General features: G+C 41.3%; 2 protein-coding genes and 1 long non-coding RNA gene across 3 annotated transcripts; 1 reads left to right on the plus strand and 2 right to left on the minus strand.

Moving 5' to 3' along the window:
* Positions 1-14809: 14809 nt before the first annotated feature.
* LOC744848 (cAMP-regulated phosphoprotein 19-like) lies at positions 14810-15148 on the minus strand. Its single transcript, XM_054677469.2, has one exon. It carries the CDS (start codon positions 15146-15148, stop codon positions 14810-14812), a length of 339 nt encoding a protein of 112 aa, XP_054533444.1.
* A 15015-nt stretch (positions 15149-30163) lies between these two features.
* Positions 30164-47010, plus strand: LOC107973570 (uncharacterized). Its single transcript, XR_008546312.1, has 3 exons — positions 30164-30314; positions 30864-30954; positions 46778-47010. It is a non-coding gene; the product is annotated as an uncharacterized LOC107973570 (long non-coding RNA).
* Positions 40983-54119, minus strand: NMS (neuromedin S). The gene is made up of 10 exons (XM_001161586.6): positions 53832-54119; positions 51544-51599; positions 50855-50905; positions 47126-47149; positions 46979-47032; positions 44967-45041; positions 43863-43898; positions 43227-43268; positions 42083-42117; positions 40983-41143 (listed from the first exon to the last, which is right to left on the minus strand). Exons 1-10 carry the CDS (start codon positions 54010-54012, stop codon positions 41131-41133), a joined length of 567 nt encoding a protein of 188 aa, XP_001161586.3. The 5' UTR covers positions 54013-54119; the 3' UTR covers positions 40983-41130.
* Between the last annotated feature and the right edge of the window lie 17970 nt (positions 54120-72089).

A 72089-nucleotide genomic window follows, 5' to 3' on the forward strand; every position in this document is an offset into this window, starting at 1 on the left:
TACTGCAAAGACAGTCTCCAAATATGGCTCAGATCTCACCATATTCAACTGTTTATCACCAGCATCGGTCTTTTGTCAACCAACTTCCCTAGACTCCCAAGGACCACATTTATCACAGCAAGAATGAGCAGGGATAGATTCTGACTGCCCTTGGCCATGATGGTTTGGGGGTACGGAGAAATGGAGTGGGACTTTTCTTATTGTCTAGGGATGGGCATATGAAGTCCAAACAAAGGTCATAGGTGAAATAAACTCATGTTCTCAAAAAATGATGGGTTGAGGCCAGACACCTCCCTTTGACTTTCTAAGATGTGGGTTAACTCTCTGCATCCTATTAGTTAGATGTCTTCTGACACAGGAGATGAGCAGGTTTGCCCTTGTGCCACCCTGAGCAGGGAACTGGAGCGGCCTGCTTGGCCATCATCTGGTTGGCAAGGAAAGAACAGTTTTCCAGGAGCCTGGAAACAACCAGGTTCGAATCCCTCTGTCTGGTGCATTCAAAGGGGTCTGCATGGTCTCTGGGGAGGGCCTCTGGCACTTCAGAGGCACTGAGGCTTCTGCAGGAGTGAAGAGTCAAGTGGAGGAAGAAGGGGAGCCAGCTCCAGTGGGGCTGTGCAGTGGGATGCTCACCACACCCCTCTGAGGAAGTCGCACATGTGCTGTTTGCTGAAGAGGACCAAGGGCAGGCTGGGAACTACTGGCAGGAAAAGCAGTTGAGGACACCAACTGTTGTAGCCCAGGTAAGAAGTGCCTAACCCTCCTCTTCCATTGTCCTTCCCAGGCCCCAACATCAGAGGAGTTAGGCTCTGATAGGGAGGAAGTGGTGGAATCTCAGAACCAGGCCACCTTCTCACCTTTCCTGAGGCAGCTCCTCACCCCTGTGCTGGGAAAGGGAGGGTGTTTTGGGCTGAATTGTATCCCCTTCAATTCACATGTTGAAGTCCGAACCCCTAGTACACCTGAATGTGACAGTATTTGGAGATAGGGCCTTCAAAGAAGTAATTAAGGTTAAATGAGGTCATTAGGGTGGGCCCTAATCCAATGTGACTGGTGTCCTTAGAAGAAGAGGAGTTAGGAGACAGACACAGACAGAGGGAAGGCCATGTAAAGAGAGAAGTCGGTGTCTACAAGCCAAGGAGAGAAGCCTCAGAAGGCCCCAACCCTGCTGACACCTTGATCTTGGGCTTCCAGCCTCCAGAAGTGAGAAACCAATTTTCTCTTCTTTAAGCCACCCAGTCTGGGGCTCTTTGTTATGGCGGCCCTCACAAACTAATGCAGAAGGCATGAGATTTAAATTAGTTGGGCAAGAGTTTAAACCAGACTGAACTCCAATAACTCAGCATGTCTAGAAAACTTACGAGATCTGCCCAGTAAAAGAGAGGAAAGGGGAGTTAGAGAAAGCACATTTAAAATCAATAATTGCCATAAAGCAGTTTGAATTTTCAATCTTATGCTGCCTTTAGACTGCTCACCCCCACACCAAGCCCAGCTCCCTCCTCCAACTTGAAGCAAATGCTGCTTTCTTTAAGGCTGATGGGAAAGCAGGATCTGCTATTTTCTACCAGCACTTTTGTGAGAAGGCACAGATGCCCACCTGGGCTGGCTTCAGGTGTTGGAAGGTACAAGGCTAGGGGCCAGCAGACTGTCAATACTGCTCCAATATTCAGAGGGTTTGGGAGTTTCCCTGCTTTTCCTTTTGGCTGCTTTGAGAGTTGTCACCTGGTACTAGGGCACTTGAGTCTTTGGACTAGTGGTCTGCAGGCATGTGAGGAAGCAGCTGACACCTTGCTCTGCCAGTCATTAGCTTTAGCAATTATATAACACTGAGCAGGGACTTTGCACTCTGAGATAAACACCCCGCACCCCAATCACTTTGTGTAGTACCAGTCCTGGAACAAGATTAAACCTGAATTCCTTCTTGTAAATTACACTTTCTCCTTGACTTTCATGGTGCTGATGACTACAGATGTGGGATAGCCTTTGTGGATACAATCCCTGGGGGGAAAAACACTGTGTTTACTTTTTGTTTCATCGTCACCTAGGCTGGAGTGCTGTGGTGTGATCTTGGCTCACTACATCCTCGACCTCCTGGGCTCAAGTGATCTTCCTGCCTCAGCCTCCCAAGTAGCTGGGACTATAGGCCTGAGCCACTGTGCTTGGCCAAAACCACTGTTTTTCACCATGATCAGACCTTTGTAACATTGTGTGTGTGTGTTTCTTTCCATATATTATTTCATGAGCCAAACTTTCTGAAGTCTTAATTCCTTTGCAAGCGATCTCATTTTCTCAGTGTTTTGAACTCAGTTTTCCTTTGTCACATGTTTTGCTTTATTTTGACTCTAAAGTCAAAATGTAACATAGCTTTGCAAGTCAATTTGTATCAATGAAGATTCCTCTTTGCTACACCTGTGCCCACTGCTCTAAATTTTTATTAAATGTCAGGTTCAATTTTTTATTTACTTTTTTTTTGAGACGGAGTCTCGCTCTGTCGCCTAGGCTGGAGTGCAGTGGTGCAATCTCGGCTCACTGCAAGCTCCGCCTCCCACGTTCACACCATTTTCCAGCCTCAGCCTCCCGATTAGCTGGGGCTACAGGCGCCTGCCACCACACCCGGCTAATTTTTTGCATTTTTAATAGAGACGGGGTTTCACCGTGTTAGCCAGGCTGGTCTCGACCTCCTGACCTTGTGATCTGTCCGCCTTGGTTTCCCAAAGTGCTGGGATTACAGTCGTGAGCCACCGTGCCTGGCCTTGTCAGGTTCAATTTTTATTAAATGTCAGGACATGTTTAGGAGATTGGAAGACCTGGGTATCAGACTGTATTAGTCCATTTTAACACTGCTATAAAGATACTACCCAAGACTGGGTAATTTATAATGAAGGAGGTTTAATTGACTCACGGTTCCATATGGCTGGGGAGGCCTCAGGAAACTTACAATCATGGCGGAAGGGGAAGCAAGGACCTTCTTCACATGGTGGCAGGAGACAAAGAGTGAGGAGCAAAGGGGGAAGAGCCTCTTAAAAACCATCAAATCTCGGCAGGGTGCCGTGGCTCATGCCTGTAATCCCAGCATTTTGGGAGGCCGAGATGGGCAGATCACGAGGTCAGGAGACCGAGACCATCCTGGCTAACACAGTGAAACCCCCTCTCCACTAAAAATACAAAAAAATACAAAAGAAAAAATAGCCCGGCATGGTGGCAGGCGCCTGTAGTCCCAGCTACTCGGTAGGCTGAGGCAGGAGAATGGTGTGAACCCAGGAGGCGGAGCTTGCAGTGAGCCAAGATCGTGCCACTGCACTCCAGCCTGGGCAACAGAGCGAGACTCCATCTCAAAAAAAAAAAAAAAAAAAAAAAACCATCAAATCTTCTGAGAACTCACTATCACAAGAACAGCATGGGGGAAACCGCCCCCATGATCCAGTCACCTCCCACCAGGTCTCTCTCTAGACACGTGGGGATTATGGGGATTACAATTCAAGATGAGATTTGAGTGGGGACACAGCCAAACCATATCACAGACCTAACCTACTTTACTCCTTTCAGAATATGTTTCTCTAATGGCCAAATCTCCATTAAATAAAATGAATAAAATGTTATGAATAAAGCATAATGGATATGTTCAAAGAACTTTTATGCTAGCCTAGAAAACATTCACAAATACAACTAACTGAAAAAACTCCATTCTCCCCATTTCAAATGTGCACTGCTTGATGAATTTATGTACAGTCTTGTCTAGCAAAACCCATAAGAGTTTGGTGCAAACTTCAGGCCCTGGCTCAACTATTACTCACTGTCTCAAATCTCTCATGGAAGTAGCTCAGATGCAGAAGACCTGCACACTTATCCAGGAGCATGAAGGTAAGTTGTTGTAAATCTAAATGCATGAGAATGTCACACCATGAAATATTCTCCCATGCTAGGACTGTGCTCTTGTCTTAGCAAGCAGCAAACGCAAGCATTGAGTCTCATTGATTTCTCGACCTTGCCCAATCTCACAAGAATGTGCTAATGAATCATGAAGTCTTCAAAAATGAGTCAAATGAAGAGAAGCAACAACGCTGCTGCATTTGCAAACTTGAGAGAAACTGTTATGTGTCTGGGAGCCAGGTACTGTGGAAGTGGCAGGAAAAATGTAAAAGGAAGCTCTTCCTTTAGAGCACTTATAATTCCTCTTGTGCTTGCAGGTGTAGCAATTTCAGACTTGCCATATACATATATGTAGATAGATGTGTGTGTGTGTATACTTAAATGTGCTTTAAATGTGCCATTGTACTTCTTAATAGCTTTTTAATTTAATTTGTGGTCTTCAGGTAATTTTAGTTTTTTTTTTTTAATGGAATGCTAGTACTAAACTTATTAATCCTCCACTTGGTACCCTTTCCTTTCCTTTCCTTTCCTTTCCTTTCCTTTCCTTTCCTTTCCTTTCCTTTCCTTTCCTTTCCTTCCCTTTCCCTTTCCCTTTCCTTTCCTTTCCTTTTTCTGAGATGGAGTCTTTCCCTGTTGCCCAGGCTGGAGTGCAGTGGCATGATCTCAGCTCACTGCAACCTCCATCTCCTGGATTCAAGTGATTCGCCTGTCTCAGCCTCCCCAGTAGCTGGGATTACAGGCACATGCCACCACACCTGGCTAATTTTTGTATTTTTAGTGGAGACGGGGTTTCATCGTGTTGTCCAGGCTGGTCTCAAACTCCTGACCTCAGGTGATCTGCCCACCTCAGCCTCCCAAAGTGCTGGAATTACAGGCATGAGGCACTGCACCCAGCTGGATTGTTTGTTTTCTTATTGTTGAGTTTTAATTGATCTCTGCATTTTTTTGGTTTCAAAACTTTTATCAGATATGTGTCTTGCAAGTATTTTCTCTCAATCTGTGGCCTTAAAAAAATCCTCTTGCCAGGTGCAGTGGCTCATGCCTACAATCCCTGCACTTTGGGAAGCTGAGGAGGGTGGATCACTTGAGGTCACGGGTTTGAGACCAGCCTGGCCAACATGGTGAAACCCTGTCTCTACTAAAAATACAAAAATTAGCTGGGCATGGTGGTGCACGCCTGTAATCTCAGTTACTCAAGAGACTGAGGCAGGAGAATTGCTTGAACCTGAGAGGTGGAGGTTGCAGTGAGCCAAGATGGTGCCACTGCACTCCAGCCTGGGTTACAGAGTGAGACTCTGTCTCAAAAAACAAAACAAAACAAAAAACAAACAAACAAAAACAAATTACCATGTCGTATCAAAAGCCCAACACCTCTTGATTTTGGGTTATAAGACAACTGATTGATTAGCTGATGCGGATCCCTCAGCCAACAGTCAGTTGAAGAGAGAAGGTTGCTGCTGTTCCTGCAGCTAGAGAAGTGACCAAACAAGCAGAGGAGGCTGTTTCCTATGACTGGATTGCCCTTTCCTGCCTCATACAGCTCACAGTGACAGGGTCAAGACCAGCCTCCTGTCCCAGATCCTGCCTTCTTTCTTCTTTGCCATAGTTACCTCTACAGATGTAAAATCACTTGGTCATGAGTCACATAGTATCACTGGAATGCGTATACAGCCATCGCCCAGGTAGCACAGTCCTAGAAAACTGTCAAAATCTCAGAAACATAATTCTTCCACCAAAAACGAAATAAAAAATAACTTTACTCCTTCTTGTATGTCTCATACACTAGACATGGAACTCACAGATCACAGGAAGACTATTTATTTTTAAATTTAATTATTATTATTATTTTTTGAGACAGATTCTCTCTCTGTCACCTAGGCTGGAGTGCAGTGGCTCGATCTTGGCTTACTACAACCTCTGCTTTCCAGGTTCAAGCAATTCTCCTGCCTCAGCCTCCTGGGTAACTGGGATTACAGGCACCCAACACCATGTCCGGCTAATTTTTGTATTTTTAGTAGAGACGGGGTTTCACCATGTTGGCCAGGCTGGTCTCAAACTCTTGACCTCAAGTGATCCGCCCGCCTTGGCCTCCCAAAGTGCTAGGATTACAGGCGTGAGCCACCGTGCCCGGACATGAAGACTTATTTAAAAACCGATTTTCTGTTCCATCAATTGCCATACTTTTTGCAGCTGCACCCACAGCTCTCTTTTCAAAATAGCATGAAAAACACCCCTTCCGACCTAAACTTTAGGCCTCTTGTCTTATCCCCATTTACTTTTTATTCTGTATCCCCAAATCCCAAAGAACAAATTTTGCAAGGCGAGATGCTTCTCAAAGCTGTTTAACTCAGAATCTTCTTGGTGATCGGAGGACAGGTGGTAGGAATTGCAGCTTCAAAATGTTTCCCCAAGACACACAAATATTGTAGTGGACTAAAAGTTTACTTCCTCTAACTCTGATCTTTTGGAGCCTCCCTTCAATATCTTCACAGTGACCTTTCTCCCTGGTCCTTCATGTTCTCATGTTTGTACCCTACCCCAAATACAATTCCTTTTATTGTCTTCTATGTGTATGATAAAGTTATCTTCCAGGGGTATTTATATTTATAGGGGTACATATGTTTAATCCAAGGGATTTTTTCCTCCCAGCAAATCTAAGAATGAAGCTGAGATATCATCCATTTCCAGGAGAAATTAGACCCTAGAGGTCTTCTTCCAGCTAAGAGATTTATATGAAGAACTCTGCCTGAACTACCCTAGGGATACACAAACTAAAATTAGAAAATCAAGTTAAAGGAGCAATTGTTGAGCTCCTTCTGTCTCTTCTCCATAGAAAAACTCCTTAACACAAGAAAACACGCTATAACTTTGAAAGTTCTGCTCAGCATTGTCCTTAGGGTGATGTTTTCTGCAGGCTGCTACATGACTGGTCAAATTCATTCATTTTCATTTTCATTCCATCCCACAGCCTTAGTGAGATCTTCTATTCTCTAACATGAATGAGATGTTGAAGATTCATGTTTATCTTAATGTACAGAGAACCTGGGTGAACATTTCCTAGGAATTAATATAAAGCAGCCTGTCCACTGTTGAAGATACCACAAAGAATTAGATGCAGCTAAGGGTATAAGAAAAGTTCAGAGCTCATGTCTTATCTTAAAGCTACAGGAGTTCGGTGGGAGGTATAGCAATTTCAAAGGTCTACTCAAAAACAATTACATTCACTGGATACTTAGGGATACAATCCTAATTTAGGAATGAGTTGTTCTTTATTTAGAAATGAATGTCTGCCAAGAGTTATTCTATGTGTTTTGCAAATATCTCTCATTTTTTCAGTTATTCTACAAAATAGTTGATCTTCTCTCTCCTTGGCCTATGAAGAAACTGAGGCACAGAAGGTCGAATACCACCCCTGAGGCCATGCCATGGCTGCCCAGAGCTGTGTTCCAATCCATGATTTCTCAGGCTAAAACATGAGGTTTGCAACTCTACCATCCTACCTTTTTTTCAGGCCCTAAAGGTACCAGGGGCCCAGAAATACATTAATTTAATTTACGTTGATCAGACAGGACCTCTGACACCATTTTTTTTATTGTAAACCACAGGATTTTGGGGCCCTGCTCAATTATGTGGTTTTGTTTCTGTTTTCACAGCACATAAACTCAGATCTGTGTTGTATCAAATAGTTTCTCAGAATTATAGCTATTAGTCTCACACACAAAAAATAACATAATTTTTAAGAAGCAACTTGACCTTTTGTTGAAAGGGCTGTTTCTTCTTGAAAACACTGGTTAATGGCTGGGCATGGTGGCTCATGCCTGTAATCCCAGCACTTTGGGAGGCTGAGGCGGGCGGATCACGAGGTGAGGAGTTCGAGACCAGCCTGGCCAATGTGGCAAAACCCTGTCTTTACTAAAAATACAAAAATTAGTCGGGTGTGGTGGTGTGCACCTGTGATCCCTGCTACTTGAGAGGCTGAGGCAGGAGAATTGCTTGAAACTGGAAGGCGGAGGTTGCAGTGAGCCGAGATTGCTCCACTGTACTCCAGCCTGGGCAAAAAGAGTGAAACTTTGTCTAAAAAAAAAAAAATATACAAACAAACAAACAAAAAAACAGTGGTTACCATTTAGCACCTGAAAAATGACAAAGTATATTAACTGTCCTGACTATTGTGGCAGGTATATTTCACTGCATTGCGTTTCCTGAAACTGTAGAAGCATTTTTTAGGCAGCTGGGGCTTGTTTTAGTAAAGGAGGTACCTTGATTCCACTCAAGAATGTGGCCTGAAGAATAACACTGTTGTTTGTAATTGCAGAAACAGAATCTTCTTGCCCAGCTTCAACCGGAGAAACAGCCTGAATTCAGCACCGAGGCTGTATAAATGTATGAGCAGAGGAGTGAAGCAAAATCCATCATGAGAACTAAGAAATCTTCAAGATTATTTGGAACCCTGATTATTTATGGACAGTAAAATTAAGACCCAGAATAGAAATAGGGTCAGCAGAAGACAATGTCGTGCTGGGGCCCAACCCTCTACTCCCAGCCTTTCCTTAAGGCTTAAAAATCCATGTGCACGTTGGAGCTGGTAGATGACATACTAAAGCCAAACCAAGGCTTTCTGACTCTGTGCTCGCCCTGTCCTATTTTTCACTTCCCCACTTGCTCTGTGAGGACACCTTCCTCGACTCTCGCACTCCCCACTGCCGGCCCCCACTTCCCCACCTTTGCCTGGCCAGCTCCTTGTCAACTCACTTAGCTTGTCTACTCTTCCAGAAGCTCTACCGAAGCTGAGACTATGCTTCTCTCCACCATAGTGGACACTGCTCTCTCTGCACCATCACAAGATCATGTACATCTGTCTCCCACCCTGAAATGGGAATTCATTTGGGGCAAGTCCTGGCCTTCTGTTTGTTCCTCAGGCACAATGCATAGGGCTTGGCAAAGAGTAGGTGCTCAATAAATATGTTGAATGAATGATTAAATGAGTAAAGCAAAAACAAAGTTAAACATAAAAAGTCATTTTAAACTGCTGGCCGGGAGCAGTGCCTCAAGTCTATAATCCCAGCACTTTGGGAGGCTGAGGCAGGCAGATCACCTGAGGTCAGGAGTTCAAGACCAGCCTGGGAAACATGATGAAACCCCATCTCTGCCAAAAATACAAAAATTAGCTGGGTGTGGTGGCATGTGCCTATAATTCCACCTGCTCGGGAGGCTGAGGTATTAAGATCGCTTGAACCCGGCAGGCGGAGGTTGCAGTGAGCTGAGTGCACTGCACTCCAGCCTTGGCAGAGTGAAACTCCATCTTAAAATAAAAAAGTGTTAATCATGAAGGAATTTACTTTTTTCCTGGATGTGGATGTTGGATATGTGGATATTCGCTGACCTGCAGGATGCATGGAAAAGGAACAATCTAGGCCTACGAGGATGTGCCTTTTTGCAGCCTGAGACCAAGAGTGCCAGTCAGGGCCTAGTGCTCCAGCTATTCTTCTAGGAAACATGGAGAATGGGTGAATGGTTGGGTCAATAATAAGTTAATTAGTTTGAAGAAAATTAACCTTGAATTTATCCTTAGAGCCTTTTCTAGTCTCTTTCCTATGTGAGAGTTGAGACATATGTATATATTATAAAACTTATTCATTGTTTATCTGAACATCAAATTTAACTGACATCTTAAACTTTTATTTGTTAAATCTGGATACTGTACTTTCAATCCTTCTTTTCTCTTCTGAAGCAGGATGTGCAGGGTGCTAGCTAGTTTCACCTACCAATCTCCTTTCCTCTGTGGCCCATGTTGTTCAGCAAAGCTATTGCAATTGAGTTTTTCCAGATATAACAAATAAAACTTAGCTGGGGCCCAGGCACAGTGGCTCAAACCTGTAATCCCAGCACTTTGGGAGGCCAAGGCAGGTAGATTACGAGGTCAGGAGTTCAAGACCAGCCTGACCAACATGGTGAAACCCTGTCTCTATTAAAAATACCCAAAAAATTAGCTAGGCATGGTGGTCTGCACCTGTAATCCCAGCTACTCAGGAGGCTGAGGCAGGAGAATCACTTGAACCGGGGAGGCAGAGGTTGCAGTGAGCCGAGATCATGCCACTGCACTCCAGCCTGGGCGACAGAGCTAGACTCTGAGACTCTGTCACAAAATAAAATAAAATAATAAAATAAAAATCCAAAAATTATCCAGACATGGTGGTGGGCACCTGTAATCTCAGCTACTTGGGAGGCTGAAGCAGAAGAATCACTTGAACCCGGGAGGTGGAGGTTGCAGTTAGCTGAGATTACTCCATTGCACTCCAGCCTGGGTGACAAGAGTGAAACTCCATCTCAAAGAATAATAATAATAATAATAATAATAAACCTGGCTGGGAATTCTATATTTTATCTGACAATCTTAGTTTGAAGTAAAAAGTCCTGATTCCAAAGTCCAACTTTACCATCCACCCAGCTGCATGGTGCCGAGTAACTGAAGACCTTCTCTGAGCCTGTTTTTGCAAGGACAAAGGCACCTTGTAGGCTTAAAGTGCTATAAATATGTTGTTGTTTTTGTGTTTTTGTATCTGGCTCTTCTACTTTTTAAGCTTAGAGAGAAGGGCCATGTGTGTCACCTTGATTGGACTGAAGGGTGCAAAGTATTGTTCCTGGGTGTGTCTGTGGAGGTCTTGCCAAAGGAGATTAACATTTGAGTCAGTGGACTAGGAGAAACAGATCCACGCTGAATCTAATCAGCTGCCAGCGCTGTAGAATAAAGAAGGCAGAAGTTGGAAGGACTAGACTTGCTGAGTCATCCAGCCTTCATCTTTCTCCTGTGCTGGATGTTTCTGCCCTCGAACATCATACTCCAAGTTCTTCACCTTATAGACTCTTGAACTTACACCAGTGGTTTGCAGGTGCTCTCAGGCCTTGACCACAGACTGAAGACTGCATTGCCAGCTTCCCTACTTTTGAGGATTTCGGACTTGGACTGGCTTCCTTGCTCCTCAGCTTGCAGATGGCCTTTTGTGGGACTTCATCTTGTAATCGTGTGAGTCAATACTCGTTAATAAACTTCATATATACATCTATCCTATTAGTTCTGTCCCTCTAGAAAACCCTGACAAATACAATGTGCCATTCAGTTCTGACTCTTCAAAGCATCTCATAGGTATTTTGACCTGTGGTAGGTAGTGTCACATGATTATTGAGACAATAACCACATGACATCCACCCCCTGGTGGAGTCTCATGTTGGATGCCTAGAAGGATTGGTTATGTCTACCTCTCAAAGTGAGATAGAGGCAGACAGGCTAAGAGAGGTCAGAGTGACTGCCCCTAGGCAGTGAGGCGTTAGGAGTCATGGTTGGATGAACCCAGGGAGTTATGGGAGGTAAGATGTAGAAATGATTTGTGTTGTAATTGCAAGGTTCGGACAAGTGAGATGCAACACCAAAATTCTACAAAAGTGTCTTTTGTACCAGTGATCCTCATCTTTAAATGGCCATGAGAATCATTTGAAGATTTTGTGAAAATTCAGACTGATTTCAGTAGATCTGGGTTGGGGATCAAGTATCTGGATTTCCATTGTTGTTGCTTTGAGACAGTTTCTCACCCTGTCACCCAGGCTGGTGTGTACTGGTGCAATCATAGTTCATTGTAGCCTTAATCTCCCAGGCCCAAGAGATCCTTCCACCTCAGCCTCCCAAGTGTCTGAGACCAGGTGCATGCCACCACACTCGGCTGATTTTTTAATTGTTTGTAAAGATGAGGTCTCACTATATTGCCCAGGCTGGTCTCAAACTCCTAGGCTCAAGTGATCCACCTCCTCGGCTTCCCAAAGTGCTGGGATGACAGGTGTGAGCCACCACGCCTGGCCGAGATTCCGCATTTCAAACAAGCTCTGTGGTGATGCTGATGTTGCTGGTCCATGAACTTCACTTTGAGTAGCAAAGCTCTAAGTCAATATCTACTCTTCCAGGATGGGAGGCTCTAACATGAAGCCACTGTGGTGGCTAGTGCAGGCAGTTCACTGCAGTCTCTTTCACCAACTGAGCCATGATGGCATTAATAGGCATGAAAGCCAGTGGTTCTCGGCCATGGATGTATGTTAAAATCTCCTCAGAGCTTTAAAATTCACCTATGGCCAGGTCCCAATCCCCAAACAATTCACTCCCAATCTCTGATATTATCATATTTTTTTAAAAGTCTCCCTCTCTTTTAAGCTACTTATGGTGACATCATCCCCCTTCCTAGGGAATGATTTAAAAATAAGGTGGATTCCATTCTAGCCAATGAGACAGACAGCTGGGTAGTATGGGGCAGGATTTTGATGCAGGCAGCACAAGGGAGGAAAGATTTGTTCTTCAGGCCAGTATTGTCCTGGCTGCTTTTGATGATGTTTTGCAAACCTAAGAGTTAAGTCTTGACCTGCTGAGGATGGAGGAGCCCAGAGCTGGGAAGATCCTGCATCTTTGAGGTTAACCTTCAGGGCTGCTCTTCTGTGAGACAACAATGGTCCATTGTGTTGGGGTTTCCACTACTAGGCAGCCAAAAACATTTATCTGTCAGGCACTGGGCTGGACATTTTGTACATATCACTTATTCAATCTTCACAATAGTCATTCAAGATAAGTATTATCATCTGCATTTTACAATAAAAAAATGCAGGCCAGAGAGAAATAAACTGTGTTACCATGCAATATAGAATTGAATTGGTATCATGTCTATGGGGAAGGCTCAGTATTTTCTTTCTTTTTTTTTTTTTTTTTGAGATGGAGTCTTGCTCTGTTGCCAGGCTGCAGTGCAGTGGTGTGATCTCAGCTCACTGCAACCTCCGCCTCCTGGGTTCAAGCGATTCTCCTGCCTCAGCCTCTCGAGTCCCGAGTAGCTGGGACTACAGGTGCGTGCCACCACGCCCAGCAAATTTTTGTGTTTTTAGTAGAGACGGGGTTTCACCATGTTAGCCAGGATGGTCTCGAACTCCTGATCTCAAGAGATTCCCTCTCCTCAGCCTCCCAAAGTGCTGAGATTACAGACGTGAGCCACCGCACCTGGCCAGGCTCAGTATTTTCTTAATGGTGAAAGCGTTGGATATATACAATGTTTTTTGTGTATGCAAATCTCTTCTCTCATCAGGCCAAGGAGCAAGTCAACAGGCCTGAAGACCTTACCAGTAGGTCTCAACTTTGGATGCACATTGGAATCCCTTAGGGAATTTTTTTAAAAATCCAATTCCCAGGCTAGAGTTTTTTAATATTGCTAGAAGTTTATCAATCTCAATGAATTTTTTTAAGGTGAGCCAGCTTTTTGTTTCATTAATTTTCTATGTATTTCTGTTTTCAATTCCATGGATTTCTGCCGTAATCTTTATTATTCCCTTCCTTCTGCTTGATTTGGGCTTATTTTTCTCTTCTTTGCCTAGTCTCTTGAAGTAAAAGCTGAAATTATTAATCTGAGATCTTTCTCTAATCTAAGCACTTAGTGTGCTAAAATTTTCTCTTAGCATTGCTTTACATGCATCTCAGAAATTTTGATATATTGTGTTTTCATTTTCACTCAGTTCTATGTACTTTTAAAATTTTTATTTATGTGTTTATTTTTTGAGACAAGGTCTTGCTCTGCCACCCAGGCTGGAGTGCAGTGGTACGACCTTGGCTCACTGCAGCCTTGACCTCCTGAGCTCAAGTGATCCTCCTGCCTCAGCCTCACATGTAGCTGGGACCACAGGCCCACACCACCACACCCGGCTAATTTTTTGATTTTTTTGTAGAGACAAGGTCTCACTTTGTTGCCTAGGCTGGTCTTGAACTCCTGGGCTCAATCAATCCTCCTGCCTCGACCTCCAAGGATACTGGAATTACAGGAGTGAGGTAACATGCCTTGCCTGTATATACTTTTTTATTTTCTTTGAAATTTTGTCTTTGATCTTTGGACTATTAAGAGGTATGTTGTTTAATTTTCAAATGTTTGAAAATTTTTGTGTATGTTTTTCTATTATTTATTTCTAGTTTGATTCCATTATGGTCAGAGAATTTATTCTGTATGATTTCATGTCTTTTAAATTTGTTCAGATTTGTTTTATGACTCAAAATATGGTCAGTCTTGGTGAATATTTCATGTGTTTCACACCCTGCTACAGTTGAATGGCATGTTCTATAAACATCAATTAGATTCTATTTATTGATGATGTTTTTCAGTTTCCCTATATTCTTTTTTTTAATTTTTTTGTGCAAAACTATTGTATTTACAAAAATGACACAAAAGTGAATCCAACAGTCAATGCACATGCATAGTTTATTCACATCTTCAACAACAAAAGGTATTGTAACTTTACAGAACTGAATAAGAATATTAGCTTCAATGCCAGCTGTTAAGCACTAGAGTCACATAAGTTACACCAGAATGGGCAAATATTGCCCAAGTGAAATTCTACTGTCAAAACTGAAACAGGTTTAAGGCCATTCTAGTTCAAGCACAGAGATAGAAATCTTTTGGATCCCCATCTAGTTGTGTTTGAAATATGTGACCTTTCTTCTAACTTGTGGTCTTAAACTTCTGTTTTACAAAATCCAAAATACAGAAGAAATCAATACAACAGAGATTATATTAAATAAGAGTAACGTACAAAGCTATAATTAAGATGAAGCAATGAAAGCCAAAACATTAAAATTTTAAAACTTGCTTGTTACTTGTTAGAACCAGTACTACACTAGGAGTTAGGTAATATATACACTTATTTTCAAGTAGATTACTTACTTATGTTGCTCTAACACATCCTCTTCACCAGTCCACTGTTCAACTAATCAAAAACTCTACACATGTATATTCCACAATAGCAGCACACACTACTGCTCATCTGCAAAGCTGTCAGTCTCAAATGATGGGGTAATGAAAGGAAATAAAAAGTAGATAAGTAACATATTAAGGAGAAATAATGGGAATTAGCAGATTCATGCAGTTCAGTTCTTTCAACCAGCCAGCTTGCTAGCAACAATGGATGGTTTCTGTTGAGGAAGGTCCTCTGGAGTGGGAATGTGGTCACCCGTGACCTCCATCTTATCCAGAGCTGCAGTAGGAAGTTGCTCGTTCTTCATTTTTGCTTTAGCCATGTTGTAATCCCCAGAATCAAAATATTTTTGCCCTTTCTGCAATGGTTTCCTTAAGAAATCTGAACCTCCAGGCATTTGTCCCAGATGAGGATATCTCGCTTTCAATTTTGCTGCTTCAACTTTCTCTGGACTAGTCACCGTATCTTCCATTTCCTTCTGCTCCTCCACAGAGGCTGCCTCGGAGACTTCCACAGACATAGTGCTCCCTCTACTAGACCCCGCTTCTCCCACTCGCTGTCGTGTTCGGTTTCCCTATACTCTTACTGATTTTCTGTTAAGTAATTCTATCAATTTCTGAGTGGGTGTTAAATTTCCCAACTATAATCATGGATTCGTCTGTCTTCTTTTAGCTCTCAGTTTTTACTTTACATATTTTGAAGCTCTGTTTTTTGATGTATACACATTTAGGATTGCAATATCTTCTTGATGGATTGAGCTGCCCACCAGTGTTCTGGTGGTGTAGATGTGGCTGTATGGCCCAGGACTTTGCTACTGCTGTTGGTGGCTTGGCCAGCTTACCAGTGCCCTGGTTACAGAATGAGGATGGAGGCTTCTCACTAGGTCTTTGTTAGACTTCTTATTTCCTGATCCTTTGGGTAGAGTTAAGGCTTTTCTCAGAATTTATGTTTATGCCTATGCACAGTTCTGGGTAGGTTTCTCCAGTGTCCAGTCCAGAAGTAAATGAGAAATAAAAATAAAACCTAGGGACTTCTCCATGGTGTCACTTCCTCAAGTCATATAGTTCCTAGCCAGTCTATCTTGTTCTTTCCAACATTCAAAGTCCCTTTAGCATTGCCTATCATAATTTCCAGGGCATCTAGTAGTATTTAGAGGGGAGAAAGTGTGATTCTATGCTGTCTTGTTCTGGAACGAGAAAAATGGATGTTTTTTATTTCTTTTTCTTGCTCACTTGCCCTGGCTAGATCCTCCAGTTCGATGTTGAATAGAAATGTTGAAGATAGATATTATTGTGTTGTTCCTCACTTTAAAGAGAAGTATTCATTATTTCCCCATTGCATAGCTGTTTTTTGTAGATGTCTTTTTTTGAGGAAATTTCTTTTAATTACTTATATTGCTGATAGCTTTTAATCATAGGAGGATATTGGATCTTGTTAAATGCTCTTTTCCTGCATTGATGAAGTTGATCTTGTGACTTTTGTCCTTTATTAATAGGATGGTGGATATTGATTGATTTTGTGATGGTAAACCAACCTTGCATTCCAGGGATAAATCTCATTGATCATGGTGTATAATCCTATTTAGATAGACCTGGATTTGGTTTTCTACCATCTTATGGAAATTTTAAAAATCTGTAATCATAAGGGATATTAGTCTGTAGTTTTCTTTTCTTGTGATATCTTTGTCTGGTTTGGGTATCAAGGTAATAGTGGTGTCATAGAATGAATTGGGAGGTGTTCTCTCTTCTTATATTTTTTGGAAGAGTCTGTGAATGACTTTTATTCTTATTTAGATGTTTGATAGAATTCCCCAGTGAAGCCATCTGGACCTGTGTTTTTTTTGGTGGGAAGTTTTAAATTTATTTTATTTTATTTTGAGATGGAGTTTCGCTTTGTCACCAGGTGGGAGTGCAGTGGCATGATCTCAGCTCACTGCAACCTCTGACTCCCAGGTTCAAGCGATTTTCCTGCCCCAGCCTCCCAAGTAACTGGGATTACAGTCGTGCACCACAACGCCCAGCTAATTTTTTTTGTACTTTTAGTAGAGACGGAGTTTTACCATGTTGGCCAGGATGGTCTTGAACTCCTGACCTCGTGATCCACCCGCCTCGGCCTCCCAAAGTGTTAGGATTACAGGCGTGAGCCACTGCGTCCAGCCAACATTTTAAATTTATTAATCCAATCTCTTTATTCATTATATGTCTATTCAAATTTCTTCTTTGAATCATCAGTTACTTAGGAGTATGCTATTTAGTTTTTACATATTTGTGAATTTCTAAAATCTCCTTCTATTATGAATTTCTAGTTTAATTCCATTATGGTCAGAAAACATACCTTGTATAATAGGAATTCCTTTAAAGTTACTGAGACTTGTTTTTTGAACTAACATGTGGTCTACCCTGGAGATTGTTCCACATGAAGAATGTGATTTTACTGTTAGAGGGTGGAATGTCTATGGACCTCTTTTATGTCTATATTGTTTAAAGTGTTACTCAAGTCTCCTATATCCTTGTTGATATTCTGCTTAGTTGTTTCATTCATTATTAAAAGTGGAATATTAAAATCTCTATTGCTGTTGAAATGTCTATTTATCCCTTCAATTTTGTCCATTTTTGCTTCATGTATTTTGGAACTGTGTTGTTAGATGCATATATCTTTACATTTGCTATACCTTCCTGATGGATTAACACTTTTCATTATAAAACAGCCACTTTTTCTCTAGTAATACTTTTTTTCTTAAAGTCTGTTTTGTCTGATAATTAGTGTAATCATCCCAGCTCTCTTACAGTGGCTGTTTGCATGATATGCCATTTTCCAACCTCTTACTTTTAAATTATGTGTATCTTTGAGTCTAGTGTGTGTCTCCTGTAGCTAGCATATAGTTGAATTTTTTAAAATACTATTTGACAATCTCTGTGTTGGATGAAATTGTTTAATCTATTTGAATTGAATATCATTATTAATATGGTTGGATTTACCTCTACCTTTTTGCTTTTTGTTTCTATATATCTCATGTCTTTTTAGTTTTTCAGGTCTTCCTTTATTGCTTTCTTTTGAATTAAGAGGATATGTGTTTGTATACACATATATATATTTTCTTGAGACATAGTCTTGCTCTGTTGCCCAGGGTGGGGTGGAATGCAGTGGCACGAGCTTGGCTCACTGCAACTTTGCCTCCTGGATTCAAATGATTCTCCCGCCTCAACCTCCCAAGCAGTTGGGATTACAGGCATGCACCATCATGCCCAGCTAATTTTTGTAATTTTAGTAGAGATGGAGTTTTGCCTTGTTGGGCAGGCTGGTCCCACCCGAACTCCTGGCCTCGAACGATCCACCTGCCTTGACTTCCCGAAGTGTTGGGATTACAGGTGTGAGCTCCCATGCCCAGCCAAGAGAATATTTTATAGTAACCATTTTAATTCCTTTAGTTGTTTTCTTTGTGATCACTCTAGGTAAGTGTCTCTAGGTAGGTGTTTACAGTATATATCTTAACAGACTTACCTCAGATTTCTGACAACTATATTTCAGTGACATTTAGAAAATTTGCTTCTATATATTTCTATTTCCTCTTTCTCCCTTTTGTGCCATTATTTTTAGACGTATTGAATCTATATACATGTTATAGACTCAGCCATACATTTTTATAATTATTTCCCTGTGTAATTTAATGCCTTTTTAAAAACTAAGTAGAAAGGAATAGAAAGGAGAGTGAGAATGTATATATAGAGCTCATTATATTGAACTTCTTATTTTCCATTTCTTATTCTCTTAATTTCTTCCTGTGGATTCCAGTTAGCATCTAGTATCATTCCTTACAATAATACAGCTTTATTCCCATTGATCTCTTTTGTGCTATTATTATTAAATATATTATCTTTCTATATGCTATAGGCTTGTTGGTACTATTATATAATATTATTTGATGTAATTGTCTTTAAATAAGTTAAAAGAATAAAGGAGAACTATTCTAACATACTCTATTTTGTAATTACCTACATAGTTACCTTTAACAGTACTCTGTTTTTTTAGTCTGAGTTTGAATTTCAGTCTGTTTCCCTTGCTTTCAGCCTGAAGAATGTACTGTAATGTATGTATTAGTCTGTTCTTGCATTGCTATAAAGAAATACTGAGACTGGGTAATTGATAAAGAGATTTAATTGGCTCATGTTCCACAAGCTGTATAGGAAGCATGATGCTGGGCAGATATCTGCTCATCTTCTGGGAAGGCCTCAGGAAACTTACAATCATGGCAAAAGGGGAAGGGGAAACAGACATGTCTTACATAGCAGGAGCAGGAGCAAGAGAAGTTGGGAAGGTGCTACACACTTAAATTACCAGATCTGGTAAGAACTCATGCACTATCCCTGGAAGAGCACCAGGGGGATGGTGCTAAACCATTCATGAGAAACCGCCCCCGTGATCCAATTACCTCCCACCAGGCCCCACCTCTAACATTTGGGATTATGATTTGTCATTAAATTTGGGCAGGGACACAGATCCAAACCATATCAATGTATCTTGTAAGATGGGTCTGATCAGAAGAAATTCTCTCAGTTTTTGTTTATTTTAGAATCTCTTTATTTTACCTGCATTTAAAAAAATTAATAAACGTTATTTTCTAGGCAGTTTTAGGTTCACAGAAAAATTGAATGGAAATTAGAGATAGTTCTCATATACCCCTGTGTCCCCAAATGCACAACTTCCCTCACTATTGGTATTCTGCACCAGAGTGGTACATTTGTTACAACTGGTGAACCTACATTGACACATCATTATCACCCAAAGTCCATAGTTTGCATTACAGTTCACTCTTGGTGTTGTACATTCTATGGGTTTTGATAAATGTATAATGACATGTATTCACAATTGTAACATCATCCAGAATAGTTTCACTGCCCTAAAAATCCTCTGTGCTCTGCCTATTTTATATCTATGTTTGAAAAATAGTTTTTCTAGACATAGGATTCCTTGCTGATATCATCATCATCATCATCATCATCATCATCATCATTATTACTTTAGTTACATGGATAAGTTCTTTAGTGCTGATTTCTAAGATATTGGTGCACCTGTCATCTGAGCAGTATACAGTATACCCAATGTGTAATCTTTTATCCCTCACCCTACTCCCATTCTTCCCCTCAAGTCCACAAAGTCCACTATATCATTCTTATGCCTTTGCATCCTCATAGCTTAGCTTCTGCTTGCAGGTGACAACATACAATATTTAGTTTTTCATTTCTGAGGTACTTCTCTTAGAATAATGATCTCCAAATCCATTCAGGTTGCTGTGAATGCCATTATTTTGTTTCTTTTTATGGCTGAGTAGTATTCCATGGTATGTATATACACCACATTTTCATTATCCACTCATTTATTGATGGGCATTTAGGCTGGTTTCATATTTTTACAATTGCAAATTAGTGCTGCTATAAACATGTGTGTGTAAATGTCTTTTTCCTATAATAATGACTTATTTTCCTTTAGATAGATGCCCAATAGTGGGATTGCTAGGTGGAATGGTAGTTCCACTTTTAGTTCTTTAAGGAATCTCCATACTGTTTTCCACAGTGGTTGTAGTTTACATTCCCACCAACAGTGTAAAAGTGTTCCCTTTTCACCACACCCATGTCAATATCTATTATTTTTTGATTTTTAAATTATGGCCATTTTTGCAGGAGCAAGGTGGTATCTCATTTTATCTAATTAAAATTGTTTTAATTTGCATTTCCCTGGTAACTGGGGATGTTGAGCATTTTTTCGTGTGTTTGTTGGCCATTTGTATATCTTCCTTTGAGAATTGTCTATTCATGACCTTTGCCCACTTTTTGATGGGATTATTTGTTTTTTTTCTTGCTGATTTGTTTGAGTTTCTTGTAGATTCTGGATATTAATCCTTTGTTGGATGCATAGTTTGTGAATATTTTCCCCACTCTGGATTGTCTGTTTATTCTGCTGATTATTTATTTTGCTGTGCAGAAGCTTTTCAGTTTAATTAGACTGCATCTATTTATTTTTGTTTTTGTTGCATTTGCTTTTGGATTCTTGGTCATGAACTCTTTGCCCAAGCCAATGTCTAGAAGAGGTTTTCCAATGTTATCTAGAATTTTTATGGTTTCAGGTCTCAGATTTAATTCTTTAATCCATCTTGAGCTTATTTTTGTATAAAATGAGAATTAAGGATCCAGTTTTATTCTTCTACTTGTGGCTTGCAAATTATCCCAGTACCATTTGTTGAATGGGGTGTTTTTCCTCACTTCATGTTTTTGTTTGCTTTGTCAAATATCAGTTGGCTGTACATATTTGGCTTTATTTCTGGGTTCTCTATTCTGTTCCATTCGTCTACATGCCCATTTTTATACATGCCCATTTTATTGGTAACTATAGTTTTGTAGTATAGTTTGAAGTCAGGTAATGTGCTACCTCCAGATTTGTTCTTTTTGCTTAGTCTTGCTTTGGCTATGCAGGCTCTCTTTTTTGGTTCTATATGAATTTTAGAGTTGTTTTTTTCTAGTTCTGTGAAGAATGACGATAGTATTTTGATGGGAATTGTATTCAGTCTGTAGATTGCTTTTGACAGTATGGTCATCTTCACAATATTGATTCTACCCATCCATGAGCATGGGATGTATTTCCATTTGTTTGTGTCATTGATGATTTCTTTCAGCAGTGTTTTGTAGTTCTCTTAGACCTGATTTTTCTTTCAGCACTTTGACTACGCCATCCCATTGGCTTCCGCCTTCATTGTTTCGACAATGAATCAGCTGACAATCTTGGGTTTTCTTTGTACATGATGATTCGTTTTTTTTTTCTTGCTAATTTCAAGGTTTTCTTCTTTGTCTTTGTTTTAACATTGTGAATATGCTTAACAGGGTTGATAGAGATCCTTGATTTTTATCTCACTTGGAGTTCATTGAGCTGCTTAGCTGTGTAGGTTAATGCTTTCCATTAAATTTTGGAAATTTTTGGCAATATTTTTGTGAACATTTTTTCTCCTCCTTTCCCCCCACTCTTTTGGTACTTCCATTTCACATATGTTGATGTGTTTAATGGTCCCCCATATTTCTTTTAGTCTTTTTATTTTTTGTCACGATTTTATTGCCTTTATTCACCAAATCATATAATTTATGTCAATCAATCTTAAAGTGCACTGATTCTTTTTTCTGTCAGCATAAATCTATTTTTGAGCCCCTCTGATGATTTTTTCATTTCAGTTATTGTACTTTTGAACTCCAGGATTTCTATTTGTGTTTCAAGAAAAAATCTATATTGGCATATATATATATATACATATACATATACATATATATACATATGTATATATTTTAGATGGAGTCTTGCTGTGTTGCCAGGCTGGAGTGCAGTGGCGTAATCTTGGCTCGCTGCAACCTTCACCTCCCGGGTTCAAGTGATTATCCTGCCTCAGCCTCCCAAGTAGCTGGCACTACAGGTGTACACCACCATGCCCAGCTAATTTTTGTATTTTTAGTAGAGATGAGGTTTCAACATGTTGGCCAGGATGGTTTTGATCTCTTGACCTTGTGATCTGCCCACCTCAGCCTCCCAAAGTGCTGGGATTACAGACCTGACCCACCATGCCTGGGCGATATTTCCTATTTAGTGAGACATTGGCCTCAGACCTTCCTTTAATCTTTAAGCATGCTTTCCTTTATATCTTTGAACATATTTACAATTGTTATTTTGAAGTTCTTTATCTGCCAGTTCCAGCATCTGGACCTTCTCAAAGATAGTTTTTATTTCCTGTTTTCTTTCCCCTTGTGTATGTGTCACATTTTTCTGTTTCTTTGCATTTCTTATAATTTTTATTGAAAACGGGACAGTTCAGATGTTACATTGTAGCCACTTTGGATATTGATCTCTCCCCCAGCCCGAATTGTTCTTGCTTACTTGTTCAGCAACTTGGCTGGCCTAGTTCAATGAAGTCCAGTTTTTCCACAATCTATGGAGTCTGATGTAATTCCTCAGGTGATACTTGGGCATGTAATATAGTCTTTCTGTCCACTGGGGATTACTGTGATTTCAAATGTAGTATGATTTACTGTCTCCTTTCCTGATCTTCTCATTAAGTTTCTGGTGGATCTCATTAAACTGACTATGTGATTATTGTTTTTGACAACACCCTGGAACTTAAATTGCTTCATAGTCTGATCCAATTGAAGTAATTGCCTTTAGAAAAGGCAAGATGTTGCCTGTCTTTGAGGCTTTCTCTGATTTCCCTCTGTGCTATACATGTTATAAAGCAGGAGCTAGAGAGAGGGGTGGAGAACTCTGCCTGTCCAATCTGGGTCCTCCCTATAGAGAAGATGTGTGTCACGGGTTGAGGAGAGAGTGCTGAAAACTAGTGCCCATGCTGTTGCTATTAGATCTTCTGCTGCACAGAGTCCTGGAAAATGAGATGTGCTGGAATTCACTGGTTGTTCCAAATCTGCTCATAATAGATCTCCAGCCCTAGGAATCTGGGAGTGATAGCAGTTGCCATGCATCTGCTGAGCCCACCAGAGCAGCTCTGCCACATTAGAGAGCTCAGTTGGAAATGAGGTTACTCTTTTCAACAGCTGCCCTGCCAGGATCCTCTCTACATAGTGGGAATTGAGGGTAAAGAAATAGGTGCCACCCAGCCACCACCACCCACTTGAGATAGGCTTTCTGCAGCATGATTTTTAAAAAATGCAATCTGCTAAAGTTCACTATCTACCAAAACCTCCTTGAAGAGCTCTTCCTACCAAGGGAGCTAGGGTTATGTGAACTGCCACTTGGTTGCTGGGCCCACTGGAACAGTTCTCCCACAAGACAGGGCTGTAGGGAGATGGATGCAGTCCCTAGCTTGAATACCATCAGCTTCCACTGTTCTTACTGAGTTTCCACAGATTTTGAGGAATTAATTCTTCTCAATTTATTATAAACTTTTTGCTCAATCTCCAGAGATTTTAAGTGTTTGTGATTGCTAATTTTGACCAAATAAATAGACGTTTCTCAAGGAGTGGTTTTCCTGGTTACCTCACACTACCATTCTGGAGGTCCTTCCCTGAGGCCTTTTGTTATGTAGCAATAGATAACTAATACAATGGCCAAAGAAGGATGTGTCATGTGTGATTTAAATTAAGGCAAGCAATCATTAAGTGGAGAGCAGGGAGGGCATTTCAAGCAGGAAAACAGAAAGTGCAAAAGTGTGGAAGGTAGAAATACTGAGGAGGATCTGAGTTAGAGAAGTGATTCCCAGAGTGTGGTGCTTTCACAAGCATCATCAGCATCACCTAGGACCTTGTTCTTAATGCAGATTCTTAAGTCCCACTCCAGATCTAATGAATCAGAATCTTTATGAGTGGAATGTAGCACTCTGGATTTTAGTGACCTCTGTAGATGTTTCAGAAGCAGGTTAACATTGGAGAACCACTGAAGTAGAGTGTTTTTTTTTTTATCAGCTCTAATAGTTGGGCTTCTAATATGCCCAACTTCTAAGTTATTTTCTAGGTTCTTTTTTAAGAAATGAGAAAGAAAGAGCACATAAGTACTTTCTCTTAGTGAATGCTTTAGGACCTTATTAGAGATAATCAGTCATGAGAAGCTGGTCATGATGCAGCAGGTAGATGTTCCACTTTTGCTGGGAAGAAGTCACCTCTGATTTTAGTTGGAATTTTATTCGTTCCAATTGTTTTAATGAACCACCCTACAGTTATTCTGCATATGGCCTAATTAGGATACGCAGGGCCTTTGATCCTGTGTGTGGTTCATGATCAGTGGCAGAGGGAGATGTGGACATTTAGCTTTAACATGACTTGAAAGGGAATATTTAACATTTGACTAAATCCAGTTAACTGAAAGAGTTAAAACTATGCAGGACTTAAAGAGTAAAAAGAAGTTTGAACTGAAAAAAGTAAGAGCAGCTCAGCCGTTAATCCAGCTGGGAGAATAGGCTCAGGTAAAGCCAGTTGCAATGATCACAAATAATGCCATTTTCTCCCAAGGTCATGCTGCAGCTGGAAAATGCCATAACAACTCCCTCTTGAGTGACAAGAAACAGCAGCTGGCACAGGACTGATCCTGCTTCTTCAGACCCTCAATCAGAGTCTACAGTGGGAGCTTAGACTTTACAAATCTCCTCCCTCTCAACCTAATTAAACTAAAGAGCTTCTGCATAGCAAAACAAACTATTGGGAGTAAACAGACAACCCACAAAATGAGAGAAAATATTCACAAACTATGCATCCAACGAAGGTCTAATATCCAGAATCTATAAGGAACTTAAACAATGGAATGAGTAAAAACCAAATAACTGCATTAAAAAATGGGCAAAAGACATGAACAGACACTTCTCAAAAGAAGACATATGAGTGGCCAACAAACATCTGAGAAAATGCTCAACATCCTTAATCAGAAAAATGCAAATCAAAACCGCAATGAGACACCATCTCACACCAGTCAGAATGGCTATTATTAAAAAGTCAAAAAACAGCAGATGCTGGTGAAGCTGTGGAGAAAAGGGAACACTTACAAATTGTTGGTGAGAATGTACATTAGCACATCCACTGTGGAAAGCAGTTGGAGATTTCTCAAAGAACTAAAAACAGCTATCATTCAGCCCAGCAATCTCATTACTGGGTATATATCCTAAAGAAAACAAATCATTCTACCAAAAAGACACATGCACTCACATGTTCGTTGCTGTGCTATTCACAATAACAAAAACGTGAAATCAACCTAGGTGTCCATTAAGGGTGGACTGGATGAAAAAATGTGGTATGTATGCCCCATGGAATACTATGCAGCTATAAAAAAGAATGAAATCATGTCCTTTGCAGCAACATGGATGCAGCTGGAGACCATTATCCTAAGCAATTTAATGCAGGAACAGAAACCAAATGTCACATGTTCTCACTTATAAGTGGGAACTAAACATCAGGTATACATGGATATAAAGATGGTAACAATAGAAACTGGGGACTACTAGAAGAGGGAAGGAGGGGGCAAGGGTTGAAAAAACTAACTATCGGGAACACTGCTTAATACTTAGGTGAGTGAATCATTTGTACCCTAAACCTCAGCATCGTGCAATGTACCCATGTAACAAACTTGCACATATATCCCTGAATTGAAAATAAAAGTAGGAAAAAGCAGACAAACAAATCTTCTCCCACTTACCAAGCAGCAATTTTCTGGCTCCTCCAGAGTGCCCACCCTAGCTACATTAAATTGAAAAATGTTGTTTTTTTGGACTACAGGCTCATGCCTAAGTGGCCTTTGTCTGCTTAAACTTTAGCAGAAGAAAAATAATCCCTTTGTCCTGTATTTGAAGAAGGGGTTAGTGGTGATGTTTTTTGTTAGTATGTTTGTTTTTAATATATTTATTTGACTTGATTACCAGTTTTAGATCCCAGGTGACAGAAAGGAACCCACAGGACTTGATTCTTGGTGCAACCATTGGTGAGCCACAGAAGCATACCCTCAAACCATTTCTAACTGTGGCGGATGACTCTCAGCTCTGTTCTAAAGACTAAATTTTCAAGGATTGCTTCTTATTTCATTTCAAATAAGTCCCTACCTCCCCCTCCCCACATCATTAGGTATTTCTTGTAACAATCCCACACAAAGACCAAATATTCTCAGCCATGAATCAAGCACAGTAATCTTTCATTTAATCAAATTACCATCACTAAAATTATTAATAATACTAATATTCTCCACCTGAGGAACTTGCACACATACTTAAGGCAAACTATTGTTAAGAGCTTTATGACTTGATTAATTTGTCTGTCTGAATTATTAAGCTAGTGTATTACTTCAATACCTCGAATGTGGACTAGGCACTCATTTTCACATGTTCATCTATTCATCCATTCACTCAAACATTTATCAAGAACCTTCTCTCAGGTGAACACTGTTCTAAGTCCTCAGAACTTAAAGATGAATTAGATGCAGCCCCTGTCTTCAAGAGGCTTGCCCTGAGGTTGGGAAGACAGCCAGTGGGTACCAGAATAAAGCGGGGAAAGGCTCTATTGGTGAGATCAAGAAGTCCAAGGCCACAGTATCAGAGGTGTATCCACAGGTCATGGAGGCTAACCTGGATGGCACAGGCCATGAAGAGAGGTGGACCATGAACAAATTGCCACATCACTCAAGAAAAGAGGGAGTACAGCCAGGATGGCCTTAGATGACAGAACTGAGGGGATGTAGGATGGATTAACCAGAAGAAATGAGCCCCCAAGAAGTGGACATTTAGGGGACGATGAAGGACACTTGATCTGGAAATACTTAAGGCAGTGAGGAAGATCTCCCTTCAAGGTGTGGTAGAGACTGGGCAGCCTCTCCAACCCCATCTCCTTCCCAGGGAAGTTCTCAGGGAACAGAAAGGAAATGAGACGCAGTGTCCAGAGATGAGATTGCAGAGATGAAGAGAGACTTCCTCCTGATCTGAGGGTGGTGGAGGAGAGGGAGGCGGTGGGAGGGTGGATAGGGATTCCAGGGTGGGTAGGGGATAGTGCTAATCTCCTCTTCAGTGCAGGCCGTAGCAGCTGGCAGCATGTGCAGTGACCGTGTTCATGGGCACTGCACGGGTCCGTGGGATGGGTCTGTTCTGAGGAATCCCAGTGACTCAGGTGCTAGGCTGGGCTGTCAGCCTGAGCTCCCAGTAGTGCTTGGCTGGTTGGAGTGCTGAGTCTGCTGCAGGCAAGACCTGGGAAGGTCAGATGCTCTGCCTAAAGCCCTGAGGTGGCTCTGAAACCCTGGAGTGTTTCCTGCATAAGACCTGCATAAGACCTCAGCCTCTTCCTTCGTGTCAATCCAAGCCATTCTCCTGTTTGGCAGCAATTCAGAGGGCCTCATAGAAATTCAATTTGTAGTTATTAATTGAGTACCTACTATGTGTTGAGCATGTGTTAAGAACTCTGCACTGCACTGACCTAGAACGTTGGGATTCCTGCCCTCATGGTGTTTAAATGTGTGGAAATGAAGACAGACTCAGATCAGAAATTATATGAGTAGTACGGGGGCAAGAGTAAAGTCTAGGTTACCAGAGGAGAACGTTCAGGGAAATCGACCTCGTGTGGGTCCACAGAGCCCTTGCTGAGAATCTCCTCCTCACTAAGCTGGAGTAGAGAAGCGCAGCTCCAGCACCATGGCCCCTCCCCATGGTGGAAGACAGAAGAACAGTTCATGTAATTGTAAATGAGTCACTCACGAACTCAGGATCAAGAATAATTTCTTTTTTTTTTTTTTTTTTTTTTTTTTTGGAGACAGAGTCTTGCTCTGTTGCGCAGTCTGGAGTGCAGTGGCGTGATCTTGGCTCACTGCAAGCTCCGCCTCCCAGGTTCAAGCAATTCTCCTGTCTCAGCCTCCCAAGTAGCTGGGATTACAGGTGTGTGTGCCACTATGCCTGGCTAATTTTTGTATTTTTAGTAGAGACAGGCTTCACCATGTTGGCCAGGTTGGTCTTGAACTCTTGATCTCAAGTGATCCACCTGCCTCGGCCTCCCAAATTGCTGGGATTACAGGTGTGAGCCACCATGCCCAGCCCCAAAATAATTTCAAAACAGTTCTTTACTGAAAGTTCCAGTCATCCCTTCTCACCCTTTCGGAGAATAGTCACAAGAATGTTCAGGAATGGAATCTCTTGACTGCTTAGTTTGTCTTCCCTCACCCAGGATCTCTTCAGCAGACACAGCCCCTCACTTTGGCTTCCCAGGGCACCTCCACATCTGCAACTCTTCTTACAGTCACTGGGCCATGAACCCATCTCCTTTAGACCCTCTCTCTTCTTCTAAATCTAAGGCAACAGGGTTGTAGTTGGACATGGCCACCCAGTTAGGACACTTCCTGAGTGTGACCCTATTGCTGATTTATCTCCATGGGAGGGAAGTAATGTTTGCCCTTTCAAGGCCTGGGCCTTAAATCATTCTGCATGCATGTCACCAAGCTGGAGCACAGACTGGTGGAAACCCAGCCTTCATGATACAGGGTAGAGTGAGGCAATGATTTCCAGGGCCCTGCTCTCCTGAATGGCTTAAAGAATAGAGCTGCTCCACCAATCTGGGCCATCTACATACAGACTGCAAGCTAGAGAGAAAAACTTATTTGTTCTTTAACCCACCATATTATTGGATCTTTTGTTCTGGATAATACAAATCTCATTACCAAAATGTCTCTGTTTTCTAGCAGAGTGAGAGTGTAACAGAAACTACCACCCTATCTTGAAAAACAATTATTCTTCTTTGTTTTCCTTTTTTTTCTCTTCATTTTATGAATAGCAAAGCTATTTATATGCTCTGCTTAAAGAACTCCAAAAACTGGCCTTGAAAAACTAAGCACAGAATTAAGGTTGCAGAATATCTCACCTTGGGAAGAATGCTGAGCAGTTAATGTGTATTCCTGTTGCAGTCAAGCTGGTGCCAGCCAGACCAGCAGACGGTTCATTGCTCAAGATGGTCATCAAGACTAGATATACTGACCCACATGTAGTCAACCCATGCACATAGCTTCTCCATATCCTCCCTCCTATAAAAACCCTCTGGCCAGCTTGGGAAACTTGAGATGGTCTTTGTGACACTAGCCCACCATCTCTTCAGGTTGTCAGCTCCTGAATAAACCTGCTTTTCCTCTCACCAACTCTTATCTCTTGAGTTTGCCTTTTGAGTGGCGAGCGGCCAAACCTGGGTTCAGTTATAAGAGGGGACCCTATCCCCTGATAAAAAGGTACACTTTACAATCCTGTCCATCATGTAAGTGCCAATCGAGGGTAAAATTACTCTCCTGTAGCTCTCCTTCCCACAAACACTTCTCACTCTTCTTCACCTGCTTAAGGTCCTGGTTACAAACGGGAGTGCTTCCCTCAGCCACCTCCCCTTCTGAGTCTGCAGCCACGTGGTCTACCAGCTGGCGGCCCAGTGACCCAGCATCTGTGTTGCTGCCATGTGCTGAAAGCTTCCTCCCCTGAGCTTTGCTTTATTAGAACAATTTCCTAAATTCCATTTCACCAACATCCAGAAGACAGAGATGAACTATCTAAATAAAATAACTCCTACCATCTTTTCCTTCAGTTCCTGTTGACTGTGACTTAATCTCTTGAGGCAAGTTGATGGGCTTAATATTAAACTGAAATACCAAGAGTTAGCAAAGGAATCAGAGAATTGAGTACAAATAAAATTGTTCACAAGTGGAATTTTTCCAACTCTCCAAAGGGGTTGGTTCAGGGCATGCATGCTTGTTTTCTTTCTTATCTTACACAAGGTAAATACCTTTAGAAAGACTCAGGAAGCCAGACTTTCTGAAGAATGTTGGGTAGGGAAATAATCTGAAACCCTCAGCAAAAGTGGAGGAGGGTCCCTTCTTAACCTCCCCCAAATATGCTGCCCACTTGGACTTCTTTTCAGCCCCACATTAGATGCCACCCTGGCTTTACTTGGCTGTGGCAAACCCTTGCCTTGTTGTGCTCTTACACAAGGTACATCACCTCCACCTAACAATTCAATGACTCTGATGATAGGGATTGTGGCTTTGTGATTTCACATCCAACTGGGCCCTGTACCTTCATCCCATCTGATGGCGGGACTCAGCCCAGGGATAATTCTGTGCCCCTGTGAGACAGCTTAGATGGTGACAAGCTACAGATATTGAAGCCAGTGGGACCTGGGTTTGAAGTCTGACTCTGCCATTTAGTGAAAGACCTTGAGCAAGTATGTAATTTCTGTAAGTCTAAGATTTCTTATCCCCTAGGGATAATACTCCCACTACAGCAGAGACTAGCTAGCTGTCTGCCAACTTGGCCTCTCCTTCCAGGCCACACAGGTAGATTGCATTTCCAGCTTCATTTGCAGTCAGACACAGTTATAGACTGTGTTCTAGTAAAAGAGATAGCCTGGGCCGGGCGTGGTGGCTCACGCCTGTAATCCCAGCACTTTGGGAGGCCGAGGCGGGTGGATCACGATGTCAGGAGATCGAGACCATCCTGGCTAACACGGTGAAACCCTGTCTCTACTAAAAATACAGAAAAATTAGCCGGGCGTGGTGGCGGGCATCTGTAGTCCCAGCTACTGGGGAGGCTGAGGCCGGAGAATGGCGTGAATCCAGGAGGCAGAGCTTGCAGTGAGCCGAATCGTGCCACTGCACTCCAGCCTGGGCAACGGAGAGAAACTCCGTCTCAAAAAAAAAAATAGCCTGGTCCATAGAAATTCTCCTTCCTGACATACTGCCTTCTCTCCCTATCCTCTCACTACACTGTTGAGAACTCACTGGCCCTGGAGCCAATCTTGAGCAGAGCCTATAAGGCAGAAGGATCCAGACTCTGAATAACCAGACATGCCTGCAGGAGACCATGTGAGTAATGGAAATAAAACTCTGCAGGGGTAAGTCACTCAGATCTCATGGTTTATGTGGCAGTAACTAGCATTACTCTACTACTACTTAGCAGGACTGTGGGAGTACCTACTACCATGCCTGAAAGAGTACATACTCAGGAAACATAACTATTCCAGGCTTCCAGAAATGGAAACTCAAGGCAAAATATCTGTGATGTGGCGTTAGTGTGTGTGGATATGTTTGTAATTGCACATACAGCACACTTACTGAGAACTTATATTCATTCTTTTTTTTTTTTTTTTTGAGTTGGGGTCTCACTGTCACCGAGGCTGGAGTGCAGTGGCATGATCTCAGCTCACTGTAACCTCTGCCTCCGAGGCTCAAGCAATCCTCCCACCTCAGCCTCCCAAGTAGAACAGACTACAGGCACATGGCGCCACGCCTGGCTAGTTTCTTCTTCTTCTTTTTTTTTTTAAATTGAAACAGAGTCTCACTCTGTTGCCCAGGCTGGAGTGCAGTGGCATGATCTTGGCTCACTGCAACCTCCATCTCCTGGGTTCAAGCGATTCTCCTGCCTCAGCCTCCTGGGTAGATGGGATTGCAGCATGCACCAAGAAGCCCAGGTAATTTTTGTATTTTTAGTAGAGACAAGGTTTTGCCATGTTGACCTGGCTGGTCTCAAACTCCTGACCTCAAGTGATCCACCTGCCTTGGCCTCCCAAAGTGCTGGGATTACAGGCGTGAGCCACCATGACCTGGCCCCTGGCTAGTTTTTTATATTTTTGGTAGAGACAAGGTTTTGCCATATTGCACAGGCAACATGTTTAATCATAATATCAGGCTTATGTTGTAGATGCTATCATTTGCCCCATCTTACAGATGAGTAAACTGAGGCTCAGAAAAGTTAAGTAAGTTTTCCAAGATCACACAGGTAGTTGTCAATGACAGAGCTGAGCCCCTAACCCAGCTCTTAGACCTCTAGTGTACTCAAAGGCTAATCACTAATTTGATGCAGAAGAGGGAGAGATTTCAGAGCCCAGTCACAGCAACCTGCTTACTACAGGTAGAAGATTGTCCCTGAGTAGAACATTTGCTCATGCTGTAATAATAATAATGAAAATCAACAATGAGCACTGAGTACTTAGGAGGTGCCAAGCACTGTCTAAATAAATTATTTACAAGAATTAGCTCATTTGGCCAGGCACGGTGGCTCCTGCTTGTAATCCCAGCACTTTGGGAGGCCAAGGCGGGCAGAGCACTTGAGGTCAGGAGTTCGAGACCAGCCTGGCCATCATGGCGAAAACCCATCTCTACTAAAAATACAAAAATTAGCCAGGAGTGGTGGCATGCACCTGTAATCCTAGCTATTTGGGAGGCTGAGGCACAAGAATTGCTTGAACCTGGGAGGCAGAGGTTGCAGTGAGCTGAGATTGTGCCATTGCACTCCAACCTGGGTGACAGAGGGAGATTCCATCTCAAACAAACAAACAAACAAATGAACAACAACAACAAAAATCAACCCTGCAAGGTGGTTTCTCTTATTATGCTCATATTATTAATGGTGAGGAAACTGAGGCACAGAATGATGATAGTAAGAGGCAAACGTGGAATTTGAACCCAGTCAGTCTGTTTCTTGGTTGTGTGTGTGTATGTGTGTTTGGGTTAGGGGGAAGGAGGTTTGTAGTGGAAGAAGGCATGAAGACCCCTCTGCTATGCCCTCTGCCCTCTGGTCAGACCAGGATACTTGTCCCTGGAGCATACCCTGTATAGTCCCACTTCCCTATCTTTGTGTTATCCTCTTTGTTAGGGACACTCTCTCTTCCATCACCATAGATGGGCATCCTGTGGATCCTCAAAGGACCACTTCAAGAACCACCTCTCTCCTTGATTCTCCTGGACACAATCTCTTCCTGTGTTTTCTTTCTTTTTTTTTTTCTTTTTTTTTGAGACAGAGTCTCGCTCTGTCACCAGGCTGGAGTGCAGTGGTGCGATCTCAGCTCACTGCAACCTCTGCCTCCCAGGTTCAAGCGATTCCCCTGCCTCAGCCTCCTGAGTAGCTGGGACTACAGGCGCATGCCTGGATAATTTTTTTTTTTTTTGTATTTTAGTAGAGACAGGGTTTCACCACATTGGCCAGGATGGTCTCGATCTCCTGACCTTGTGATCCTCCCGCCTCAGCCTCCCAAAGTGCTGGGATTACAGTCATGAGCCACCGTGCCTGGCCTCTTCCTGTGTTTTCTTATAAATTATTTTCTTCATATATAAATTCTTACTTTTTTACACAATTGACATCCAAGGTACCTGCCACCACTTTAAGAAAAAAAATTTCCAGTATAGTTGAAGCCCCTCTGTAGCCTTTCTGGTTTGTATCAGTCTTCTCAGGAGTCACTGATCTCCTAAATTTGATGTTTATCCTCACCAAGGTGCTGAACTTATATAAATGTTATCTTGCTGTAAAAAGCATCTTGCTTGTTTCACTCAACATCATGATTTTAAGGCTCGTCTAACTTCATGCAAATAGTTCATTCATTGCCACTACTCTATAAATTTGATTTCTATGAATAACACAGCATTTATTCATCTCTTGTCTTGTTAAAGGACATCTGAGTTCTTAATAACCCTTTTGCTTAACAAACCATGTGAACACTCTTGTCCTTGTGCCTTCAAGGACTTTGCAAGACTTTCTCTGGTACCTAGATATTACAAAGAGTAATGTGGCAGTGAAGACTTATGGGACCAAGATCTGATTGACATATAGGCCCAGAAAGGCAAGCCGAGTCTTTGGGGCTGGTACGTCTCTTCTAGGGATGTCTGAAGATTTCAGGAAAAGTAGTTGTGATATTGAAAATTGGGCAGCAATTTATGTCACTCCCATGGGATGAAGGGGTAAAAATTACAGACTAGTGTGTGCAATGGGAGAACCCATGACAAACTCTCAACTATTTCAGTTAGGACCCTAAAGAACTGTAAGAGTAAGAGTGGATAATAAATAAAAATAAGAGAAATAGCAGACAGTAGAAACTGACATAAATGAGATGGAGATAATATAGTTATCAGAAACTGACTCTAAAATTTTCTATGTTAAAGGAGAAAAAAAGATGAAAAATTTAATCAGAAATCTAGAAATTATAAAATGAACAAATAGAAATTCTGTAACAGAAAAATATAATAGCAAAATTAGTAATACAGCAGTGGTCCTAGTAATATAAGATATACAGCCAAATAGAAATTAGTGAACTGGAAGTTAAATCAAAGGAAAATATTCATCGTGAACACCAGGCAGTCAAGACAGTGTGGGGGATGGATAGATTGCAGTGAACAGAACTAATATAAATGTAATTGGAGAAAAAGAAAGTATCAATATCAATATTTACAGAAATAATGGCAGAGAATTTTTTAAAGCTGATAAAATATATCAAGCAATAGAGATATGACATCCTATGAACTCCAAGCAAAGTCACACCCAGGCAGATTAGCCATAGAAGTAAAACTTTTGAAAACCAAAGATCAGAGAAAAATCTTAAACGCAGGTAGAGAAAAAGCAAGCGAGCAAACAAACGAACAAACAGATTAATGGACAGTAAATATGCCTTGCCCTTTACTCTGGAAGGAGACATTGTCTGTATCTTCCAAGGCAATTCTCTGCACAAACATCCTTGAAAAGACAGGAAGAAAGGGAAATCAGTGTCTCTGCTCCCAAGGTGTGCAGAAATGCAGGAAACCCATAGAGGATTGTCTCCCAACAGTAGCAATCTTCTTACAGTATTACAAGTGATAGAAATTGAGGATGGAGAAGGAGGTTGAAAATTTAACCAAGGTCTGACAGCCAGGATTAAACCCAGGCTTTCCGACTCCAGAGCCTAAGGTCACATACAGATGAGTTGCACAGCAGGAATGGGAGGGAGCAAAAGGTCCACTCTTGTCCCCTGTGCCACACAACTCCTGAAAAATTGTGTATTAACTGCATTGGTATGAATATAATTCTATACGTTCTCCTTGAGCTGCTTTCAGAAGGGATCCTCAGTCTATGGGGAGATTCAGAGGAGGTAGAAACTGCCCCCAAACAAGGTGCCTTTGAAAATTCGTTTTAAGGCTGGTTCAAGGCCAGTCTTCGTTTTGGAATATGGGAGAGGTTCTCTGGGGTGTGATGTCTGGGGCAAGGAGTGGCCAGGGCCTGTACCTCAAAACATCTCTTCCAAGAACCCAGGGGTACCCTGTTAAGATACAATTTCTAGAATGAATTATTAAACAATACATTTTTCAATAAATGGAAATAAGAAAAGTGATCACTAAAGGTCAGTTTGGTTCCTGGGAACAGTCCCACTGTTTTTATCTGTCTGAAGACAAAGTGAATGCCCCATGAAGCTGTGAGCTCCTGCCCCAGAGATGTTGAAGAAGAACATGGATAACCCCCACCAGAACTGGGGGGCCCATCTGCTCTGGCCATGGGTTTGGATTTACAAAGTCCTCCAATGTCTCCAAGGTCTCTTCTCCTTCTGATTCTGGGGAATAACAGGGAGCAGAGTACCCACTCACCCACGATAAGCTATTGGGCTTCACTCGGGACTGGCTTGAGTGACAGCACAACCTACACCTTATGCAGTTCCGTTATCCCAGCCAGGATTGGTGGTTTAAACTATAGGTTTTATTAGTATTCGGATATGGTGAGGCCAACAGATCAGGAGGCAACTGCCATTGAAAAGATTGTTATACTCAGGCTCAAGTTCTCAAGAGGAAGGGGCCCACCATGCCATGCAGAGGGGTAGAGGGGACTTGGGGAAGTCCTAGGGTCAGTTGGGAGGCAGAAGTAATGAGAGGAAAACATGGCCAAGAGCCTTTATTGTGGTTTTCATGGGAAGGAGCAAGCCAGCCAGTTTAAGAGGGCTTGACATTAGCTAGTTTAAATCACTTCAGCAAATTCAGGGGCATAGAGGCTGTCCCTAGTTTTCTGGCACCTGGCCCTGGGTGACAGCCTTATAGAGAAGGTGGTTGGGGATATGGGCTCTGGATTGGTTAGTGTGCATTTGAAAGGCACATTCATGAGCAAGGTGCTTGCCATTTGCAGGGATTATCCCTGGGAGAGGCAGTCTCTCCAGGGTCAGCAAGTCCCCAAGATGGCAAAGCATCAAAAATACAGAGTAAAAATAAATGATTAATACACTTTGTATCTAGCAGGCATTCAAATATTGAAAGAATGAATGAATGAATAAGTGTTTGCACCAGTGAGATACTGAGCGGACCTATTTGAAAAGAGAGAGTGGAAGAATGGGCTCCGGATGTGGGACTGCAGAGGACACTTGGAACAGGGGCCAGCAAAAGGACTCTGAGCTCCAGAGGGGAACAACAAAGAGTAATCCTAAAGATGCAGCTTGAGCTGTGGCCCCCAAAAGATATGTCCACAACCTAATCCATGGAATCTATGAATGGACCTTCTTTGAGAAAAAGATCTTTACGAAGATAATTAAGTGAGAGACCTGAAGATGATAATATCCTAGATCAGGCCAGAGCCTAAATCCAGTGATGAGTGTCTTTATAAGAGATGTGAAAGGGAGAAGACACAGACACAAACACAGAGAGAAGGCCATGGGAGGGCAAGGCAGAGACTGGAGTGATGCTGCCACGAGTTGAGAGGAGCAGCTGGAGCCACCAGAGGTAGACGAGGTAAGGCCAGACTTTCCCTTGATGTCTTCGAGGGACAGTGTGGCCCTGCCAACACCTTGATTTTGGATTTCTGGGCTCCAGAGCTGTAAGAGAGTAAATCGCTTTTGTTTTAAGCCACCAAGTCTTGTTTATTTGTTATGACAGTCCTATAAAACTATTAAATAATACAGGATAGTAATATTACAGTGGAAAAAGCAACTAGGCTTTTAAACAAAAGACCCAGGCTTCATCTTAGACATGCTGCCTGTTGCTGTGTGGCCTTGGGCAGGCCACTTTGCCTTTCAGGGCTCTTTTCCTTAGCAGCCCATGAGAAGGCAGGGCTGAATGATCAATGAGACCTCTGCCCACTCCAAGGTTCTAAGAAGTCCCTTTCACAGCTCTGTCCTGGCCGGACATGGACCCCTGATCTTGTTGAAGGCCACAAAGTGACCCTGTGCAATGAGCTGAGGTGTGGCCTCTCCTGGTAAAGTGAGTGCCAGCACTAAGTAGGCGAGCATCCTCCATCCAGTGACTGAATCTGGGCCTTGGATTCAAACTTATTAGAAAGGACACTAGGGTAGAGTAACCTTATAAGGCTCCTTTTCATGGGAAACCAGGCCAAAAGCAGCCCAGCTCCATAGGTGGGGAGGCCCAGTTCTCACAGTGTAGAAACTGTCAATTAGAGTCTCATTTCATCTCTGGATTCATTGGCACTGGTAGAGTGTTGCTGGACACTGCTGTGGGAAAAAAGAGTGAGGTGATGTCTGGGAAGGCAGAGTCTGTCTCCAGCTCCCCAGCATCACAGACAGGCTTTGCCAAGGAAGAGTTTTTAGCTCACATAGTGTTCCTGAGAAACGGGTCTCCTAGGCCTGCCCCACTCTCTTTAACCATCATCCCCCTGGCCTTGTGCCAAGGGTATGGACCCTCCATTGAGGTGGGATTTATTATTACTGGTTTAGCAAAGAGGATTCTGAGGCTCTGTTTGGGGTAGAAACTACCATCTTTGGTCAACTCCCAAATCCTGAGATTGTTTCTGAAGACTGATGTTAGCAGCTTCTCACACCAACACTGTACTCTGTTCATCAAACCCGACCTGCTCCCTACAAATGCTGAGCACTGGGCCAGTGGCTTGGTCCCTCCCCTGCACCCGTGCACTCAGAAAAATACCAGGCAGAACTAGGTTTGCTCATCTCATCTCTGTGTGGCAAGATCTACTGAGGGTTCTTAAAACATCCTATTCAAGAAATAGGCTTCGGACTTAATACAGAGGCTTACAAACGCTAAAATACAAAAACAAATTCTAACTGACATTTTAAAAGGAGGACTTTTAAGTTTGATGAAGCACTTGAGAAGTTAAAAGAAGGAATAGCCAGTGTGATTTAGGTCATGTCATTAGGGTCCCTCCTTGCATTGAACACACATCTTCTGCCTCATCTCCTCCATAGGATAATCTTGGGAGGTCTCCTAGACTCCTTCTAGTCAAATGCAAACACAGATATTTACAGAGGAGGAGGCTGAGAAGAAAGGCTGAGTGAAACCACCTTTGCAAAGATTATGACAGTAAGACAAATCTCGCATGGATGACTCCATCTTGCTTCTAACCCCACAGGCTAGCTGTCCTCACTCCTTGCTACGCATAGGCCAATCTAGCCGTGGGAGGAATTTAGTTCATAGTTTAACTTTTTGTTGTTGTTGTTGTTGTTATTCTTGTTTTGAGATGGAGTCTCATTCTGTTGCCCAGGCTGGAGTTCAATGGCGCAATCTTGGCTCACTGCAACCTCCACCTCCTGGGTTCAAGTGATTCTCATGCCTCAGCCTCCCGAGTAGCTGCGATTACAGGTGCATGCCACCACGCCCAGCTAATTTTTGTATTTTTTAGTAGAGGCACGGTTTTGCCACATTGGCCAGGCTGGTCTCAAACTCCTGACCTCAGGTGATCCTCCTGCCTCGGCCTCCCAGAGTGCTGGGATTACAGGCATGAGCCACTGCGCCAGGACCATAGTTTAACTTTGAAGCAAGGATAATAGTTTCTCCTTAAAACTAACCTCCTTCTTGCCATGAGATTAGGATTATACGAGGGGCATGAATTCTGCTAAAATGTCAATGTCATTTCTGTAATTTCTTATTGCTCAGGAGTCATGTGGCCAGAGGTCTCAAGATTTGTGACTTCCCCAATTGCTCCTACAGATAACGACACTATTGTAGAACCTCAGATTGAAATGTTTTTCAGACTTTTGCATTCTGGCAATTGACTGACCCCATCCAGACCCATGACTCATGACTCAGCTGGTCTTGTGTCCCCCACCCAGAGGCTCAGAGCATGAGGACCCTTTCCCACACCCCTATGACTTCATCCTCAACCAACCAGCAGCACCCACTCCCTAGCCCCCTGCCCACCAAATTATCCATAAAATCTCTAGACTCTGAGTCTTTGAGGAGACTGATTTGAGTAATAACTCTGATGCTTCCACTTGGCTTGCTCTGCCTTAAACTCTTTCTCTACTGCCATGCCCCTGTTTCAGTGAATTATTTTGTCTGTGTAGTGGGCAAGAAGAACCCAACAGGCAATTACATGAGCCTTGTGGCTTCTTAAGAGAATCTGGGGTTGCTTTGCCTTAACTTAATGCTGTCAGCAATAAAGAAACAGCCCTAGAGTCCCTTTGGTACATGTTGTGTGATGAAAGCCATCTGAATATAATCAGAGCCAATGGTTATTTACTGTTCACTGTGTCCCACCATGCCAAAATGCTCCCATATGGACCATCTTCTTAGTCCTCACAAAATCTATGTGAGGAAGTTACTATGATCACCATACCAACACCATTTTACCATAGAGGAAACCGAGGCACAGGAATGGGAAGTGACCTGTACAAGGTCACCCAGCTAAAAGTAGAGGAGTCACGATCTGGAGCCATCCTGCCTATCCCAATCCCATCCCTCAGTCCTCAATAACAACAAGATAGCTAGGCCATGCTAAGCCAATGCCAAAGATGGTGAATTTAAAAAATATGACCTATTATTAAAAAAATCATATACCCAATCCTCCCACCCCCCAAGACTTTCCAGTAGGATATGAAAATAACGTGTCAGTGTGAGTGGAAAAAACAGTGTTTCCTCTGCTCTCATACCCAATGCCTGTGGGGTTTTCCCCCAAGCAAGCAATCAGTTCTGCAGCAGATATCAGCTGGTGCCCTCCAATTTAGTTCCGACACCATCTACCTGGAGATGGCGTCAGATCCCACAGGTTCAGGGCTCAGTCCCCAAGACTATGCCCCACTTCCAACACCGGCCACAAGCCCCAGGTTATTTTACCTGTGCTTCTGGCCAACAGGCTATGAATTGGGGCTCCCATGACCACCTCCTGAAGTTTGACTAATTTGCTAGAGTGGCTCATAGAACTCAGGGAAACACATTTACTAGTTTATTATAAAAGGTATTACAAAGGATACAGATGAAAAAATACCATCCTCCAGCAACCTTCATGTGTCCAGCCATCTAAAAGCTATCTAAAACCCTGTCCTTTTGGGTTTTTATGGAAGCTTAGGGTTACATAGTGTCCTCCTTAAATAATGAGATTCAGAAAATATGATTAAATACAGAGTTTATTCTATTTGAGCTCAAAGCTTGAGAATAGCCACCTAGAAATGCCAACTCCAGGCTAATGGAACCAGCATTCTGAAGTGGAGAGGTCTGAGGGTTGTTGATATTGGCAAGGTTTCAGGAAGTTCAATAAGATTTTAACGTTGTCCGTACAAGGTTAGTGCATAGTTACAACAACTGGACTGGTTATAGGCTGTGTTCTTTTTCGGGATGGGTATTTAACATCCCACATTGAGGATGTAATAGTCATGGGCTCTTCTGCATCATCTGGTCTGAGTTGAGTGCAAGACAATAAAGGAAGAAGTTAATCTCTAACAAAGGTCAGTAATTAAGAGCGGAGGGGTCTTATCTCTGGTGTCATCCAGTCTTTTTTAGTCATTTTACAGAACAAAAAATAAGGAAGGGAGTTCATCTATAATTGGAGAAGCCAAAGTGGCAGCTGCATGTTACACGACTGAGGCCACACAGTCACATTTCTCTCAAGGCTCAAATCATTTAAAGTTCTAACAGCCTTAAGTTTGAATTGTTTAATTTCACAATAGGCAAGACTGATTAAAACATTGGCCATTGGTGACCAACTGAACTTTCAGTGTCTCCTCCCTGGAGATTGGGGTTGGGCTGAAAGTCCAAATCCTCTAGTCCTGCCTTGGTCTTCCTGGTGACCAGCCCCATCTCAAAGCCACCTAGGGGCTGCCAGCCTCTGCCAATCATCAGCATACAAAGAAACACTGAACATTTTGAAATTTTCAAGAATTTTAGAACTTGTATGTCAAGAAATAGGGACAAAGACCAAATATATATTTCACAGTATCACACAATGCTACTTTATTTTTATAAAGCTAAATATCTAGTGAATATAGAGCAAGAGAAATATCTTTAAATATTGTTCGTGGAAAGAAATTTGATATTTGTTCAACATAATCCCTGGAAGGCCTCATCAGATCCAGCTTTCTTTCACCACTGAATCCTAAAAAAGAAAAGAAAAATGCACTGCTCAGTTCAAATCATTCTCGGAATCAAGACAAAGCCCATGGGCAGGTTATTACGTAACATATTTTACAATTAGACATCAGTTTGAAGTGTCATAAATGCCCAGGTTGCTTTCCCCACAATCAGTAATTACAAGATTTGTTTTTGGTCTATCTAATTAGGCCATTAGGTTGGTGTAAGCACTATGGCCTCAGGGAACATCTTTGCTTTGTGTTTGCTGGGTACTGCCATTTCCCAGCAGTGGAACAGCTTTCTTAGACACCTTGGACTGCTGGGACCCTGACTGCTGACCCCTGCTGGCAGCATCCATTGGACAGCAGCCTTATTTCCTTGGGACCACATCCCCATGAGAAACAGAGGAGGCCCGGAGCTGCCCTTGAGCATTCACTTCATCTTCCACAGGCCTGAAGGCCAAGGAATCGCTCCAGATTAAAACTCTGGATCTCAGAGCACCATTGGAAGGGGGAAACAGCCTTGCCTGGCCGTACTTAGAAATGATCTCACTGTAGGGAGCCTGGTAGCTTCCAGAACTCCTTGGTGCACCATCCAAGCATGACAGGGTGGTGTTTCCTTATCAAGGGGGCCAGGTGAGAAGTCACAGAGGGCCCAGCTGGGCTGCAATGAGCCTGCATCCCCATCACAGTGACAGCTGGAGACCACATGCCTCTGAAGAGCTGGGCGTGGAAGTGAAGGCTGCAATATTGCCCAGACAGCCTGCATCTGCTAGGCTGGGGTGGGGGTCTCTGTGGTCCTGTGAGCAGGAAAAGGGAAGGGGCAGAGTTCCTGGGGGTTATGAAGGGTCCTCATTTCTTGAACAATGGTCCTCCCCATGGCTGCCTCTCACTCTCTCCAGTCAGACACATAAAATTTGCTTGAAAGAGAAAAAGGGTGATGAAGCTGATCTTGGACTACTTACTGGGCCTCATCTTCAATGTTTCTTCCATTCCTGGGCTGAAAAAAAAAGGAGCAACTTATGAATACTGAGACACAACTTTCTGCAGCCTGTATCTTGATTCAGCTCTTCTCTCTGTTGAGCCCTAAGGCCTCATTCTTCTAACTAGGACTTCATTCCCCTCCATGGGGACTCACCTGGGAAGCCCTCGCCCTGTGCTAGCGCTAGTCTGTAGGTCCTCTGGGACAGTGCTTCAGGAACCTCACTGCTCCTAGGACCCCAACACTGTCACCCATCATCCCCACCCTTTAGTCTTTGCTTATGTGGTGGGAGGTTCCACAAACCATCCAACACAGAACTGCCCAGTCTGGAGACGTCAAGGAGATGGACTGTTTCTCAAAGCACTTTCTAGGAAACGAGTAGGTCATACAGACCCATGGGAGTGAGAGAGTGGTGGGAAGCAGCTCCATGGTCCATATGTTTGGGAAACAAATGATTAAGCCAAGTGACACAGGTTGTGTTCTGCAGGACTTCTTACAGCCTGTGATGGGCCAGTGTGTATTGTGAGACATCACAAATGTCAGGTGCAGTGTTTTCCAATCTTAGCTGACTTTTGCAGAATACTTTTTAGCGCCAGTGATTCACAGAATGCAGTTTCTGGGGGGCATGGATCTAGTCTGATTTGCTCACTTTTTCTGTGCAAATACTGAGAATCTCAAGGGTGGAGCACAGCTAGTGAATGGCTGATCAAAATCTAAAAGATAACTCTTCTGACTCTGTGACCTTTGCAAGAATCTCTGTCACCCAGGAAGGAGTAGAGGATGGTGCCTAAGCTCCTCCTGCCATGTGTTTTTGGGGCCACGAATCCTAGACCTTAATGCTCTAAAACATGGGCTCAGATTCTGGTCTACCTTGTGTCTGTCTGTCAGAAGAACTCCCTTACGCCTACTCTGGTGCTCTCAGCCTCTCTCCTGTTGGACCCCTGCCTTTGCAAGCTTGTAGGAGGAGATTTTTACTTGGAGTGATTCCCAGTGAAGGATGAGAGAGTCCCCACAATTATCCACCAGTTTACCAAGGGGTCCTGGCTCTGCTGTTTGCAGTCACTCCATGATTGGGATGGCTGCAGTGAATCGAGGTTAGAAAGCAAAGGTGAGAAAACATGCTATACCCTGAAAAGGAAAAAGGGTCGTCCCCAGGTCGCAGTGTGATCCTGCAACATATAGAAACACAAGCCATTATACAACCATATTGCATTACAAGTTCTTCAAAAATGTCTATAGGAACAGTTTTCAAAATGGGTGGTCCCAGACCAGTGGCACCAACAACCTCTGGGAACTTGTAAGAAATACAAACTCTTTGCCCCAATCCAGACCCACTGAATCTTTGGGGGTGGGGCCAAGCAATCTGAATTTTAGCCAGGTGACTCTGATGCATGGCCACATTTGAGAACCACCGGTGTTTGGGGTTTGTGCTCTGGCAGTACCTCTATTGGAGTCTGTACAATGGCATGTGGGCCCCTGAGTGAGAGAAAGCAAGGCATTAGTAGCAGCTGGCTCCAGGGGACTCATCTCTGGGGCTGGAGGTGAAATATGAACAGCCAGAGGCACTGCCCTATGGTTCCTGTCTGCCCCAGGGAAACCTGAACTTAATTGCTCAGCCACAAAAGATTCTCAGGGTCCTTTGGAGACCAGCTCTGCCCAGAACTGGTCTGGAGGGGCTGCAGGGTGGCTGGCTCCAAGGACTTCCCCACCCTTCTCGGATAGGGCTTTCTTTGGGGGTCGCAGTCTCCAAGGCTCTTGTGTACCTTCTTGGTGAAGTCCACTGCAGCAGTCCCCGAACCCTGCAAGGAAATGAGGGACAGGTTAATTCAACAGGAACCACATCATGACCTTGCAGTTGTCTTGCAGTGATCCTGCCCTCCCTGCCTTGCTTCTAAGGTAGTCAGAAGTCTGGTGCAAAAGAGGAGGTGGAGAGCATGGCAAATGGTGGGATCACCGCCGTGATCTTCTCTAGCAAGCTCCTGCTCAAGAAGGCAAGCTTGTCGTCTTGGCTGAGTTACCATCTGTGTCCAAGTACGTTAAGTTTGCTTGCTCCTCCGAACAGCGCGAACTTCGAAATGGGCACATTGCAAAGCTTAGGAAACTTTTAAAGGATTAGCCATTTTAGCTTCTTCAGCTTGTTCATTGCCTGTGAATCTGGTGTAAGAATGGAATCAGACTGGACCTGGAGGCTTGCGGTTAGCAGGGGGTCGGACAAACTGCTGCTGGTGCCCAGGATGGCCAACCAGTTTTCCAGGTACTTGGGGCCCTGGGATTTTCAGAGCTAAAACTAGGAAATTCCTGGACAAACTGGGATAGCTGGTCACTCTACCTGGGCAGGGTGTTCAAAATACATTTTCTCTCTTGCTATTTGTTTATTTATTTTTGCTACCATGAAACAAAACTTTGACTACCATTGAAAAGGTTCAGCTGGTAATTTCTAAATTAAAAAATAAAAATGAAAGAAGAAAGCTCTGAGAAATGGACAATGGGTACGTAGGGGAATGGGAAGCAGAAGATATTGCCAGGGTGTTTCGTGTCAGGAGAAAGAGACAGGGGAAGTGAAAAAAAAAGTACAAAACCAAGACACAACTTAGGGATGAAAGGAGCAGAAGAGGAGAGGGATGGAAGCAGGCTGGGCCATGGGGTCTCTCCCCGGGCCCTTCAAACCACCTCATGGGGTTTCAGTGGAGGAAACTGAGGCCCGGGGAGGTCAAAGGACCAGCAGTTCTGCTCAGTGCTCCCTGCCAAGGTGGAGACTAAGATTTGAGGAGAGAATGACAGCAAGCCCCAAGGTGACAGCATGCTTTTACCACGATTCAATGAACTGTGAGGGGCATAAACTATGGTGGAAGAATAAAAGCACGTACTCGCTGCAGAATTCTCTTCATCCGCCTGTTGGCGAGCTTGGCAGCCAGGTGCATTAGAGGATGCACTGGAGGAAACTGCAACAGAGAGGCGCGGAGAGGGTCAGACAGGGGGACATCCACAGAGGGGTATTTTGAGAGCCCAGGGCTATGCGCATTCCTTTCTACTCACTTCCCTTACAAATGGGTTTAATTTTCAGAGTAAAATCCATTTTTGAGCCAAAGCCTGAAATTTTATGTTTTCAATAAAGAGCCGCTTGCCGTGAGAACAGGTTTCAATTCCAACACAGCCCTTAAAAATATTCCCTTAGGGTAAATCGGACTTTTCTCTGCATTAACCCTCAGCACTCTGTGCTCCTGGAGCGGAGCGCCTTGTCCTAGAAGCAGCTCCACATGTATTCTTTCTCCGTCTCCAGGGGTGAGCTCCTCATCCAAGGGAAAAGGTGGAGGGCAGCCCCCGTAACCCTCCCCAAGCACTTCTGGTTTCCTAATCTTGTCTGTGACTGCCGTGCGTACCCAGGTGTACACGCCTATCCTCATCTAGTCCTTGTGAATCCTCCCTGTGTACTTTGGTTTAGAGTAAAATTTGATTTGTGTTACAGTTTTTTTTTTTTGTTTTCCATTGTTCTTTCTCCTTTCATGTGCCCTTGTTGGTCTTGATAATATTCCCCTCCTTGGCCAGGTGCAGTGGGAGGCCAAGCAATTTGGGAGGCCAGTGTGGGTGGATCACCTGAGGTCAGCAGTTCAAGACCAGCTTGGCCAACATGGTGAAACCCCGTCTTTATTAAAAATATGAAATTAGCCAGGTGTGGTGGCACGTGCTTGTAGTCCCAGCTACTTGGGAGGCTAAGGCAAGAGATCATGGCTTGAAGCCGGGAGGCAGAGATTGCAGTGAGCTGAGATCGTGCCATTGCACTCCAGCCTGGGCAACAAGAGTGAAACTCCGTCAAAAAAACAAACAAACAAAAAAATTCCCCCTCCTTACCTGAGCCCTATTCCTACATCTATAATACTGATTGATTCTTAGGGGAAACATTTTTTTCCTGGTTATTTGCTTTTTTAAGGATCCTCTTAAGACTTGGAGAGCCTTGAACATATAAATAAGAGACTTTCTAGTGGTAGAGTTTTACTTGCTATGACAGGGTACCTGAATTAAAAGTTATATTCTGGCTGGGCATGGTGGCTCACACCTGTAATCCCAGCACTTTGGGAGGCCAAGGCAGGTGGATGGCCTGAGGTCAGGAGTTTTAGACCAGCCTGGCCGACATGGTGAAACCCCATGTCTACTAAAAATACAAACATTAGCCAGGCATGGTGGCGCATGCCTGCAATCCCAGCTACTTGGGAGGCTGAGACAGGACAATCACTTGAACCCCGGAGAAGGAGGTTGCAGTAAGCTGAGATGGCGCCCCTGCACTCCAGCCTGGGCGACAGAGCAAGACTCTTCTCAAATACATATATATATTCTATGGCCTCTCCAATATTCCTCAAATCATACCCCATAGAAATTCACCTACACAAGCTGCTCTCGAGGGTAACTCAAATCTGTAGGAAGAAAGTAAGAGGTGATGGTTTCTATTCCCTTTGCACATACACATCGCGACAGCCACCGAAGATGTTCATCCATGGATCACCACTGGGGGATGGTACCATACACATCACAAAGCACAAACTTAAAAACAGATGGCAAGAAAAAACAATGTAAAGAGAGCACAGTGTTTACCAGGCTCTTCCTTACCTCTGTTTAAGTGCATAATAAGAAGTTATTTCCTACTTATTTTTCCTTTTCAGTAATTTATTCTCTAACTTCTCAGATCAGTTGGCCACCTACCACCCCCAGCCCAGAGGGAGAAAGAGAATCCCTGCAGCCCCAGGGAAAAGCCCCTGGGAAGCTACTACCCAGAGGATGTCCAGAGCCCCCAGCTTTTCTACTTGTCTGCACATATTAAGAAAGGACGGACGACACGCAGAGGAGAGCCACTTTTACAGACAGATGATTATAATAAAATACTGACCCCAGTTTTAACTGGATGTGTTGCCTCCTGAGTTCTGGAGTAGTGAAACAAAAACTAAATAAGAAAAGAAAGTGATATTAGTATCGAGTGTCACTTGCTCTAAACATGGAAGCTGCATGCACTTGTACAGGGCTGGGTGGTACTCACCCTTTTGTATATGTCTTGATTATCCTGGAAAGAGAATTGTGAGGGTAAGTTAGATGAAATTTTACAGGGGCAGGTAACGGATAACATTTTCTGTATAAGGTACACCATGGACCTTAGTGGATTTACCTGAATATTATGATAAATTGGCAATCTAAAAAGAAATTATTACACAAATTTAATGAGTCTATAGTTGATGCAGGATCTTACAATAAGGAAAATTGCCAGCAATACATCATCATGTGAAAATATAATCTCATTTCATCTTTTCAGTTTGCAGGGCATGGGGAGGAGAGACCTACTCTCTGATGCATAGAAGCAAATAACCATCTGACTACAGGTGGAATAAACTAACTATTACAGTTTTTAATTTGCCTCAGAGTGTATCCTAGTATTCAGTTTTTATAGTTCATATTGGCCAAGCTTCTTTTTCTCCAAAAGCTTTCTACATGAATTTTTGCTATCCTTGCGGAAAGTCCAATTTTCCGTTTCTAAATCCTTGCCAGTGCACACACCTCAGCCCTGGCTTGCGTAGATGATGGCTGCATGTGCGCTTATCTGACTCAAGGAGATGCCGGGAAGAAGACTTCTTACAAAACCATAGCGTAAGTGTTCATGTCCGTGTTTCATAAAGTCACAAGAGATGATTACTGTGAACAATCATTTAAATCTTCTGATCTGGTTCGTACTGATCATTCACATCTCACTCATGCTTAAAGATTTTTGAATCTGCTGAAACCTCAATCAAGACAAAAATTAAAGTTGTTAATAATACTTTAATAATAATTGTGAATACAATTACATCTTTCTGCAAACTTTGTGGAGAATTTCTTCAGTGGAAGAGAGCAATACCTATGCATCCTCTCTCTCTACCATGTACATATGTGTGGATGCACAAACATGAGCACACACACACAGACACACACTATAATCCACCAACATTACCAGTAGTGGAGGCTCTGTGGCAATTAACTCTATTTCCTTATAATCACCATTTTTAACCAGCAGAAAGTACTTGCTATTTTTACAGCTCCTGGTCTTCTTGTCAGCATCTGTTCACAACAGTGTGTGTGTGTGTTTATGGACACTTATTGGGCAAACAATTGTTTTTTGTACCACATTCATCAGCTGTATACTGTTATGTTTACTTTTCAGGTCAACAATTGATGAGGAATGTGAAGATGCTTTTCCTGGTGCTAGTTACCCTGCTCAACGTTTCATATGCCCCTTACTTTACTTTTTTCTTTTCTTTTCTTTCTTTTTTTTGTTTTTTGGAGACAGAGTCTCGCTCCATCACCCAGGCTTGAGTGCAGTGGTACAATATTGGCTCACTGCAGCCTCCACCTCCCAGGTTCAAGCGATTCTCCTGCCTCAGCCTCCTGAGTAGCTGGGATTACAGGCACACGCCACCACGCCTGGCTAACTTTTGTATTTTTAGTAGAGACGGGCTTTACCATGTTGCCCAAGCTGGTCTTGAACTCCTGACCTCAAGTGATCTGCCCGTCTCAGCCTCCCAAAGTTCTGGGATTACAGACGTGAGCCACCACACCCGGCCTACTTTTTTCTTTTTAGAGAAAAAATTATTTCAAAGTTTACTGATCTATGTTGTTTATTATTCATTTTCCCAACTAGTATACAAATGCCATGAGAGCAGGTGCTCAGTTTGTTTTACTACCCCATCCCTAGCACCTGGCCCATGGCATGCTGTCAATAAATATATATTTTGAATGAGTGAATTGTAGAGCCCTGTTCACAAGAACTTATTGCAGTTTTCCCAGTTGAAATGTCTTCTGATCCCATGTGGTGACCAGAAACACGAAACATGAAGAGTTTTGTGGATGTCATCATTTGCAGAATGTGACTGCTTTCTGAATTGTCTTGATTTAAAGGTCTCCTATAGTCACATACTTGGCCTATTCTGGAAACCAGAACAGGAGTGAACTTAGAGCTCCAGCAACACATCCAGACTTTGGGCAGTTGAGGAAACCAAAGCCCCAAGAGACGAAGTGACATGCCAAAAGTCACATTTCAGGGAAGCAACAAGCCAGGAAGAGCCAGTTTCTCTATTAATGCCTTTAAATATTGGCAGTTTTGTTCACTGAGTGACCCCTTGCTCTTCTGCAGTTGGAAACAATGAATGGGATAGACTTGGAAAAATGGAGAAGGTGGAAGGAAATTCATTCCTAGTGGGCCCTTGCTCTTGGGGATCCTCATAACCCAATTTAATACTGCAGGTTGAGCATGGGACAGCCACACTACTTCCACTGCCTCTGCTGGTGCAGAGGACACCCCCAGTCTTCACCTGAGGGATAGGGAAATCCCTTTTGTGCAACATGTGGAGGAAGTAACAAAGGGATGAAGAACTCTGAGTTTTCAGCCTGAATTTTTGCTCCAGGTCCAAGGCTGTAAAGATTATTCCTGAAAATGAGAGCTAACAATTGCCTTCAAACATATGCATAATAAACCAAAAATAAGAAGAAATGGGCCTGATATATTCATGAAATTTGAGAAACTGATGTTTGAGTCTTGAAGAATGAGAATTAGTTGCATTAACAGGTAATGGCAACAACTAGCACTTAAGTGCTGTCATTTGCCACGTTCTGGATGCTGTTGAAAGCACTTCACAAATATGAAGCATTTGATCCTTACAACAGCATTCTGGGATACTATGACAATTACCCCTATACTACAGATGACAAAACTGAGGCACAGAGCAACTAAGAAACTACCAAGTTTAAACAGAGCTGGATTTTGAAACCAGGTATTTTTGTTTTAGAGTCTGGATTGTTAACTGCAGCCTGTGAAGGAGGCAAAGTCATTTCTGACTAAGGAAAAGATTGTGCAAGGACGTCAAGGGCCTGGTGCATTTGGGGAATACTGATAGATTCACTGATAGATTCACTGTGGCTGGAGCATAGTGTGCTGTGGGTTGGGGGAGGTGAGGGATAAAGAGATGTGGCTCAAGGTGAAAATATGGAGGCTATCCTAGGCATCATGGGCTATCCTACCACCCTTTTGTACTTTCAGGTAAATCAACTTACTTTATATCCATTGAAATATTTGTGTGGTTACTACAGTTACTGTAAAGTTTTTTGTTTTCATTTTGGTGAGATAGAGTCTTGCTCTGTCACCCAGGCTGGAGTGTGGTGGCATGATCTCGGCTCACTGCAACCTCCGCCTCCCGGGTTCAAGCAATTCTCCTGAGTAGCTGGGATTACAGGTATGCGCCACCTTGCCTGGCTAATTTTTGTAGTTTTAGTAGAGACAGGGTTTCACCTTGTTGGCCAGGCTGGACTCAAGCTCCTGGCCTCAAGTGATCTGCCCAGCTCGGCCTCCCAAAGTGCTGGGATTACAGGTGTGAGCCACCAGGCCCAACTAGTTACTGTAAAGTCTTTTAAATGATAACTATTGTTTTGGAGAACTGCTATATCATGGTATATCAATTTGTAATATGCAATATATCATAACATATAATTAGCTTAACTATACATGGTTATAATAATTGTAAGAATATACATGAACTACCCATATTTTATAGTAATTTATATTGAAGATACTTAAGATATTTAACATATTTATATTTAAGATATTTGCTTGATTTTTTCTAAAATTATATTCTTGAACACACATATGCATGCACATACATACAGCATTCTCCTGTAGGTAGCAAAAGAGTGTGTTTGTTGCATATATATATATTTTATATATATTATATATATACACATTTTTTACCTTAGGTTGGCGAGAAAGAGGTGCCCACTGACTCAGACAATATGCCAGCTGCTAAAAAATAAAATGAAGAAAACAAATCAAAGGGATGAGGGGGATGAAGAGAGAGATTGATTAATGAGTAATCAAATACAATTAGATAGAAGAAACAAGGCCTGGTGTTTGATAATTCAGTAGAGTGACTATAGTATAAACCATAATCTATGGGATATCTCAAAATAGCTAATAGAGATTAATTCGAATGCTCCCAGCATAAAGAAAATGTAACTATTTAAGGTAAATGTTTAATATCCATCGATATTCCATTTCCCCCAACTTGGTTGTAACACACTATATGAAAGTATCAGAATATCACATGTACCCTGAAAGTATGTACATCCATTATGCATTTAAAATTTAGACAACGAATCAAAGATAAGCTTAAATTCCTCAGTCAGCAGAATTTTATTACAACAGATTTAAAATTCTAAAATTGTCCTATTTCTGAACCTCACATTAATTTCTCACACAGTAGCAGTGAATTTCAACACAACCCTCAGGATGCCTTAAATGAGGCCATGAAAAATGGCAACAGTGAGTTTCTGCTGCAGCCAAAAATCTGATCTCAAAATAGTTTTAAGTGAACGTTATACACATGATGTATTCAAGGTCCAGACTAAATAAAAATCTCACATTACTGAATAATTGGGTACCTCAAGCTGCACAATATCCAAGCCATCTGAAGGATCAGCTAAAGGTTGAGGAAATCCTATTGTGAGAAATCATAAAATTATTAATTAGAGAAAAGAGGTCATAGCATTTACTTCAAAGTCTTTACCATGAAAAACAGACATTCTATTAAAATAATAAACCACCAAAGAACTATTCAAAAGAGGTCAGTGGGAAAGTGAGATCTGATCTGATGTTGTTAAAAGGATTTACAAAGAAAATACACTTCTACTTGCCACTAGCAAATCTGAGATTTATACAAAGATTAATTTAAAATAGCATGGTTGTTAATTTACCATGAGTGTTCAGTACAACTATTAGCAAGTCAGCAAAGAGGAGGAAAAAAATTCCAAGCTAACAACTTAGTTTGTATTTTGATAGAATTCATGAGGATGGCATCTCAGAAAATGGTGTCAACAAAGGATAGACATCAGAATCACCTTTGAACTTTGAAGACGCATGGATACCCGTCTCTCTGCTGCTACAGACTCTCTAGGGATGGGCTCTGGGGAAGCCTGCTGGCATGCAGCTGGACCCTGTCAACCTTTTGTCTAACTTCAATGAACTCCTCTTCTCATTTGCCTGTGATACAACACTTGGTGGGATAGCTATAGTGCAGTTAAAAGAATCAATTGGATAGGTCAAAACTAACAAGATGAAATTAGATGGATAAATATAAAACCTGGCACTTAGATTTTTAATGTGTGGAACAGGGAATGTATGGCTCAAGAGCAGTTTATGTTTAAAAACAAGACAAAAGAAAATTGTGTGGTATTTTGTTCCCTGCGTTCTCTCTGAGCCAAGATAAAGCAAAGGCAATGTTATGTTATATTCAAATAACAGTGCCTAAACCTTAAAAGGTAATAGCCTGACTTGAAATGATAAGATATGAGGTAAAGGCACTGAGCATAGTTTTCTCTGGAAACAGGAAAATTAGGAAGTATATGTTAACTGCTTTCAACTATTTTGAGAACTTCAATAAGTAAGAGATATTAGTCTTATCCTGTGTTTCCCCCAAATAACAGAATAAAGGCTGATGGTTAGAAAGTTACATGTGATCACACTTAAGCTTAGCCTAAAGAAGTTTTTGATGATTGGAATCCTTCAATAATGCAAAGTAATGCAAACCAATCCTATAAGGATTTATGGAGAGGTTCTTTGCTAATAAAACGTAAAGACTTACCCTCAGGGAACATAAAGTCAAATAGGAAAAAATAGGGAGGTGAGTATAAACATATAGAAAGATACATAAAAGGTAATAACAGATTTACAAAAATGTAATATAAACAGGACTCTACTGGAGCAAAGAGGCAGAACCTGGCTGTCATAGCTGGCAGTGAGTTGGGGTCATTGAAATAGTTAAATAGAATCAGGAAGCTACAGAAGGGATCCCTGCACCCTGTGAGAGGTTAAACCAGATGACCTTCATGGTCCTTTGCAAGGCCCAGTTTTGTGATTACATTGTAGGACATGACAAACAAACATACTGTTTGAAATATGTTTTCTCTGTCAATATATTACCAAAGATTTTCTACTCCCCTAAGTCAAAATTCTAATGGAAAAATGTAAAATGGTATGTGTTTCCAACCGTAGTTGTTCTGCCACCGCCCACTTCCCTGCATCCTATGAAGATGGTGGTAACAGATTCCAACCACAGACCCTCACTCCACCCCTGTTCCCTAGAAGCTAGTTCTCAAGAGTTAGTGAGGCGATGCCCGCGCCCGGTCAGCACCTCGGACAGCTCACTGGCCCCGGGAGGTAGCGGCTTCCGGTACACTCTGGAACCCTGCTTCTCTAAAACCCAATGGAAAGGCTTGGGAAAGATTCCTTTTTCCAGTGTGCGCTCCTCCCGCGCCCGTCTCGAACTGCCCATCAATTTCCACTCTGTGGGGCTGTAAGCTCAGTTTTACCAACTCTGTCCTCGTCTCTTCAGAATCCAGGGAGCAGAAATGGCTACAAGTGGGATCTTCCCCTAACTCACACCAGGAAGTGCCTCTCCCTTCGGTTTTAGCGACACATGTTCAGGACATCCCTAGGGCAGGAGCAGCTTAAAGACAGTCCCAGAGGGAAAAGTCTCCTTTGGTAAAAGGCTGCAGCATCTCGCTCTGTTGATCCTCTCCTAAAGGTTCGAACAAATTGCAGCCAGAAATCAAGAAGGTCTGGCGGGGGAGAATAAAGCTTGACTCCCTCCAGAACTGCCCTGGGGGATCAAGGTCTGTCTCAGACATCCTCAGAGTTTAGGCCAGATGGAGTCTGAGGAAGCTCCCCTTACCTGAGGAGGGAATCTGTAGCATGCAGAAGCAGTAGATGGCCAAGATGAGAGGGAACTGGGGACGAAGATGTTTCATTGTGAGAGTCTGGTTTCTCCTTGCTGGCCACAGACAGGTGCTGCTAGGACAGGAGCCGCGCATTTCCCCAAGGTCCACAGGCAGAGGCAACCCTCTGTCCTGCATCTGATCAGCCCAGCGAAGAAAGTGCCTTTATTTGCAGCGCCCCGGAGCCCACTGGCTGATCACCAATCAGCTTTGCACGGGAGGACCCCGGCTTTCTCATAAATGTCATGCTGAGCCCTTATTTGTAGAATAATATCTTTCTGGAGTAGGCATTGTAAAGAGCCATCTTTTACAACCCAGCAATGAAAATAAAAGGTGGAGAGTCCTGATTTTTATTCTATAATGATCTGAGAAATATTTCTGAATCAAGAATGGCTTTTTCTCTTTTTAATAAAAGAGATAAAATTAAAAAAGGACACAAATCTATAAATTATTGCTTGATAAAGTCTTGTTTCCTATGAAGCTGTTTATCTTCCACCTCTAACAAAGCATGTCGTGTTATCTTGGTGCATTTAAGAAGGACAAAATTTGGAGTCTTCTGTATAATATTTGTAAAAATCTAAAGTTCAATTGGGGCTCTGTTTGTTTTTTAGATCATGGCTGGAAATTAGCCTCTTTAAGGTCTTTCCAGATTCATTTTAAGGAACAAGTTAAATATTTCAAATTGTCAGTATTCAGGAAAACATGACAATGTTTAATAATGATAAATAACTTCATCTACTGAGCTTCTACATGTTGGGATCTGTTTTAGGCATTTCACATAGGTTATTTCATGTAATTCTCACAGAAAATCTATTAGGAATGTGTTATTACCCTAATTTTATGAATGAGGAAACAGAGGCTAGGAAAGATGAAGAAACTTGTCCAAGATCATCCAGCTATCAAGGATCAGAGAAGAAATTTGGACTCAAAGGTACCTGAGCCCAGTCATTTCCGTAAGAATATGGAATTTTAATTGATAAGTAATTTTTTAAACATGCTTCCTTGGGATTAGACATCAGATAGAAAGAAGAAGAAAGACTGAAGTCTTCTGTTTCTTGCAAAAAGGGCAACATACATAGTATACGTGAAACAAATATCTTTTGTTTTTTCATTATGCATATCTTTATTTTTTTTTTCTTTTTGAGACGGAGTCTCACTCTGTCACTCAGACTAGATTGCAGTGGTGTGATCTTGGCTCACTGCAACCTCTGCCTCCTGAGTTCAAGCGATTCTCCTGCCTCAGCCTCCTGAGTAGCGGGGATTACAGGCGCCCACCACCACGCCCAGCTAATTTTTGTATTTTTAGTAGAGACCGGTTTTCACCATGCTGGTCAGGCTGGTCTCAAACTCCTGACCTCGTGATCTGCCCACCTCAGCCTCCCAAAGTGCTGAGATTACAGGCATGAGCCACTGCGCCTGGCCGCATATCTTTAATTTTTGCTCTTTTAGAGATTAGGTGGTTACTAATAACTGCTGGATGTTTACACATGGCTCAAACATGTTAATACTTTACCTAAGTCATAATATATAATTGTTTTAATGAATGAGCTTTTAAAGAATAATTTTAAGTGGGAGTTGCTCAGAAGGAGCTGTTTATTTTTTACTTATAATGTGGCATTTTGCCAAAACATTTTCAATTCATAACAGAGCGATAATTATAAACTACTTTATAGCCATAATATTTTGCCTATTTCTTTGAGCCAGTAAGAAATAGAGATTTCTATTTATTACAGTATTTACCACTTTGGTTCTAGGAGACTAACCCAAGGTCTTTAAACACCAGGCAGGGATTATGCCATTTACATTAAAATCCACCCACTGCTTAACAGCAAGTCTTTACTGAATGAAAGGAAAAAACATGAATAAATGCTTTTTCAACTGAAACCATTTATCTACATGGTATTAAAAACAGTTACTTATGGTCATTGTAGATACACGACACACATATAATAGCAAATGGTTGTGGTATTTTTAATAAGTGTCAACCAACAAGTACTTTTCCAACATCCGCTCTGTCTACCAGTGAACTGGTGTTTATGCATAAGCATCAAGTAAACCTCTGCGATAGCTCTGATTTATATCAACTTTATGTTTCTTCTGCATATTTTGCCTACACTATTTTTTCAGATATTCAGGAGAAAAACATAAAAATATTATTTTAAATACTAACTTAGAAATGGAAAAAGATTTTAAAAGTCCGTGCTGTTACTATTCAACAACATGGTTACGAACTAATTTGTGTTTTCCCCACAATTCATATGTTGAAGCCCTAGACCCCAATGTGACTGTATTTGGAAACAGGGCTTTTAAGGAGGTAATTAAGGCTAAATGAGGACATTAGGATGGGCCCCTAATCCAACAGTGCTGGTGTCATTATGAGAAGAGGAAGAGATGCCAGAAATCTTTTTCTCTCTGCATGCATGCACTGAAAAAATGTTGTGTGAGATTGCCTACAAGTGAAGTAGAGAACCTCACCAGGAACCACCTTGCTGGCACCTCGATTTTGGACTTGCATCCTCCAGAGCTCTGAGAAAATACATTTCTGTTGTTTAAACTACCCAGTCTATGGGTTTTGTTATGGCAGCCCAAGCAGACCAATACAAACATGTAAGCATTTTTAGCCAATTCAATACAAAAATAAACTAAAATAATGAAAATTAAAAATTGGAAACTCTACTTGATTTCAAATTATACAATTATCTACCCAGAATATCTACTAAAAATTCAATGAAATCAACTGGAGGATGATTAGAATTAATAAAAGTTTACCAAATTGACCACATTTAGGGGACACTATTTTCAGTACTAATTTTCTTAGGATAAGAGCAAAAATAAATTTTAAAATGTGTCAAAATGTAAATAGCTTTAAAAACTATGAAATACTGAGGGCAAAACTAGAGAATAAATGTGCAACACATTTAAAAAGAAAACCACAAAACTGTACTGAAGGACATAAAAGAATGTGTGAATAAACATATCATTATCCTCACCAGCAAGATTCAATGTTGTTAAACATTCAATTGATGACAAAATTCATTTACAAAATCAGTGTAATCCTAATTAAATTCAAAATGACCTTTCATGAAATTTTAAGACTTATTCTGAAAGTAGTTTGGGAGAGAAAATATACATTTGACAAATTTTTTGGAAAAAACTTGACACTTTACCAATGCCAAAATGTACCATAAAGTGGTAGCAACTGTGGTATTGTGGTCAACATTTTGTTACTGATCTAGTAACAGGCAAACCAATCCACAGAATGGGATAGAGAGAGTTGAAGCAGATTAGATTAATATAGAATAAAGGCACATTTCAAATCAGTGAAAAATGGTGAATTACTCATTGAATGGTGTTCAGGATCATTGGCTATTTGGCGAAAATTAAATACACTATTCCACACTATACAGTAGTCTCCCCTTATCCTAATGGGATACATTCCAAGAACCCCAGTGGATGCCTGAAGCTGAAGATAGTACCAAACCCTGTAGACGGTATGCATGAATTTCTTGTTCCTTCTTCACAATTTCACAGCTAGGAAATTGTTCTTACTGTAGATCTTAGCCACCTCTGCATATGATTTTTTTTCTTTCTTTATTATGCCAATAGCTTTCACCTTTTCACCTAAAGGAAGCACTTTGTGGCCCCTCTTTGGGATATTTCAATGGCCAGCATCATTACTCTTGTGCTTTGGGGCCATTATGAAGTCAAATAAGGGTGGCTTGAACACAAGCACTGCAATGCTGCAACCATCAATCTGTTAACCAGGGCTGCTGCAGAGTGACTAATGGGCACGTAGACAGCGCAGAGATACTGGACAGAGGGAGGATTCAAGAAGAGAGGGGCAGGACCCAGAGACTTCATCACGCTACTCAGACGGGCACACAATTGAAAAACCTATGAATTGCTTATATCTGGAATTTGCCGTATGTAATATTTTCAGACCACAGTTGACTAGTGGAACTGAAACTGTGGAAAGTGAAAACATAGATAAGAGGGGACTACTGTAGGCTGGGCGCGGTGGCTCACACCTGTAATCCCAGCACTTTGGGAGACCAAGGCTGGTGGATCACCTGAAGTCGGGAGTTCGAGATCAGCCTGGCTAACATGGTGAAACCCCGTCTCTACTAAATATACAAAATTAGCTGGGCGTGGTGGCATGTGCCTGTGATCCCAGCTACTCGGGAGGCTGATGCAGGAGAATCGCTTGAACCCAGGAGGCGAAGGTGCAGAGGTTGAAGTGAGCCAGGATTGCGCCACTGCACCCCAGCCTGGGCAACAGAGTGAGACTCCATCTCCAAAAAAAAAAAAAAAAAAAAAGGGTGGGGGGACTACTGTAAATTAAAATAAATTCCAGAAGAACAATAAACTAAACCTGATTCTCACACACACACACACACACACAGAGTATTATAAATATTTTAAAATTCTGTGTACATTATGCTGTTTTGAGATCTTAGAAAAAAATCTTTGTGGCTGGAGAGAGACTGTTCCTCCCAGGGCTAGCCATGCTTAGAGATAGCAAGGGCTCAGCCTGGAGCACGCCTGTGATGATAAACTAAGCAGTTCAGGGCCATAAATCCTCTATCTGGCCCCTAAGCCCTAGAAGGCAAAATCCCTCTGCCTTAAACATCCCAGGATCAGCTTCCAGGCAACTAGGAACCATTCCCACAGCCCCAAACCTTCCACAATTATTCACATTAGCCAGTCCTAAACTGTTCACCCTGCCCTGCCTTGCCCTTCCCCATAAAACCCCGTAAAGGGGGTGGACTAGACCTTCTCTTTGCTTCTGTCTTCCACCTCCTGACCACCCTGGTGCCTTTCCCACATGGTCCTCCTGCCTCCAGGACCTGTGAATTAGTACACTTTGTTTTTTCCTGTGCCACTCCTGTGTCTCCTCTTGAGGTCACACCTGACTGATCATCACATAAAAGAAAATGAAGCACACATACACAGACACAGATACTTATATAAAATCCTGTATTAGAAAAAGATTGAGCAAAATTTTTTATAGGAAAATTGCTCTAGAGCAAAACTTAAAATAGGGACGACAATAAGGAAAAGATTGATACATTTTAAAGTATTTTTTAAAAATTCTGTGTAAAAAGATGCCATAATCAATATTAGCAAAGAACAAAACACCATAGGATAAATGTTTCCAAAAGCTATAGGAGTACTTTCTAATAATACAAAAAGAGAGGGAAAGAAAGGAAGGAAGGCAAAAAAGGAACAAGGAAAGGAAGAAAGGAAGAAACAACGTAACTGTCCACTAAGAGGTGAATGGGGAAAAAAGCTGATATATACATACAATGGAATCAAATATTAAATAAACTAAGGGATCCATAATATGGAAATTTATGTAACTGTGTTATTTTTTATTCTCGAGATGGAGTCACTCTGCTGCGTAGGCTGGAGTGCAGCAGTGTGATCTCAGCTCACTGCAACCTCTGCCTCCTGGGTTCAAGCAATTCTCCTGTTTCAGCCTCCTGAGTAGCTGGGATTACAGGCACATGCCACCATGCCCAGCTAATTTTTAAATTTTTAGTAGAGACGGGGTTTCACCATGTTGGCCAGGCTGGTTTGAACTCCTGACCTTGTGATCTGCTCGACTCAGTCTCCCAAAGTGCTGGGATTACAGGCGTGAGCCACCATGCCCGGCCTATGTAACTATTTGGAAGAATAAGATAGGTCTACATGTATTCACAGGGAAAATTCTTTATAACATGAGTAAAGAAAAAATGTTACAAAATTTCATGTCATAGTCTCTTGCCTGCCACCATGTAAGACATGACTTTGCTCCTCATTCACCTTCTGCCATGATTGTGAGGCCTCCCAGCCATGTGGAACTATCTGGCTCATTTTCTGCCTTTGCTGTGATCTCTGAGCAGGCAAGCCTTGTGTCTCTATTTCCAGACTACTCTCTCCTTTACATCAGAGCGATTGGCACACCTCTCTCCAGCAGGAGACTAAAAGCTACCTGAAGCCCTGGTGTGTGCTGCACTCATATGGAACCCCTCTGTTATATTCTTACACATTGCTTCTTTTTCTTGGTACAAGAAAATACTAGGAGCACTTAGAGGCTCCTAGCCCATGTAGAACAGCCATAAATGAGGAGTCTGAAAAGAAAAAAGAAATTGCATGCCATGCGCTCCAGTATCAGTTAGCTTCTGCTCATAACAAATCACTGCAAAACTTAGTTGTTTAAACAACTATTTATTTAGCTCAAAATTCTGAAGGTCAGCAATTTGGGCTGGGTTCTACAGGGCAGCTATTCTCAGGTGGACTCACTTACACATTTGCAACCACCTGGTGAATAGACAGGGTGCCTGAGACCTTTCTCCATGTAATCTCTCATTCTCAGGGTGGTTAACCCAGGCTTGATCTCACGCTCATTTCAGAGTTCTAAGACAGTGAGAGGAGAAGCTACAAGGCCTCTTGAGCTTTGCAACGGCCTCTAGGTTTGCAACGGGCACTACATCACTTCTGCATTGTAACGACAAAGCCAGTCACAAAGCTAGCCCAGATTCAAGGGGTGGGAAAATAAATTTCACCTCTCAATGATGAGATGAGCCACGAAGTGTTATGGCCAATTTTGCAATCTACCAACTTATGTAAAAGTTAAAAAAAAATAGAACATGTAGTTATGTATCTACAGATGTAGGTAAATGCAAAGTAAAAGAATGGGATGCTACACACACCCAAAAATAATAGCAGAGATTCTCATGTAGTGAGATTGTGAGGAATCATTAAAGGCTTTTGAATTCTTGGCTGGGTGCGGTGGCTCACGCCTGTAATCCCAGCACTTTGGGAGGCCAAGGTGGGCGGATCACGAGGTCAGGAGATTGAGACCATCCTGGCTAATATGGTGAAACCCTGTCTCTACTAAAAATACAAAAAATTAGCCGGGCATGGTGGTGGGCACCTGTAGTCCCAGCTACTTGGGAGGCTGAGGCAGGAGAATGGCATGAACCCAGGAGGCAGAGCTTGCAGTGAGCCGAGATTGCACCACTGCACTCCAGCCTGGGCAATACAGCAAGACTCCATCTCAAAAAAAAAAAAAGCTTTTAAATTCTTGCATTCTACATTTTTGAATTCTTGCATTGATTATTTATGAATTACTTGTATAAGTAAAACTAAATTTAAAAAATTTAATAGTCTGAAACACTCATAAGCATATGGATAAATATTCAAAGATCTAAACTTGCATATATAAAAGATCAACTGCTTTCATATCCTTTGCAGGGACACGGATGGAGCTAGAAGCCATTATCCTCAGGAAGCTAACGCAGGAACAGGAAACCAAACACCACATATTCTCACTTATAAGTGGGAGCAGAATGATGAGAACACATGGACACATGGGGGTGAAAAACACACACTGGGGTCTGTTGGGGGGTGGGTGGGGTGAGGGAAAACATTAGGAAGAATAGTTCATGGATGTTGGGCTTAATACCTAGGTGATGGGATGATCTGTGCAGCAAACCACCATGGCACATGTTTACCTATGTAACAAACCTGAATATCTGCACATGTACCCTGGAATTTAAAATAAAAGTTGAAGGGAAAAAAAAGATCAACTCCTTTCTTTATGTTATTCCATTTATTTTTTCCAAAGTGTTTCATTTGTTAGTCATTATTTAAAAGGCTGTAATGAGTGGATTTGTCAGTGCCAAGCCAATTTAATAAGGTATAACTTTTTTGAATAAATGAACTCACCATGTAGAGTTCCCAGACCATTTGAAACAAGGAAATGTCAGAGAACTACACTAAAATGTCAGAGAACTACACTAAAAATGCCTCCTCCTTTTCACTTTAAATTAGCTTCCGCTTTGTGAATGGTTATTATGATAAAACTCAGCAGGCTTTCAAGGAACTCAATTTTATTTGTAACATACAAGAAAATGGAATTTCTAAATCGATTATAACTTTCTGTATTCAAAGCATAACTCTCTGAGTGACTCAGTGATACCCAATGTCCTTCAAGAACTCTTAAAAGTCTAAACTAAATTAAGATGTAGATACGAGAATATTTGAGAGCACTGTAAGGGAGGAAAAAGATAATTCTTCCTCTATACTTTCTGAGATTTTAATTGGGATAGACCCCTATAAAGAAAGATAGATTAACAGGAGAAGAACAAGCAAAAGTTTAACCATGGTGCTATGGTTTGAATAATGGTGTTCCCTCCAAAATTCATGTTGAAACTTAATCCCCAAGGTAACAGTATTAAGAGACATGGTCTTTGGAAGGTGATTATCTCCCAAAAGGGCAGAGCCTCCATGAGCAGGATTAGTATCCCTATGAAAGGGCTCCAGGTTGAAGGGCATACTCTCTTGCCCTTCCATTCCTTTCACAATGTGAATACCTCACATTCTTCCCCTCTAGAGGATACAGCAATAAGACACCATCTTGGAAGCAAAGAGCCATTCTCACCAGACAATGCCAGCACCTTGATCTTGGACTTCCCAGCCTCCAGAATTGTTAAGGAATATATTTGTCCCTTATAAATTACCTAGTCTAAGGTATTTTGTTAGAGCAATACAACTAGACTAAGAAATATAGATTCTGCCTGTGTCAATGGGAGATACCCAGGGAAAAAGCACATCTCAAAGAAGTGGCTCAAATACCATCCTCAGCTGAAACAAAGAAAGAAGGGAATAAGGAAGGCCAGGGAAAGCACCATAAAGGTAAGTGAGGTTTGTTATGCAGATTTAAGTCAGTGCCTTCTCCATTGATAAGAATTTCTAGTGATTTAGAGTCATCCTTCTCATCCTGCTGCAGAGAGACACTCTTACAACTGGAGATTTCTTTACAAAAGTACATTTTTCTTAAAAGGGATAATGTCTCTGTTTTTAGAGCTTCTCCTGTGTCTGCTCCTTCCAAAAATAATCAGCTAAAATAAACTTTATGCCAAAATGACATATTTTGGGGTGGCATTTTCTGGTCCTCTACCATCACACTTTGGGGTGGCATATTCTGGTCTACTACTGTCATATTTTGGGGTGGCATATTCTGAGCCCCAACAGCATTTATCTACACAGCAAGGGTTTGTAGAAAAGTCTATTTAGAGCCTGTCTGTCAAATCCCCCAAAGCTGTTTGGTGGCAGAAAAGGCCAGCTTCCCCCATTAGCTGATACTGTCCCCACCCACATGAATACACTCTCTCATTTCCTCCCACCCTCTGTGCCTGAGTCCTGCACTTTCTCCTGGGCTTTATATCTGCTTTTACATTGGGCTATTTAGAAATGGCAGGGGATTAGAGAGTTATGTAATGTTGGAAGAACCAGGGTGTTCTGACAAAGATCCCTCAAAGCAAGAACCACATACCCTTTTATATTTTCCTTGTCAAAAGTAATATATCAGAGAGTTGTGCCAGCTAATTGCCCATTGGACTTTGACTCCATAAACATCTTTCCTTACTTCTCCCCCACCGCATCATACAGAGCTGTAAACATGCAAAATAAACTCCCTTCCTAGCTGGCTTGCAGTTTGTTTCTGTCAATGGGAGAGAAGGCTGGAAAGAAGCTGGAAAACAAAAGGAAGAAAGAAGTCTTTTTTTTTCTGCCTTGGGTTATGCTTCCAGTGGAAGAAGTACTCATGGGTTCTAGCTCCAGCAGCAAAAACAACACCTATGCATGACTTCAGGCTCCCCAGGTCCTGCAGGGTAATGAGAGCGTGTGCTCCTAGCTTCCTGAAGAGAAGTAGAGATGATAATTAAAACAGCAGCACCAGTGGGGTCCCATCAGTCTTAGTGGCCAAGTAAACACAGGCTTTGCAAACACACCATTTTTCCTTAAGTTCCTCAAACCCTAGGCATGAATGAGGCTTTCTGTGGTTGCTAATCCCTGGGTAATGTTTCTTTTTACCATTTTGTAATTCTAGCCTCCATCCAGGATGATTTCTTTACAATTTTGTTGAGATAAAACTGTGTGAACCCCAAAGATCTGAGACAGGAATCAATTAATTTAGAAAGTTTATTTTGCCAAGATTGAGGACAAATGCCCATAACACAGGCTCAGGAGGTCCTGATGACATGTGCCCAAGGTGGTCAGAGCACAGTTTGGCTTTACACATTCTAAGGAGACAGGAGACATCAAGCAACATATGCAAGAACATTGGTTCGGTATGGAAAGGCAGGACAACTCGAAGCAAAGGCAGGAAGACTTGAGGTGGGGAGGGGACTTTAAGGTCATAGGTGGGTAAGAGATGAATGGTTGCATTCTTTTGAGTTTCTGATTAGCTTCTCCAAAGCAGGCAATTAGATATACATTTATCTCAGTGAGCAGAGGGTGACTTTGAATAGAATGGGAGGTAGGCTGGCCCTAAGCAGTTCCCAGCTTGACTTTTCCCTTTAGCTTAGTGATTTTGGGGCCCCAAGATTTATTTTCTTTCACATTTCCCCCCTTTTCTTTTTAAAAATCTTTTGGAGAAAGCATTTTAGAAGAAAATGGGTCTGTGGTCTCAGGTTTTGTCTGATCTCTCATGGTTAGGATGGTTTATTCCTAGACAGGTAGGTCCCAAGTTATTAGGAAAGCTCATTTTTAGCATGTTTTGAATTCTCATGTCCTATGAAGAGAAAATAGGGGGAAGAAGAGAGAAAAACAACAACAAACAAAACAACAATCCTGGAAAATTGACATAGGCCATATTACTCTGAAGCCTGTATATCAGTAGGCAGGTATGAAAGTGGCTTATGTATGTAAATAGGTTGCTGTTATTTTCTTCTGAAGTTTAAGTTGTCTGGCTTCATTTCACAGGGCTTAAAAGAAGCACACCTTAGTTTTCAGTGACTCCAAATTAGAAAAAATGAGGGGAAAAAAAGAAGGAAAAAAATGGAAAACATTATTTTGAAGACTTGTAGCCAAAATAAATTAGAATTCAGTCCAAACTGTAGAAAATAATAAAAATTGAAAAACATTAGGCAAGACTAGAATCTAACAACAGGTGTACTATAGTTTTTGAAACATAATTTTTCTCTTCAGTTTCCCATATTTACTAAAGACAAATCATGGTAGGACTAATTTGCTTTATTATACTTGGCCTGATTATTTGTATACACTGCAGCCAGAATATATATATATTTTTACATAGGCTTTTAAATTGGCTTTGATGGAACTTTGTTCCATAGAAGGAATCTCAGATGAGATTTTTGTAAAGCCAAGCCCAGCCATGGATTTTTACCATCAAATACCTATGAGTTGAGTGAATTCCTCTCTTCTTGAGGTCCCAAGATAAACTTGGGGCTCCTGGGCCTGTCAGAAAGTGACATTCTTTACTTACCACAGATCAGAAACCCTGTACAGATACTGTGTAGACAAGGCATGAGGCCAGTTTTCCCAAAGGGGATTTTATTGTCTCCATAAGTCAAGTTTGATTCCTTAAAGGAAAGCACACCATTCCACTCAAAGCCTTTGTGAAATAACCAGTTTCTCCAATTGTGTACTGTTACAAATGAAAACAGATTTTTATTGCACTTATGCAAATAACTCTATTGCCATAAGTTAAGAATACTCACAAATAGTTTCCAAATTCTAGAGAAATCAGGTAGAGAGAAACAAGTATGCTCCAAATTCTGTTCACAGGAGTATACTAAATTGTTAAAAGCTGTCAATAGCTCAAAAGAAAAGTTCCCTTAACTCTGAAAAACAAAACAAAGGATCAGCATCCTTTTATGCAAAAAGTTAAAAAGATTACTTCAGACTTCTATTAGTTTAGTCCATGCAGTTAATGCTTGTTCTGCTTGATATTTATGAACATTTCAGCAGTCTGTGAATCCTGAAAGTTTTTCCTCTATTCTGATGTTACAACCTCCAGAGTTACCAGAAACCTGCATTCAAGAGCACCTGTTAGAGTTTTATAGTTGATTATGAAGCCACCTTCTAAAGAGGACCTAAACAAGACAATTGTCTGTGGATGACAAAAAGTTTCAGGACAGCCATAGTCAAAGACACAATTGACAAGGAAATTTGTTACCTCTGTGGCACACAATAATTTAACATAATAATTATAATTATTACTTATAATGTACATTAAGTCATATCAGAATTACAGGAGTTTCTCATAATTTTGGAACACATACCAATAACATATTTATACAAATACAGCCCAAAGAAAACCAAACGCTGTTTCATATTTGACAATGCTTCCTGCAAAATTTTTATACCAAATAAGCCAAATATGTCATTTTTGGACTTTAGGGACCCTAATATCTTAAAGGATTAATTAGGCCAGAAAAAGACATAGTTTATAATTTGATTTGGAAAGTTTGTCAAATATCAAAGGTTTAAAACACTTGATCATAGGTCATTGTAAAATAAGTCATTCATTTAACCAAAGTGATAAAGATTTCCAAAAAAAAGGTGAAAACATTTATTCTTTGAGAGAGGACACTTAATTTTCCAAACAATAAGCCTAATAGTAACAGCATGAAGCCCTGCCATAAAGACACATGCACACATATGTTTATTGTGGAACTATTCACAATAGCAAAGACTTGGAACCAACCCAAATGTCCATCAATGATATACTGGATTAAGAAAATGTGGCACATATACACCATGGAATACTATGCAGCCCTAAAAAAGGATGAGTTCATGTCCTTTGTAGGGACACGGATGAAGCTGGAAACCATCATTCTGAGCAAACTATCACAAGGACAGAAAACAAAACACTGCACGTTCTCACTCATAGGTGGGAACCGAACAATGAGAACACTTGGACACAGGGTGGGAAACATCACACACTGGGGCCGGTCATGGGGTGAGGTGAGGGGGAGGGATAGCATTAGGAGGCATACCTAATGTAAATGATGAGTTAATGGGTGCAGCACACCAACATGGCATATATATACGTATGTAACAGACTTGCACATTGTGCACACATACCCTAGAACTTAAAGTATATAAAAAAGCATGAAGCCAATTAAATTTTTTTAAATTTTACAAACAATCTATAAAATTTTAATCTTGATCATAAGATCAAGATTAAACCTTTATAAGCTATATAAAGGTTCCATAAACCTTTATAAGCTATATAACCTTCATTAATGAGTTGGTTAATGCTTCAAGAAAACCTTGTTAATCCGACACAGGGGCCTACATCCTGGTCTTGCATCAGTGTGCTTTTCACACCAATGGTTAATTTATAAAGAAATGGAACTTATTTTATCTCTTAAAATCATCCCTTACAATCTCATATGCCCACCTCTTCCATGATAGTCCCTGGGCCTTGAGGAGTTGAATGGCTTTAATTTCTGGCCCTGTGTCTGGGGAATGCAGTTTATTTTGATTGGCATCTTCTGTGGGGCCTGAAGATGAGGCTTTAACTGCTGTCAGTGTTTAAGATTTGGACTTGGTGTCCTTTTTAGACCCAGGAGTCAAAACTCTGTAACTTAATGTCACAAGTACTTTAAAAGCACATATAGAAAGATACACGGATGTAATAACCTTAATTTGAAAAAATAGTTTTTTAATCTTGTTTTTTTTTTCCTAAGCAAACCCAAACATAATAATAATGGCATAGGAATTATTTCAATAAAACATAAAGTCTGCTAGGCCAGTTACCAAAAGGCAAAAGAAAAGACCTTCGGCAGTATATAGAATATTATGTTGGAAGAGAACATTTCCTTTAGATCTTTAAGAAAATATTAGCATCATATCACAACAAAAAGAACTTGAGAGAAAAACTTATATGAGCTGAAAATGAGTTGAAGGAGAGTGTTATTTCATGCCTTTTAAAAGGGGAGAGAAAACTGAAAATGGTGAGATGCAATAGAAGTTAAACTTTGGGTTAAACAAAAAATTAAAATCTCTTATAATTTATTAAGAGTAAATCAATCCCTTAAGGAAATTTGGTTGTTCTAATTAATTCTTTAGTGTATAAATGCTTTTTTTACATTAAACCCAATCTCTAGAAAGACCATTATAATTTCCCTTTAATTATAGACAACTTGATCATATAAAAGTTTTTTTTTAAATAAATCCTTTTATATTGTGACTTACACAGACCATTCATGACATGCTTGGACTTTCTGGTTTGTCCTGAATATCTCTCTTTCTTAAACAACCAGTCATTTTATTCTAGGTCTAAATTTACCATACAAGGTTCTTTCTTATATAAAATTATTTCTCTTTAAGCTTTATTTCCAAAAAACACCTCTTTATTTCTATAACTTCCTTTACATCTCTCTTATTTCCTGTTTTTTAATCTAGTTTTATATGTAACTTTTGAACTAGACAAAAATTGTTCACCTTTTTTAAAAGGACACTTTTTTTAGAAAGAATATTTTCCTACAATTTTTTATAGAAAAATACCCTAATAATGAAATATATATTATTTAATTTAATATAACTTTAGAGTCTAAATTATGACAAGTTTCTCTACAAGTATTTATCCCATTACATTTTCCCACATATTTTATTTTATTGGTTTACCTAGATTGTTTATGAAAATTGTAATAGTCATGATGTAAAGTTACGAAACTCGCCATTGCAAAATTCTAACTGAGACAGTGAAAAAGATATGACCTAACTTACTCCACTTTGCTTCTAACTTCCAAGCTGTCCTTGTTCATTCTTGGACTTTGGAAGAAACTTAGTTTAGCTTTGAAACAAAGATGATAACAGTCCTTTCCCAAAACAAACCTCCTTACTGCCTGTGGACTCGACTGCCAAAAACCACAAGATTAGAAGTTATGGTAATTTTACTAAATAATTCAAGATGTAGCTATTTTCATTAAACCAATGTCAATGTCTTATTTATTAAAGATTACACAAGCAAAGATCATTCTGTCTTGGGCTGTGTTTATAGTTTTGTAACTCCTATGCCAAATTTTAACACCTTATAGTATTTGGCAGGGATAAGTATGAAATTACTTGATTGATAAATGCAAACAAAAATATATGCTGGCAATTCTTAAGACATTTCTAATGTTACTTTACCAATAATTTTAAAGCTAGCTTACTTATTAAAGATTTTACTTAAGTCATGTAAACTTGAAAAAGCATTTGACTAGTCTTTCCTTTTTCTGATGAAGTATTTGATTTAAGTGCCTTTATTTTTCTTCAAGCGAGTTAATTAGAGCCCCTTTATATATTTTTCAGCAGTGAAACTACTGAAAACTTTAGTACACAACACACAAATGCATAGACATATTAGGCATACCAACAGAAGTACATCTTATAGATTCATAAAAACCTTTTTTTACCCTATCTTAGACTTTCAGATTCTTGATAATCTGTTTCACAACCCTAGGCAGCTCTCAGCTAAATAGCTTTAAATTTGCATATTAAAGGAAACAACTCAGATGAAAATCAAATAGCAAAATTTGTATCATAAGGTATGGAGAGAAAAAGTGTGGTGTGCTAGACGGAGATTAAAGATGAACACCAAATCAAACATAAAATCATAAAAATCTATCATCAGATTGTATAAAGAGACCAATTTTATTTAGATATGGACTACCTATCTTTTTTTTTTTTTTTTTTTTGAGATGGAGTCTCGCTATGTCACCCAGACTGGAGTACAGTGGCGCGATCTCAGCTGACTGCAAGCTCTGCCTCCCAGGTTCATGTCATTCTCCTGCCTCAGCCTCCTGAGTAGCTGGAACTATGGGTGCCCACCACCATGCCCGGCTAATTTTTTGTATTTTTAGTAGGGATGGGGTTTCACCATGTTAGCCAGGATGGTCTCAATCTCCTGACCTTGTGATCCACCCACCTCAGCCTCCCAAAGTGCTGGGACTACAGGCATGAACCACTGCCCGGCCAACTACCTGTCTTTTAACTGGATCTCTAAGCTCTGGGCAGAGCCCACACTGAATCCTGGGTTTCCAAAAAGGGAGAATTATTATGAGGCTAGACCATGTGATGTTTTTACAGTGCACTTAAAAAATTTTTTTTAAACAAACACATTTCTAAGTGTCTAAACTACACTCTCCTTAAAATGTAAAAAACCCAAGGGCAGCCTCTGTTGTAATAATAATTTTATTCAATAAATCATGTAATGCAATACAAAAGCAAGCAGTTTAAGAGCTGAGATGAACTTGTCTGTTTACACTGTTGGTATTCCATAAGGAAAAACAGGTTTCTCTTCCAAAGGGAGTCTGGTGCATTCACCATTTTTTTAAGGAACCCCAGACTACTATAAATGATTTTAGGTCCCTCATGCAGCAGAGGGTGCAAGAGAAAGGAGAGACAGCAGAAGTAAATGAAGAAAACAGAATCCAGTCAACTGAGAAAGAAAGAAAAAAAACACTTTTGCTCAAAAAAGGACAAGGTCCTAGAAGAGAAAAAACAAAAAAACCCAAAACATTAAGGCCTTTTAAATACAAACATGCACACATGCACACATACACACACACATATTGGATATGAGCTTTTAATTAAGCTGACTTTTAACCATTGAGTTCTTTGTCAAAAAATTTTTTTAAATTCTCATTACTATATTTCAGCTAGGACAAATTGTTGCTATTTTAGAAGCACCAAGTATCAAACCCGAAAGGCATTGAATTAGGAACCAAACTGAGGCTGTCGTGGTGGGAAAAAAAAGACAGAACCTTAGCCGTGGAACTGCAGTGTAGGGTGACAGTCATTGCTTTCAATTTGACCTGGCTGGCAGAAAGGTGGCCTTGTTATGTAAATAAGGACCCTCTAGCAGTTAAAATTTAAAAATCCTTCTTTTTTTTTTTACCTTTTGCTGGCCATTTCTCTCCCCCACTGCACCACCTTTGTGTGTGTGGTGAGGGTAATTTAGCCACTTCAGAGGGCTTGTTCCCCATAATTTGGAACTTTCCTTTGGATTTGATCAAGTCAGATAGAGTTGATCAAACCCAATGGGAAAAGACTGAAACAACAAAAACAGAAACAAACAACAACAACAACAAACAGTTAAGCAAAACAAACAATGGCACAACTTATATGGTCATTATGATCTAATGGTAAAGAGAAATTAAGACCAGCTGGTTGTTAATCTTAACTTTAGCCAAGACAAAACTCAATTCAGTAACTTACTTAGGGATGGGTCTCAAGCTGTAGACTGCTCTCTACCATCCTAAAAGCAGGAAAAAAACAAAACAAAACAAAACTCAACTTCCCTATTGGAAGCAAGCTCAAACTCCATAAAGCAGTTACCTGCCTTCCATCGTCACGGAAACAGGAAATCTTGCCTTCCTTGTTGGAAGCAAGTAAAACTCCAAAAAAAGAGGAGTTGTACAGCGAAATAAACTTTAGATTTCAACCAAATTTTGGAAGATCAGGGACTCTCTAGAGTGTGTACTCTCAGACCTCAGCAAATTGTCCTGTAGGTTTGAGCCATAAAGTTAGCTCATGCTGGTACCAAGCACCAATAGGAGAATTGTTAAAGATCAGGGATATTGCCACTTAGAACCCCCTTGTAGTTACTAAAATGTGAACCCTGAAGATCTGAGACACAGCTCAGTTAATTTAGAAAGTTTATTTTGCCAAGTTGAGGTTGCACACCCATGACACAGCCTCAAGAGGTCCTGATGACATGTGCCCAAAGTGGTCAGAGCACAGTTTGGTTTTATACATTCTAGGGAGACAATCAACACACGCAATATAAACATTGGTTCAGTCTGGAAAGGCGTGACAACTTGAAGCACAGCCGGGGAGACTTGAAGCGGGGTGGGGGCTTCAAGGTCATAGGTAGATATGAGACAAATAGTTGCATTCTTTTGAGTTTCTGATTAGCTTATCCAAAAGAGGCAATCAGATATGCATTTATCTCAGTGAACAGAGTGGGTGACTTTGAATAGAATGGGGGGTAGGTTGGCCCTAAGGAATTCTCAGCTTGATTTCTCCCTTTAGCTTAGTGATTTTGGGGCAAGATTTATTTACCTTTCACAATGGACATACAATAAACTATATATATATATCTAAAGTGTATAATTTGATAAACTTTAGTGTAAGTATAGACTGTGATATCATTGCAATAAAAATAATGAACACGTCCATCACCTCCAAAAGTTTATTGTGCTTCTTGGCAATCTCTCCCTCCCCTTTCCTGCCTGCTGATCGGTTTTCTGTGATTACAGCTTGCATTTTATAGAATTTTATATAAATGGAATTATATATTATATATATTATATATATATATAGTATGCACTTCTTTTAATTTTTTTGAATTTTTACTCAGCATAATTAAACTAATTCCTGTTGTTGCATGTTTCAATTGTTTATTCCTTTTTATTGCTGAATAGTAC

Source organism: Pan troglodytes, chromosome 12, assembly GCF_028858775.2.
Source record: "Pan troglodytes isolate AG18354 chromosome 12, NHGRI_mPanTro3-v2.0_pri, whole genome shotgun sequence".
NCBI lineage: Eukaryota > Metazoa > Chordata > Mammalia > Primates > Hominidae > Pan > Pan troglodytes.

Bases quoted from the DNA above. Each gene is read 5' to 3' on its own strand.
- LOC744848 (XM_054677469.2), bottom strand. From the start codon at position 15,148: ATGTCTGTGGAAGTCTCCGAGGCAGCCTCTGTGGAGGAGCAGAAGGAA.
- NMS (XM_001161586.6), bottom strand. From the start codon at position 54,012: ATGCAGGACAGAGGGTTGCCTCTGCCTGTGGACCTTGGGGAAATGCGC. The intron at 45,042-46,978 runs GTCAGTATTTTA...TCTCTGTTGCAG, and splicing joins CACATCCAGTTAAAACTGGG to TTTCCTCCAGTGCATCCTCT. The intron at 42,118-43,226 runs GTATAGCATGTT...TTTTTTTTTCAG, and splicing joins GACCCTTTTTCCTTTTCAGG to CCCAGGAATGGAAGAAACAT.